General features: G+C 34.9%; 2 protein-coding genes across 11 annotated transcripts; one reads left to right on the forward strand and one right to left on the reverse strand.

Moving 5' to 3' along the window:
• The first annotated feature begins 2004 nt into the window (after positions 1–2004).
• Positions 2005–24241, forward strand: LOC149803063 (phospholipase A and acyltransferase 3-like). Of its 10 annotated transcripts, none has more exons than XM_089952629.1 (6): positions 9640–9744; positions 10894–10944; positions 12046–12166; positions 17481–17667; positions 18152–18281; positions 20810–24241. In XM_089952629.1, the coding sequence occupies exons 3-6, from the start codon at positions 12058–12060 to the stop codon at positions 20909–20911; spliced, it is 528 nt and encodes a 175-aa protein (XP_089808755.1). In that variant the 5' UTR covers positions 9640–9744; positions 10894–10944; positions 12046–12057; the 3' UTR covers positions 20912–24241. The 10 variants fall into 10 exon arrangements, 9 of the variants coding, with proteins under 9 accessions (XP_089808761.1, XP_089808757.1, XP_089808754.1 ...); XM_089952627.1 differs by lacking the exon at positions 9640–9744 and adding an exon at positions 9754–10132; XR_016420132.1 differs by lacking the exon at positions 9640–9744 and adding an exon at positions 18621–18736 and having other exon boundaries at positions 10360–10944.
• Positions 24242–33525: 9284 nt separating this feature from the next.
• Positions 33526–58786, reverse strand: LOC149803064 (sodium-coupled monocarboxylate transporter 1-like). The gene is made up of 16 exons (XM_089951335.1): positions 58364–58786; positions 56779–56847; positions 56246–56297; positions 53688–53755; positions 52392–52472; positions 51238–51311; positions 48825–48962; positions 42940–43075; positions 42491–42579; positions 41408–41520; positions 40633–40703; positions 38892–38978; positions 37836–38092; positions 36114–36229; positions 34729–34856; positions 33526–33785 (listed from the first exon to the last, which is right to left on the reverse strand). Exons 1-16 carry the CDS (start codon positions 58697–58699, stop codon positions 33672–33674), a joined length of 1929 nt encoding a protein of 642 aa, XP_089807461.1. The 5' UTR covers positions 58700–58786; the 3' UTR covers positions 33526–33671.
• Positions 58787–72089: the final 13303 nt, after the last annotated feature.

Here is a 72089-nt window from a genome sequence, read left to right on the forward strand (position 1 = left end):
TATCCATTTTTCTCTGTGGCTAATGCCAGTCAAACATATTTGTTTTTATTGAGAATTATACTGAAGGCGAAGAATCATGCATATCAGTCTATTTCAGGGTCGACGTCTTATATTGTAATAATCTAAGACTCCCGCCATTGTTTCATGACCTAAAAGTAAGTTTTTGTTCAGGAAACTTTCCATAAATGCTGGGTATATCATGAGAGTTCCTTCATCAATCATCCCTTTCTTTATCCACTATTTTATGTGCGTAGCAAATAAACAATGTCCCAAAAACACTGGGAGTACTGGGTTTCGTTTCCTGTCTTATCCTACAATCAGCAAACCAGATAACAAACTATTGACAACATTCAATATGCATAACAAGCGCTATAAAAACCCTTGAAAATGTTTACACGATTGAAAACAATTTCACTTGATGCACACATCACCGATCATTAAACAAACGATGTCGTCAACATACACGGATTTATTAATATAGTTATACGTTTTAGTCAAACAAATAATGCTGCATAAAACCCAAATAAAAGCCAAAGGAACAAGTAAACAGCTAGCATTGATAAAAGACATAATCCAACTTCCATTCTTCCCACACCAGCTGGGACTATAGCCACTCTAACCTAGATTCAATCCAGAACTTTGTATGCTAGATTGAATTTCGTACTTTCACCTCTATAGTGTTCGATCTCATTCCCCAAATAGTTTTGTCGCTTAACGGTGGGCTATGCAAAGGAGGCTATGTTAGTATATTTTCTGACTTTGATATATTAGAAAGACAGCTTAAGATTTTGAGTTGTGAGTGGTTAAATCGATACTTAATATGTTTTAGGTTGTTTCAGGCCATATTGTTGTACCTCTGATTTTAGTGTTTATTTCAAACAAAATGTAAAATGCCCACCAAAAGAACATTAAAACAGACATTTCGGTCCAGAAGTTCTCATTTGCTGTGACCGTTTAATGAGTAGCAGATTTAGTTTGCAGTAATCCATGAGCCATGAAATTGTCAATTGCGAACTGGCTCAAAGAAACTGGAATATTTAGCTTAACAATCACATTCATATCCACATTTTGGTTCTATTTTGTGGAGAGTTTGCCGTTTTTGTTTACTGATGTTGATTTATGGGGCCACTAGCATTGTCTTTTCTACAGGTTTTGTCATTGAACTTTATCTTAAAACAACAACAAACTTGCTTTTTGACTGTACGAACAAGATATATAAAACAGTTATGCCATTTATCAAATGCAATATTTTCTCTAAACATTAGAGATTGGAAGAAGTCAAACTTTGTGAACTTATTTATTTTCTGTTGTGTGCATGAAGCGGATTGTGATGTTTTAGAATATTCTTTTTCTTTTATCATTTTCCTTAGCCTGAACTTGGTTGAATCCGTGTGAACGTTTTGCATGTGCTGGCTGAGCTAAATGGGAAGTGGTTGTTTTTTGTGTGATGTAACATTTTCAGGTCCTCTGCTGACCTTTTCTTCGTCTTCAAGTTTACTTGTTCGCCATCAATTTGCTTGTAATGAAATATGTAACGTAATCTCAGCATGATTGCAAGATGCTAATACTTCAGCAGTCTAGACCATTGAACATTGTGCCCTATCACGTTGTTCATACGGACCATTGACCCTTATCACGTTTTCTTAGGGACCATTGTCTTATCACGTTGTTCATATGGACCATTTTGGCTTATCAAGTTGTTCATATGCACTATTTTACCTAATTACGTTGTTCCAATGTTCCATTGTGTTATTTGCTTGTAATGTTTAATTTTGCTTGTAATATTTAAAAACATCATACACCCAGCTTAGAGATGCCTTTACAACTTGAAATACGTACTAAATATCGGGAATTATTTACTGCTATGAATTTTGAACTATTGTGTGTAATACGAAGAATGTCTAAACAGTTTTTACTTAACAAAATTCATATATATTGGAGGGGTTAGCTTGTACTATTCATTTGGTGAAAAAGACAGAAATGCCCATGCATCTGCTGAAAATGACCGAATTCGTCGTGGAGGCGTACCGTAAGTAACGATGAGATGTTTATAGGCATTCAACAGTACCTTCCGCCGATAAATAAGAGTTCAAGTTGACAACAATATTTTTGACAGTACTTTTGACTGTGAGTTCTGAGATGTAGCTGGTGTGGAAATGGATGCCAAGATATGAGAGAGAGAGAGAGAGAGAGAGAGAGAGAGAAGAAAACAAATCTAAACAGAAAACTGAGCCAATGATTTGTGTCTAAGATATCGTTAGAAATACCCCCTTTCTCGAAGAAAGAAAATACGGCTGTGTTATTAGACATTTGTCATAGCTTACCTGGTCACTGTAATGAACATGATGGTTCGTACTTCGAATCAGGCACTCTTCATAGTTACCGAACAGATTTTGTTAGATATTTAAATTACGGTAACAATGACTACAGCACTTTACCTGAAGCTGAGTTTGCTACCTGTCGCAATGTGCTGAAACTTCTGAATCGTGCACCGGTTGATGTCGTTCCCAGCTGCAACACTGATGACACAAAAAGAGACATTCCAATAGGATATAGATTAAGAAAAAACGCAGAGTTTTGCTTCCGAACTTTTGCAAAATCAAAACCCAGCGGATGGTGGGCAAAATATGTATCCTCTAGTACTACAACGTAAGACGTTGACATTGACCGGATATGCATGAAGGGGCGAGGGATAATGATTTCAACATTAGACGACTTTCAAAATATTGTTTCCAGGTTTGTAACAAAAAAAATTGGGGAGCAAGTGTAAATGCAGGAACTATCAATTTTCATTATTAATTTATAAACATTTGCAACATAGAGGATATCGTAGAGAGCATCAACTTCAATGACTCGAACTAGAAGAATAACATCATATTGTAATGTTGTCGAGAGTTTATAATGACTGGGGCACCAGAAGGGAAATATTATGTTTGTTTACATGTTACATTCGTGCGACCTTTGAAGCATAAAATCAAAGGTAAACAATATTGTTTAGAATTTGCTTGTTAAAATGTATCAAAATGATTATTAAAATCTCTAGTCTGCATGTTAGAAATGAGGTGGAACCTTGGTTTTGTTAAAGAAAATGCTCAAATTGTCAGGGCATCAGTAATTTCTTTCAGTGACAACATAAAACTTTAAATTTAAGGTTCTGTGAAATAATTTACTTTTTGCATAATTGATTGCATTTAATTACTGTTAGCCTATTAAATTTACTCTGAAATTTGCTTGGAAGTGGAGTGTGCATATTTGGTAAGTGGGGTGCTAGAAATAGGATATCGAACTAGTCCAAACAATGCATGTGACTGCATTTTAAATCCGTTCATTATGTACAATACATATTTTTTAAATCCAAGGCTGGATAGTCAATCGCTGAAAAGTACGTCTTTGCTTGAACTGGTGTCAGGTGACGTGCCCACTGGAACATAAACCCAAAGTTAACTTATCTGGAGTAAGTGTTTTATTAGCATAAACTAAATTGTGACATAAAAGATGAGAAGGAAACATAATTAACACGCGAACCTTGCTTATTTAGTCTTCCTCAGTTCCCGATCATCGTTGGTTCACGATCGCGAGTTGTCGGGGGTTATGGTGTTGCGGTTTAAAAGTTGCTTCCTCAGTGAACGGTATATACAATGGGGAGGAGGGGGGTAGTTTCGATTTGTTTTTCTTTGTTTTATTTCTAAGCTCACCGATGAGTCTAAAACACTTTAGTTTCGATATTTAAAATAAATTTATTTTAGAAAGCACTCGGCAGTTGGAAAATCTACTTTTCATTTTAGCTACCACTATGAAAGACCAGATTTTGTATTCTATTTTTATCTTCTTATCAGTTTTTTCTGCATATTTAACCTGGATGATATTGTCTACATGACATTCAGTTACCAGTGAAGCAGGTTTCAGGTAAGTACATGATATTCAGTTACGAGTGAAGCAGGTTTCAGGTAAGTACATGACATTCAGTTACGAGTGAAGCAGGTTTCAGGTAAGTACTTAAATAGTCTCAGTCAGCTTAAGCTTTACTTTCGACTTCAGCGTTTCGAAACTAAAATGCATTTATTTTCCTCTTCAAACAAAAGTCTTTTCTTTCAACAGGAAGGGTTCACTACGTCAGATGATGCAGTTGTTCATGGCCTGTTGCGATTGGCAAGGCCTATTTAGTATGTACATATACATTTTGAAACTTATATAGGAAAGGTCAGAAGTAATGAAACGATACCGTCCTAAAGTTGCATTTGAGAAGGAATGCTTGATCTCAGAGAGAGAGAGAGAGAGAGAGAGAGAGAGGAAATTCTAGTTTCGATTTTGGTAGTTCAAGGAGGCGCATTAGTCTCAGGGGTAATTAGATTTAATGTGTGTAATACTGCTTCACAGAGGTTTGCTTATCCCAACCACCTGTTTTGAAAAGGAGAATGTAAGAAGGATTTGTCATCTTTTCCACTGAGCGTCATGTAATAGGATCAATCACCTTCTCTCGGTTTGTTGTGACATATTTCAGTTGTTTTGCATCTCTTTTAATGGAAGTTAATTACCTTAGATCAATTCAGCAGCTACTGTTTGATTTCTGAATAAAATAAAACACTGTTTTCTTCTAGTGTTGTCAATGTCACGTAAATAACACAATTTTCACATATGTAACTAATCCGTATCACTGATACATGCAGAGCTGAATACACTGTGTCAACAGAAGAGAGTTAGTTTAGATTTGTTTTTCCCCATCTCACGAATGAGTTTACAAAACACCCAGCAATTGAAAATCCGCTTTTCATTTTGGTCTCCCTGTGATGTACCCGATCCATATTATTTTTTTCTTCTCAGTTTTCATGCACGTCCATCTTGAATTAGTTTCGATTTGTTTTCCTCATCTAACTTGTTTCCACAGTTTAGTTTCGATATTCCAGATAAGTTATCTTTAGAAAACACCGGCAATGGGAAAATACACTTTCATTTTGGCTTCGCTGTACAATACCAGATGATTGTTATTATTATTATTATTATTTCTCAGTTTTCGTGCACGTTTAACTTAGCTTAAATTGTCTACACCATATCTCACTTACCGGTGTAAAAAGTTTGTACCAAAAATAGCGTTTGTATTTAAATCACGTCAGTCAGTTTAAGCTATTGGAGAATTCGATGATCTGTTTTTGACCTAAACGTTATTATAACGAGACAAATTTAGTATCTTTTAATAAGCACGGTTCATTCAGTCAAATTATGCGTTTTCTAGACTTATGACAATAAGGGCAAATAAGAAAGCTGTTTGACAAATCACAGCTAATGTATGATTCGTACCTTTTCTAGTTTTGGAATTCAGATTTTTATACAGGGCTTGTTAAAACAGATTTTTGATGAGTTTTTGTTAAGTATATAGGTTTGTATCATAAAAATCTCATGTTAGTTTGATAAACGCATATTAATGAGGTTTACAGACATCTGATTGGCTGAGGTTTATTAAAAATTTTATTTTCTGGATCATTTAATGTTAGTGACTTAGCTCATTACCACCGTAATTTCTCTCCTGTAATAAAAACGTTAGAACCAGCAGATCAGTTTATGTATAGACAGGATTTAAAGATTCTCTATACACCTACTTGTTTAGAAAATTTTGGTTTCGATATTCAAAAAAATATATCGGTTTAGAATTTAGGAGAGAGAGAGAGAGAGAGAGAGAGAGCGATGGGTGGGTGGAAGAAGGAGAGAGAGAGTAGGGATAGCGTAATTACCACTGAGTCGATGAACCACAAAAGAGGACAGAGAGACGGAGAGAGACTGAGAGAGAAAGAGAGAGATGGGTGGGTAGGTAGGATTTGCATAGTCATAACAAAAAGCAGATGAATCACAACAAATAGCAGATGACATTTATGGAACCCTTGTAACTTTTTAAATAGTAAAATAGTTTTTCATCTATCTTGCTAAGATGTGTGCTTTTTGCACGTGTGAGATTCCATGTGTCCCTTGCTGAGTGAAAGCAATAAGAACTCTGCTTAGACATGCCATCGGCATCATCACATGATACGTTTCCCGATGCACAAAGCGTCTATGTTTTGCCTACGACACTAGGTCTGAGACATTTTGTAACATTCAGTAACAGTTAGTTACATTGTTTCACTTGTCTAATAGTGAGCATGCTTATGGTGTTCCAGTATTACCATCACTGCACGAGGGACACGTGGAATCTCACACCATCAGTTAAGCAAACACCCTAATGAGATACACGAATTCAACACACCGCAAGCACGATGCATATAAACTGCAGTTTCACAGACAGGGGAAAAACATAAAGGCAGCGTAGATAAAGTAAAACATCTTGAACTGAGAAAAATTGATAACTCTGGTACAAAGATTTCGAACGAAGACAAACACAATCTAATTTCTCACGAATCAATCGGCGAGAAAATTAGAGCTTGTATAAATACTACGGAACACAGAACAATGTTTGAAAAATTCTTCATTGTGCAACGAATCGAAGAAAACAAATTAGAACAAAATGACAAGGATCAAGAAAAAATTGCAGATGACGTGAGAAACAGCAGAGGAAAAAATAATTTAAAGAGGAAAAGTTCTTATTTTGGGACACTTTCATTAAAAAAAACGTGCTGTTGCGTATTGGTGTTGCATAAACCTATTTAAACTCCAAAAGGAAAGTGAAGACCAGCCCCCCAAAAAGCCCCAAAACCAACAAACACCCTACCCCTCCAAGAGCAAGCAAACAAACAAACAATCAACAACAAGAAATTAGGACTTTACAGACTTTGCAAATCAAGGCTACTATATAATGTAACAACAACTATTGCATTCCTGAAATGTTGTAGATGATGTTTTGCATAAATTTATTTTAAATGCCTGAAACAAACAATGTTGTAGAAATTGTTGTTCTTTATAACAAGTGGCTACCCGAAAATATAAATCTTCGGCGGATTAATGTTTACAAAATTTGAAAGAAAAGAGGAAAATAGATGAAATGCAAATAAGCTAAGAAGTCATCTCACAGTGCATTTCATGAATGTTTAGGAATGGTTTTCGCTGTTAACAATACCGATCACAAGTGTATTTTCTATATGGAAAGACATGGGAGTGGGTTGACATTACATGCGATAGTGACGTTTGCCACATGCAGTGTACGCAAGCCCCAATGTATATGCGAAATGTAACTCTCGTTGCCTTTTGCTTACTCTTCATGGATACGATAATTACAATGCAGTAGCTTCATTCTATTTCAATTTCGTGATCTATCGAATTGTTCATTTTAGCTCTTATAAATGTCTCTTGCGCAAAACAAATTGTACCTGCACATTTAAATCGCAGGTTTTTTTTTTTAAAAAAAAGAAGTGATTTATATATAATTGTCCACTTATTATGTGTTATATGATACATTTGTTTATACCTTACCCACTCACCCTATGAAATCTTTTGGCATTATCAATACCTCTTAATCCGTACACATTCGGTTTTAATCTTGTTACAATATAATTTCCGTTTTCTATCTTATGTCTTGAGTCCGACATAGTAACGTATTCCAAACGCACTTCCTATAGCTTTTATAGGACTCACGGTACTAATTCAACTCCAATAGTAAACATATGGAAACACTATCATATTCAAAATTCAATAACTTAAAATTTCTGGGTGCTGATGATAAGACCTATAATTTTCCATGCACGTCTAACCTTGGTGCAAGCTTATGTGTGGAGAACACCATATGAGCCGCGGCATTTTGTTTATCTACATGTGCATGAAACACATGTTATTGATTCTGCACCAAATGAATCAGGTGCTACTTTCATTATTGAGTACTCCTGAATCAAGCCTGTAAAAATACTAAAATTGCATCAGTAGAAATTTGTCTATACTTTTTTAAAATTACATATAGAATAAGCTCTCAAAAGATATTTTTACTAAAATTTTAATTTTCATTATTAACCAGTTATGGACCACCAAACCCGTAAATACTCTATTATTTGTTCACCCATTTCTAGACTGGTTCACAGTTCTTCCATATTATTAGTACCGTGTGTCCTATAGTAACAGAGCATTGTAGAAGCTGGGAGATAACTCAAGTATGTCAGAATTAAGGATTATGTGCCCTACTGGGTCATCACACCATGTGTTTTGGCCATACGACTTTAAATAAGCAAAGTCGAAACAGTACATTGTAATTAATTTTAACTGACCGGAGTACGCAGATTACAATATGAATAGGTAAAAATATTTTATTAGCTGCCACTTAAAAGAAATTTAATTTTGTTTAATTTCTAAAACTTCACAGGAAATTGAAAGTCGGCAACAGTTTAAAACTATTTTGACACAACCCATACAAAGGTTCATGATAGCACATGCTTAGGCGTTTTTACATCATGATATTAATCCAAACTTCGTAATTCCGGTGTTTTTCAAAACAGATCACTGTGATGTAGGCATTATGGGATTGCGGACTAAACGCAAGATTTACTTACCTCCGAAACTGAAGAGCTTAATGTGTAAAAACTACACACATCTCCTAAACTGAGATTTAACAACAGAAGTGATCCAGTGAACATGGACAATTTTACGTTTTCTAAAACCACATTTGTGCGAAGAATTTTACTGATTTCGAATTACGATCAAGACATATATTATATTGACTCTAGCAGGTATCACAACAGAATACGTAATGGGGCCAATTGTTTATAACTATTTTGTTAGACTCTTAACATACGTACCTGACCGCAAAGCCGGTTGGTGTAGTCATAATATCCAGAACTGGATGGGTAAATTGCCAAATAGCAGAGACGCTTACTTAGCGGTGATCGTGCAGAGTTAATCTGGTCTGACGGCGTTAAACCCACAACAACAACAGCAACAACAGATCACAATAGTCACTGATGACACGGAGGAGCAGTCTGAAATTTGCAAAAATAAGTTTGGAGGTGTTGATGAAAAACTATGAGATTCTTTTTGGATTTAGCATTTTTTTGTGAAGTAGTGATTGCTTCAAAACATGAAATTGCTTGTTCTAGTGACAGTTACTTAACTATTTATAACATTTTAATTACAACAATTGAATCTATGTACTTCCATCAGTTAGAATTAATTACATGCATAATTTATGACATATTCATTTAAAGTCATGTGGCTAAATAAACATGGTGTAATGACCAAGAAAGGCACATAAAATTAAGGTGTGCCTTTCTCACCCATTTTATTAATGAACAACAAAACAATTATTTCAGTTTCACATAAGGTTATCTAATTTCTTATTCAATTTACAATATTTGTAGTACATAATTTCGTCTCTTCCTCATGATTTAATGGCAGTTAATCGAAGCTGACGCCTATATAATTCTATCTAAGCAGGCATCAATATTTAAATACATATTGTTCATTTTATTTACAATTTAAATTATATTAGCTTATATACGCCACGAAACTAACATTTATGCTGAAAAGCAGCAGTTTTATATAATTTTAAGTATAACAAATATAGCACAATTTGCAAACATTGTAAGGTTGGTTGTTGGTTGTTATGAGTTTAGCACCATTTTTCAGCATATGGTAGACTGTGTCTGGTGAAGGAAAACCCCAGTAAAACCACGGGATGAGCCACACACCCACAAGAAGTAGGCCAATAAATCAACCCCCAAAATCTGCAATGACACTGATGGATGATATGTGGGTCTGATGTCACCTGTTCATTAAAACGTGCAATTTTGCTTCACGCAGATCTTTCCAGAACAATCCTGTGTACACTTTAGATACTTATCGGTAATAGTAGTAATCATATCTAGCGCGAAATTCAAAATGACCACAGAACCGATGTTTGTTCTATTCCACGTGGATTTGTAAGTCACCAAACATAGGATTTGTTCCGGAAATATAACGTACATGTTACCAAAAGAACCTTTCAACCGACGGTAGCTTCACAGACGCGAGAAATACCGGTAGTGAATAAAAATGTGCACCGATGTGTCCAGCCAAATGTTTCTGCATATTTTTGCAGCTTTTAATGAATAGGTGATATATTCCCCTAAACCGAAAATCACTATCATCACGGGAAAGGGGTTGATTTATCGGCCTACACGAGAAACTACTGGCAAGCTTTCTCAGATACTAAAGTCGGCTGAGCTTGAGACTTGAACCCACGCGGACAGAGGTGAGATGTTAATGATCTGTAAAGCATTTAACCATTCCGCCATTCGGTCCCGAAAACATGATAAAGACAATAAATAAATCCATGGCAAATATTCTCTCAGACTGTTCGCATTGAGTGAGGAAATAGGCAATAAATGGGTAATGCCAAAGAAAGAAAGTTTTTATGTTTGTCTGTTTGCTTGGGGGGTTTTTTTGGGGGGGGGGTGTTGCTTTTTTAAAGTATTGCCCACAATGCAGATCGGAGAGGGGGTTGAGGTATCTTTATGAGCCTGCTAGTTTACCGTATCTAGTGGTCTGGAGGTGCCAACACAAAAAAGAAAACAATCAGATTGGAAACATGAACACTTCGATTTTGACAAAAGAAGTTCAGCTGTGTATGGAGTGATTCGTACAAACATTAAGAGGGAAAGGAATAAAATATTCAAGATTCTTTAATTGGTAATCTAGGCCAGTGGCCCATAATACGATACTATGTACAAAGAAAAATCTATTACATGAAGCGAACATATTCATACTGTGTTTATATTAAATATGTATTTTTGTCGACGCAGCAAATGGTATATCAATATTGTAACTCTGGTGAATAACAAAAGGATTTTGTGTTGACATAAAGCTATACAATTTTTCTACAGAAGGAGTATTATACCAAGGTTGTCTGTATACTTTTCTCTTGAATCTTGATAATGTTACAAACGAAAAATATTTACTTTCTATCAACGCCAAATTTTCCCCTAATTTGAATATTTTGTGAATTCTTTTAAGGTCTCACTTGACAGTTTCGTATTGTGACAACCCAACGCCACAATGTATAAGGTAGACGGCATGAGCCTAATGTTTATAAATACCCACATAAACTAAATCTGTAATTTGATTCATATTTACATTGGGTTAGGTTTGAAAACGGATTTACTTTTTCGTTAACTGCATTTACATTTATACGCGCACATGATATAAAACGAACTAACGTTTGTTTCAAATGAACGACTAGATTATTTCACGCGTTTGTGTATACGTTCTGCCTAGGTAAATATCTTAAAATAGGCATGGTTGAGGGATATTGAGAAGCATACCAATTTATTATGATGAGAGTGAACTTTAATCATGCATTAGACCCATATTATTTGTTTGAACCGCTTTATCACTGTTAAATGTTTAAAATATAGCCATTGCCGGTCGGAACTGTACATTGTGTAAAAGTGCTTGGGGGACGGTTGGGGAGAGGGTAATATAATTTCATTATAAAGGCTCCCATTCATTCATTGAATTAATCTGAATACTACTTTAATCAAAATCTTACAAGTATGCTTTCCAGAAAAATCATAACTTCATTTTTATTTGTATATTGAATGCAACATTGCTTTCATTTTTTTCTGCAATCTGTGATCATTCGATGAAAATGCGGCAAAAAACTGTCTGGTGAGACATTTTTTCAATGCTCCAGATACAGGGCTGTTTAAATTTGAAGACAACAAAATGGTACGGATAAAGGCAATATTATATATTCCATTTTCGTACATGTTGTGCTATATTTTCCGTTGGAGACGTTGTGCTTGCAATTTGTGGGGAAAATCTGGTCTTAAACTGCAAAGCAAGAGTTGTTGTATTAAAAGTCAAGAACAGTTTTATTTCAACTGGGTACATTTTGATCAGGTATTTCATTTAATTGATGTCAAAATATCTGTCATTAACCGTATTGTGGCTCAAATTTATATTTAGTGTCAACATAATGTTCTTCATCAACTTTTATAAACAATTTATTTATTTGCTATTTATTGTATTAGCTTAAGAAACAGATAAGTGTGTGCTCGTAAGGTCTAATCAATATACATAACAAAGATCAATAAAATAAAATATTCCATTTTGAAAAATGAAGAGAAAACTCATATTTTCTTAGAGTTCTATTACCTTTTACAGAACTGACCAGAAATGGCAACTGCTGTACTTAGACACAATCAAACACTTCTGACAACATTAGAAGAAGGGGATATGATTGAGATCCCAAGAGGCCCGTATTCCCACTGGGCCGTCTATATCGGTACGTACATATATTTTCCACACAACTTAGAGTAGATTGTAAATATCGCAGATCTTATGCCTAATACATTTATCGTCTAATTAATTTCATGGTACGGATACTGACATTTTTTCTTCTTTTGAAATAATTAGTATTAATCATTAATAGTATAGCACAGAATACGAGAGTAAACTCAAACCCTTGAAATATGAAAGCGATACCGTCACTGATTACTGGCAAATTTTACGGAATTCTACGGAATTATTATGAGGCAAATTCTACGGAGTGAAGTGCCATTCTGTGTTAACTCTATGCCTGATAAGGAAAATAAAATGAAAATACTTCTCTACTTAGCAAATAAATGATCTCAAAATTGCTGGTATCTCAGTGACTAAATTTGTGTGTTATTATAGTGCAAGTCACGCGGGTCATGTAAACGCATTTACTTATATAAGTTTTAAAATAATTTTATTTTAAAAATTTAATCATACTATACTTATAACAAAGTTTATTCAATCGTGATTTTTGAGTGATCTACACATTAATTTTCATAGCAAAAATTCCAGACGAATGTTATCGATCGCTATGGGCTTTTACAATGGCAGTTCGGCATTACACTGGGTCAAAAAAGTTCATATTGAATTGAACTATTACCGGGTGCAAGGGGAATCAAGTGTACGATCGCGTGAACAAGAAGTCGCGTGGATCTTCTGTCATCGCCTGTACGGCTGTTCAGCTATGAATGGGTTAGAGGAATAAAATACAATAAGTTTTATTCTGAGTATGTACATATGGCATTTCTTCAAAATGATAATTGGCATGATGTAAAATTTAATTAAAATAAATCTGAATTGACAGCCGTCTTTCTAGTCTTTTACGAGTATGAAAGCACTAGGTATTATGCACGAATTGAAATAAAAGATATGACATACCATACAGAAGATATCAACGAAGTTACATAATTGTTCCAACTTATTGGACTTGTGTGCCAATTTTTTCCTGCCAGTATTTCCAGTGGCTTTGTTTATAAATGACGACTTTGTCGCGTATCTCTTTATGTTTGTAGTACTTTTTCCCTACCGCATGCACGTTCCCTCTTACGTCATAGCTCGCGACGAAACCGGTTTAAACGAGATCACCCCGCTTGCTTGACGATGCCTAAAAATGTCTAAGTACGTTATCATTGAATTTGCTGTTAAGCCTTTTTTTTAGGAATTCATACGATATGGATTGTCCTGTTGATTAAGCTGGACTTCAACCATAGGAAGGTTATATTATGAATACCAAATAAACGGGGAAACAATATGGCATGGTCTTTTATGTCCAATGCCACATATAGGTCATGGAGGGTGAGGATTAAGATCTTCCCACTATCCAAAGCAGATATAAGGTCTCATTAGCGCAGTTTCAGTACTTCGGCAAGGGCGTCATGCAGTTAAATTGCAAAGAAGATAATCTGAATTAAGGTGAGATACAATTCGGATAGAACATATTTTTCTATTAATTTTTTTATGTAACGAGAGTTTAGACACAGGACAATAGTTCTTTAAATCTTTAGGATCGAGTGTCGGTTTCAACGGAGGCTTTCCAATGGAAGTTTTTAACAATGATGGGAATTCCCCTGATGATATTGAAGTATTGGTAATATCAGTAATTGAAGCACTATTGAAACTTAACATTCAAGCAACAGGGATGCGCTCTTCATCAAAATTGTATGTATCAAATCCATAGAGATAGGTTCAAATGCTGTTAATGGTTGCTGTGTGTACTCTGTATCACAATGTGTCAAGTGACATTGGTTTGTCAAATTTATCTCTAATGGATTGAACATTGTCATGGAAGAAATTTGCAGACATGTTCGGAGGGTTGACTGGAGAGAAGGTCTTTGGAAGTGGCGTACATTTATTTCTTGACATTAGCTTGTTCATAAGCTCGAAAAGCCCTTTCCAGCTGGAACTTCCGTAATATTAGCACTGTAGTATGCCGCTTTTGCTGCATGAACTATGTTTATAACATTCGACTTAGTAGCTCCATAGATCTGCTTATGAATAGTGAGACTGGTGTAAAGCCGCAACCGCTCAGCCTTATGTTGGTCTCTTTTAGCAGTGCGAAGCTGGTCACTAACACTACTTTACCATGGAGAGCACATTTGAAGTGATACGGTGCCCTTCCGTGCTGGGGCATGAATGTCAAGCAATAAACGCAAGCACTTGTCAAGTTGTACTGATGTAGGTGTGTGTGTGTGTGTGTGTGTGATTCCTATTTTTTTAAAGTAGCTTTACTATGTTTGCACTTGTACAGTTTATTGTGATGTCGAGTACTGGGGCATCATGCCGCTGACATGTAGCATCATGTCTCACCCAGTCACATTATCCTGACACCGGGCTGACCAGTCCTAGCACTCACCTCTTAATGCTGAGCGCCAAGCGAGGCAGCAGCTGGTACCATTTTTATAAGTCCTTGACATGACTCGACCGAGGTTCAAACCCGCGACCTTCCGCATCCGATGCGCACGCTCTAACCGCTAGGCCACCGGAGCGGTCCTGTTGTAGGAAATAACGAAGTTGTTAGGTTTGTTTGAAAATCGTGCATTAAATACGTTCTATTTATCATATGGAGGTTTCTCTTTTTGTAGCAAACATAGATGGAGGCTAAGGGACTGATATGTTGAGATGTCATAAGAGGTGATCTGATGCAAGTTCGAGGGTCACCATTGAAGACTGTATAATATTATGATCAAATCTATGAACAATCCAGTCTAAATTGTGACCATGTTTATGGTTGGGCTAGCTAAATGACTGCTTGTTGATGTTGAAGTGTGAATAGAATCTAGGTGTTTTCATGTGTATGGGTTTTTCAGAATAGTCAAAGTAAAGTTGAAATCTTCGAGAATAATCATTATGCCACCTTTCCTATTCCCATACTCCAGGAGGTTAGGAAACTCTTGCGAAAAGAGACATTCACTCAGATTGTTTTTCCCCCAGATGGAGGGCGGTAGAGGTATAAAAAAAACTGACCATGATTCCATTTTGAGTGTTGTAATGACCAGTCTTACGTCGATTCTCTGTCAATTCAAACAGATAAGACAGAAAATTATGATAGTTTTTGCTCATACTCAATACATTCAGAATCAAATTCTCGAGTACAGCCTGATCATCTTATGCTATGAAAAAACAGATGTTCGAGCGTTTTACACTTGCTAGTATGTTTTGGATGACGTCCCACTTCCTTTAAGAAATGTGAGAAAACAATACCTTTAATTAATGCACTCAGCTGCAGAACATGAAATACAGCAGAGTCGGTTGTATACATTTATATCTAGATGTGTGTAACTAATAATAAACACTGTCTATGCGGAATATGTCAAATACTTAATAATGCAAATGTTTTTTTTTTCTTCACAGCCAGCCAGTTCTGATAAATATTCGATTGTTACATCGTTTGCTTGTTGTTTTCGATACTTCAACTGGAAACCTTTTTTATGAGTCGCTTTTGCTGTATGAAACGGTTTCAGTGATGTGACCCACGAGCCAACGTACTAGTCCTCATTTGGCTCAAGTGGTGATTTGAGTTTGAGACCCCTGATCTACAACATTTTCATTAAATAGGGATGTATTAAAAATGAACTTGTTCAGAAAAGAAGACATTTTATCACTCTTTAGGTATGTGTCACACAATTTAAACCACCATCTTATGTACAAATCTAAATGAAACCTTAGCTGACTCTCTCATACTTTACACACTACGTCAAGTATGACCTTATTCACTAAAAGTATAACTATGACCAATGCATTATCGCAGTAGGATTTACTAGATAATCGTTAAACGCTGCATGTAGATCAGGAGACTGATTTTTTTGGAGGTCATAAAATGTCACAATACATACTTTCAAGTGTCATGTGGATTAATCTGCCAACTAGCAATGTCAGTGTGTGTGTGTGTGTTTCGGATTTTTAACGTAGCTTTAACAATATGAGTCATGTTACTACGATGTATGCATTGTGGCACAGTTCATAGTGATGTCTAGCACTGGGGCATCATGCCGCAGACATGTAGCATCATGTCCCATCAAGTCACATTATCCTGACACCAGGCCGACCAATCCTAACACTAACATCTTAATGCTGAGCGCCAAGCAAGGCAGCTGCTAATGGGGACGCTCACCAGTTACTATGGACTTTTTAGAGTGACTTATGTAGGTGAAGTTGTTTGCATTTAAATCATGCACATTGGTGAGAATGTTGGCATACCTCTATGATATTTTGACGTAATGTGGCTGACATTTCTTTGGATATTGTACTTTTGGAAATTGTACATGATCTATGCATGTTGCTAACTAAAATAACTGCTCCCTTGTGCTAAAAAATCAGCCTGAATTAGTCTGAAGTACACCATCCATAGCAACAATTAAAATAGGGTAAATGAATTTTGCCTGACTAAGCAATACCAACTTCTGAAAGTGCAATGAATGAATTACCAAATATCTAAAATGTAAAAATAAATTATCTCCTGTTTTTTTTTAAAAAAAAATTTACCTCTGAAGTTCAGAAAGAGAAAATTAACAAGTGGAGCTATCACTTCTTTTTTAAAGGTGCACATCTGGAGTAAGGCCAAGCTGTACACTCTATAACCTATATTACACCTATCAATCATACATCAAAATAAAGGAAATTAAAGGTTCTTTCAACAATACATAAGATATACAAGATCTTTTTTTAAATAGACAGTATAACCAGTGCGGAAACCAGGGGAAATTATTTTCCTTTAAAATTCTAACCAATGCAAAATACGAAACTGTAGAGCGCCATCAATACCATTTTTATAAGTCTTTGGTATATCTTGGCCAGGATTTTTATCCGTCTAGCTCCAGCATGAAGCAATGCCAAATTTATTAGTTCATAATCTCTTTTTGTTATTTATATTTTCTTTGTGTCCTCATATCCCGCCTATTTGATACACGTGAAACTTTATTTTCTAAAACAGTAAATAGTAAGTACAATGATGTTTATCTTTATTGTTGTTGAAACGGTTCCATTATATATAGCATGTTGTCTTAATAATTTCAAATCTAAGACAGTGTTGTCCTTTAAAAAGCTGAATACATGTTAGATAAGCACACGTTAGCTCTTATTGTCGACCTTTCACCTCTTGTTTGACGTGTATTAAAATGGCATCCTCAGCTAGCTCATGTACATTACTCTGAAAAGATTGCCAAGGATAATTGTATAATGATAATAATAATAGCTCAACATTAGCTATTAAATTATTCCCAAAAATAATATGCAAATAAATTTATATAAAATTTTCACGTTTTTATACTGGTGGTACTATGCAGGCAAAGGAAAGGTGATACACTTAACAGGAGATGCAAATGCCCCTTCAAAGGCCAACTCCAATGCTTTAAATATCTTCTCAATATGTGGCGTACAGTTTGACAAGGCTTGGGTGAGGGAGGATGACCTCATTGACGTTGCTGGTAATTACAAGGCAAAGAAGAATAACGACAAGGACAAGAAGGCAACGTAAGTTTCCACTCAATGATATGAACTATAATTGGCTGATCAGCATGGTTACAAAACAACATGCCATTATTTTACCGGTGTGACCTTTCTGCAAAGAGATAACGAACACATTAATAAATGTTATATTTTCTTTTATTATGCCAATAGAAATAATCAGCCCTCTGTGCAAGAATTTATCTGCATTGATCTCAGTGATATATAGGTTGATATACTTGAGAGACATATACGACTGAAATGTCGTTTGTTTAGTGCATTCTGCATTGTTTACTTACACCTTGCATACCTGTCTTACAAATATGAACCATATAATTCTATTCTTACTTTATCATATGAAGATTAAATTCGTTTTGAAAGTGTGGAATTTGGTTTAATGTACTGCTAGCTTTAGAGTCTTGTAATAATTTGAATTCCTTGGTGTATAAATCATTACAGAAATTTTAGAGACTAGCAGAAGTATGTATCCATGTAAAATCTTTCTTCTCAGAGCTTCGGATCGAAAAACAATAGTGGCAAGAGCTAAGTCCAAACTCGGTGAGATAGGTTTCAATATCCTCTGGAGGAATTGCGAATACTTTGCCAGTTGGTGTCGTTACGGTGAAGGTTGGAGTGATCAGGTAAAGAAATTATCGTATACATGCAATAATCTCCTTCAGATGCATATATAGCAATCAGTGGTTATGTCATTGTTAGTAAATTTATTCTAAGTTTTCGGCAACACTTACCATTATTAATAATGCATCATAATCTCGTGAAATTCCTTTGCGAGTTTTTTTTTTACAGCAAAATATCTTATAATTAACCTAACGGAATTGCATACTAGAATTTCCTAGATATTTCCTTTTGACATATTTTTTATTTCATTCTGTGACTTTCATTGTTTCAACAACAGTAAATCTTTAGTTTTGTTTTCGAATACATGTGTCTCCACCTATTTCTATCTCGTCTGTTTTCAGTTTCCTCTGTGTAAAATCGTAATCACTGTCTAGTTCTTGCAGTCTGACCCATGAGATAGTTATGTCCAATAAAGAGCAGCAACCTATGTGTATAACACAACTGTTCGGTGTTACGGGTAAGAGAGAGAGAGAGCATGCAAACAACAAGACGTCCATTTCTGTTCATAATCTATTTTACATGGGAACGTTATGCCATTTTATACATACAGAACGTTTCAAAATGCTACAGAAATTACAAGTGTACATTTCAAAATGGTACAGAAAGTCGACTGAATTTCCCTAGTCGCGACTACTTGAAGAGTGCGTGTATGAACCTACGATAAAGAATAGGAACATTTATTTGTTGGTAATTCATTGCTAACAAGCAGATATTTTTGAACATGCTCGTTTTTCAAAGAAATATGAAATATTTACATATCTTTACAGGAAAAACCTAATAAAAATTAATTCCGTTATTGTGTGACGTTGCTTACGTGTGCAACTACAATTGGTATCGATGGAAACAAAACTGAACATTGCCATTTGACTTGCTATTTCTTATCGAAGAAATAAATTCTCAATAATTCTCGGGTATTTTAGAATGTGTAATTTCCATGGAAAATGGGAAATGCAAAGAATTTAAATATAGTGATTGTCAAGGGCTTATTTATTCATTTAAAACACCTTGCGTACTGCAATTGCAGTCACTTTTCTATTCTTTATTTTTCAAATAGAGCTTAGCATAAGACATGAAAAAATAAGACCATTATGATGTTTAAGTACACATAGTAGGTTCCTACAATGACACCAACATTGGAACGACTGCCCCTTCCCTTGAGAAGACGAGTCTGCCAGGACTTGCAGAAATGCAACTCAGTGCCAGGCAATACCAAAACAATTTCCCAACTGTATTCATTTGATATCATGCGCATGGTTTAATTTTACTGCAAAGTTTGCCACACAAGATGGGTTTCTTTTACATGCTTTATAGTCTTGCCTGTAATAAGTGCATCAAGACTTGATTTTAACATTTGTTCGGGTTTTTTTAGAACATTTCATATGCAATGGAATAAATGATATCTCTACTGACCGTATTCATATTTCTTGATTCAATACCTTTATCATGTAGAACTGTGGGTCCTAAAGTAGTAATTTTTTGTTTATATATACATGATGTTATGTATTTCTTCCAAGCAATTAGTTTTCGTTTGGTTTACTTCTGGAACCATTTTAGTGTTTTATTAGTCTGTGTCATGAAAAAGCTGTGTCAGGCAAAATTTCGTTTTCCTCATCTTTGCTTGCATGTCATCTGAATCATTTCAACTTCCCGATGACGTGTTTTCCTCTTAATATATCAGATGAATAAAGATCAGGTCGCTAGATATTGCACATGCGCAACTTCTACTGGTCTCTTGCTGCTATTCATATTTCTTCTGAAACAGTTCTAATTGTCGTATTTTGATATCCATGTCAAAAGAATTTGGATGAGCTGATGAGGGTTTTTTTTCTTTCTTTCTATATACGGTGGAACGTATTATGTTATGTTGCTGTCCGTGCATCGATCGGTCAATATGTCACCAATTTTAATTTCACACAATAACTTTAGTTGTCCCTATCTACAGTTACGATACAGTGTTGATGGCTTACACTTTGGGTAAGGAGGAACCTATTAAATTTCAGGATCAAAAACATAATTGTCAATGTCGCCGTGACTAAAGAAAGAAACAATTATTTTATGTTTAATAATTCGAGTTCTCCACCATCTGTAGCTTGCAAACTTTGTAAATGGCTTGTACTTTGGCAAAGAAAAGTCCAAAGATCACCTTCACAGTAATTGAAAGGAAAAATTTCTCCGCGCCATACCATTAATTTTACAAGACGTACCTAAACCAAATTTTGCGGATGGCATGCACTTGTGGTCATTAATAAGGCCACTTATTTTAGGTCAAAGGTCAGGGCCATTGACTGAAACAAGAAGAAAGATGTCATCAGAACAAAATTAGCTTTTCGTCGCATAACTGGCCCAAACTTTGCGCATGGCTAGCACTGAGGGTAAAGAATAATACTATTGATTCGCGGTACAAAGGTCAACACGACTTTGAGAAGAAAATTCTTTTCTTGGCAAACATGTCAATTGTCGATATAGAGGACTATTTTACATGTAATGTGATGTTCACAGTAACCTTGTTTGTGATTATTTATATTTTCAGACAATTCGCGTCCTGACAGGTCTCGGCCTCCTTGCAGCTATCGTGGGAGGCGTAGCAATTGCTGCTAAAGTTGTTGGCGGCAAACAAAAGGAAAAGAATTAGAAGCATGTAATACAGCTCACAAACTTGAATTTGTGACATAGACACTTATTCTTATATAACCAAATTCATTATCTACATATTTGACTGTGCTCTTTGCAATACTTGTTTTCCATAAATAAGTTCGTCTCTTTTCAGGCACAAATATATAGTTTTATGTAAATATTCAATTAATTCTGTAATTTTTATGTTCACTAATTCAGAAAAAGTAATTTATTAAGATGTATTATTCATATGCTTGAATATAAGGTCAAAGTTCATCAAAGCAGGGAAATATGTGCATGCTTCTAATTATTCAAATTATTATTCCATAAGTGGTTCCATTTGTTTCAATTCTAGCCCTGCATGGAAAGAAATGAATCAGCATACATTCTTGTGAAATATGATTCATATTTTAGACAAAGATTTTGTAAACAATTATTATTATTATTATTATTATTATTATACCCACTTTGGAAATTAAGCTAAATTTAGTTTTCCATCCATATCCGCCTGCATGTACGTGTGTAAGTCCGTCCGTCCGTCAACATTCCTTTCTAAACGCAAAACATTTTTACTGTTCATTGATACATCTATAAATCGTGGCAATGAAGTATTTCCGTTATGGTTTCTACATTTTTAGGGGCATGGTTAAAGTAAATAAGGAGAGAGAATACTCTTCCTTCTCTGCTGATTATGCCTTTCATTCCCTGTTGTGTACATTTCTTTAATTCATCAAACTGTGATATATTTAATGTGTTGTTCGCAATGGCCCCTGGCTCCTTGGGCTATATCGAATGAGTCAGTGGAGTCAAAGAAATAGGACATCACCATGGAATTCAGAACAAATGCTATGTTTACTATCGACTGGTTTTGATTCTCTCACCGACCACTAGAAGCCCAGAATGGGGTTCAAAAGGAAAACTGAACTTAAAAATAAAATGTGACTAAACCACGTGTCTGGTATAAGCGTTTGAAGGCCTGAGATTGTGTCCTGTTCATTATGTAGCTTTAAGAGCATCTAATGGATGTAGATTACCGACATGTTTTCCGAATTTTACTATAATCCCCGTCTTCAACACTACGAAAATATTTGAACCTTCCGAGCAGGTTGTTCGGTCAAAGGTACAACTTTCGCAAGTTTTCGTCGTTTATTGAGCTTTTAATTTTGAGTTCACTCAAGATTTTAAACACATCAAAACACACCAAGTATCTAACACCACTTGTGGCTCCAGAGGCCATGAAATAATGAATTGAAAGGATAAAAGAATCCCACCAAAGGCATGTTATCTTGGTTTTCAAAACAAATGTGTTTACAATTCTATATTTCTCATAAAAGCATGAGATATTCTTCAGAAGACTTTGAATGTACAAAGCAAGTGTACAACTTCTATTCTATACAGTATTATAATATAATTCAGTACTTGATTCAAACAATGTTCATCCTTCAAATCGTTTGTTGTAACATTCACCGATAAAGTTCTTAGTCATTATAAAAACTAGAAGTTTCTCTTAGATCAGAAACATTTCACTTGAAGTTTTTGGGAAGTGTACGAAAAACGGAATGACCACAATGATGTTCACGATAATGATAATAATCGTGACAAAGACGATGGTTTTGATGACGATGATTAGGAGGTGGATTTCTGCCAACAAGCAACGAACAGGAATGCATATAAAAATAACTATGTGTTTTGTTTTGTATGAGGGCATGTTTCCTGTTGTAGAGATGAAGGAAAGACAAGTTAAGTTAGCAAGGCTTCATATAAATATGGAATACCACATATGGCAGAAATAATTTCAATAGCATGAAGAAAAACTGCATTATCACTGAATTTGTTTTGCACATTATCTCCTATATACTCAAGCTTTCGATATTTTTCCAACGTTTCAATTAAAAGTTGAAAAATGTAATAGCTACAAAATTTATGTCATTCGTTTCCTTGTGTTCCAGATTTGTCTCTTGCATCTAGCGTAAATATATTTAATATGACATTTATCTGAAATCTGATTGGTTCCATTCAAGTACGGGCCCATATTATCCGTGAAAATAAATACGATGTTTCCAAGTAACGGATGCACTCTTCAGCCTGTGGTAGCAGAGTGGTAATTTGAAATTTACATATATTTTACAAGACATTATTAAGTTGTTTCAATTCAAATTATCTCCTTTAAAATGATTTTTTACAGACTTTCGATCTATGAGTTACTCATACAATTTAATGATCATAGACGGTAATATATAAGCCGTAAGACTGCTTCCTAGCCTATGAGTTTTCAGTGTAATTGGTATTTGATTAACATTTCTATATATTTTTAAGACAAGAATACGTGCATATGAATGATAGCCCTCTTCGTGATGACATGAATAATACTAATACAATGACTTGATAACCCCACGATGAGGACAGTGTCATTCCAAGTCATCTTAATCAAGAAAAGGATAAACGATATAGTATATATCCATGAAGTTTATGTATGCTACAGTAACATAACTCGTGTCGATCACCATGATACTGTACAAATTAATCTGGTAATGAACGGGATTTATTGAATGCAGTAATTTATTTTTTAGTCCTCATTATTATCATCTGCGTCAACATCACATCACCTATCGCAATTATGTGGTGGTTATCGTGCTGATCATTGCCACACACAACGACGTGATCAACTCATTGTCATTGTTTTAATATATATTTTTTCATATGAACAGGCGATTCATGCATAAGATTTTCAGGTGATAGAAGAAATGTTAGCGTTACTTAACTACAGATCATAAATGAATGATACACTCTGTCTGAAAATACCAGCTTAGATGTGACAGTAACAGTTGTGTGATAATCCCTACTACAATATAAAGACAATTTTGCTTCTAGGGTAATTAAATGTCAACGTAATAAGTTATGAATATCACATTACTTGCTTTCGGACCATCAATGACCATTGATTTCCGTATGATCAGACTAGTTTGACATGTTGCATTTTTTGTAACTGTTTTGTACAATGGAACTTCTGTCGGTTTAAAAACTTTCGTTCCTTTGCACTCACTTTGTGATTACTTTGTACTTTAACATCAGTCAGTAAAGATAATACATGAATTTTACGTTAAAGCGCTTGTCGGACACACTTGGAACCCTGTTTTCTTTTTGTTGCTGTTGTTTTATTTTAATCTCAGCGGCACTATGAAAACTTGGAACCATATTAAAAGTGAACGTGTTGAATTGATGAGACAGATATATTTATCAGCTTCTATTCACTTTTATTATGCAGGATATAAATGTATCTATATAACATAGTTTAGTTGACAATATGTGGTCTAAATAATTACAAAATAAACAAAATTGTCTATGTCTTGTCATTTCTTAGCATTCACTTTTACTATGCAACAATTTCTTTATATTTATCGCCTACCCACCATTAAAATATCTAATTAAAACGAACCATCAATTGAACGCCATCAGCATATCAGTGACATTATAAGATATACAGTAATTACCGTAGAGAGGTATACAATTGCAGTGACAGTTATTTAACTCTCTAAACAAAGCAATGTGTAGATAGCTCATAATAACCGTTTGACATACTAGTACATGAAATAAATGAGATTCACTAAAACTGCTATAGGAGCAAAATACAGAATATATCAAAGAAAGCTATTGCGTGATGAAAAGACTAACACTCGTGCGAAGCAAAGTACAGCACGTGCCACGTACATATAGTAACTCTGATCTATTTACCCCGTCCTTTATGAAAGGAATTCATTACTAGCATATTGCAAGGAATACTTGTATATCCTACTTCAAACCGATTTAGTAAAAAGACGTTATGCCAACTAGTAACCAAACACATAATGTATACTTACAATGCGACCCCTCCAACAGCCTAAACAGACTCATCAACACATCAGTGACGATTCTCCAAAAGAGTGAGAAGCTTTCTGATTGGTGAGATTTTGAACATCATTCACAACAAGAGGAATTATGTAATATTTGTACGGCTTACATTTAAAATATTCTGCCATTTTTATTTTCATGACAAATGATTATGCGAAGTATAAAAAACTCGGAAAAATATTAAAACTGAAGAAAATGTCGACATGTACATTCCGGTGTATACGTATAAAGCAGTGCCATTACGCACAGTCATAGTGACTATAAATGCATTCATGACTGTTTTCATAAAACTCGGCATGTACGTACACATCTTTATGAACTAGATATTCCAATTGAACTAACATGTTTCACTAATCTCTCTCTCTCTCTCTCTCTCTCTCTGCCATGAACTTTTATCAATGACTATAAAATAATTGATTTACAATATATTCAAGAAATCATTCGTTGTTTTTTTTTGTTTGTTTATTGTGTGTACCATGCTTCGTGTCCATTTCATCATAAAATTATCCTTTTCAATGTCTAACACTTTTAACCCTACTGTTGTTAAACACACACATTTTTGACTGTTGTTTAACTTCGTAGATAGTCCTAACAAACTTAAATGCTTCATCCAAACTTCCGATTCGCATTTATCTTAATCGACATTTCATCCAAACTTCCGATTCGCAGTTATCTTAATCGACACGGAAAGATTTCAGATATGTATTTTACTTCATTTCGCCTGCAATGTTTTAAATACTAGCGGACATTTCTAACAGGAACATAATGTTTCATTTAAATGTCAGTAAAGAAGGTACAAACAATCTCACTCGCGTGCGGAGAGGAAATGGTGTCTAAGCATCCAAACCATAACTTTACTGCAATCTTTGACGCATGTCATTTAAAGATTTTCTGACCCCTAATTCTTACCTGCGAAGTTAAAACGTTCTCAACCGAGGCACCAATCGGGACTGGCCTGCTCTGTCGAATGAACTTGAAAATAAGAATCTCCAGTTCAACTTAAAATTGACGAACGTTTTAAGTTTCATCTGATTACTTAAAAAAAATATAAGCTTCACATATCAATTATGCTAACTCTACCATAATCATCTAAAATTACCTATAATAATACAAACACGAGAGACAGAAATTATGTTTAAATAAAATTAGTTTTTGGACAAATACTCTATGACGAATGCTGTTCTTATACTTGCAACACCTATCCACCCTTAAACAGCCATAAATTTCTCAAAAGGAAATATAACCCCTTTGCGTTTGACGAACATCTTTTTAAAACCTGTTTTCTTCGACTTACGAAACACTAGTCAATAATTTATTTTGGAAACAAAACTAGCCTTTTGTGGACATCATTGGAGCAGTAAAAGCATAGCATAGGGACACAAGTCTTTATATCCGTATATAGGTTTGTGACCGATCGAATTGGTTTTCATAAATCGTGTGTTTTATTCACCTTTTGGAAAATGTATATATGATGTCGACCCTGTATATTATTGGGGTAAACGATCATCCTAAAGAATAAAATGTATGTGTTGTCTCACGAAAGTCTAATGGACATGTACTTACGTCATTTAAAGTTTATCTGTTGTGAAAATCTGACAAATACCATCAAAAATGAGACAAATTACTTACTGTAATGAAAAAGACATTCAGACTGAACCCATCTTGTTTATATTGGGTCCGCAGATGTGTCCACATTCAGACTAACAGACGATTCCCCTATTGCAAGAGACCAGTCCAACAATCTCGTTGCAGTGTGTATCAAAAGCTGCAGATTAGTTTAGCATTTTTAAATAGTAGTTTCTTTCAGTCAGACTAATATTGCATAAAACAGATCTTATACCAATCAAGGTAAGAATGGATGCACCGATTGAATGCATGGAACTTCATAAGCCCTGACTTACGAACGCTGTTTGAGTGTTGTTTCTTCTATTTTGCCTTTCTACCTGTACTCGGAACGTTGATTACACTTTTGATTTTGAAACCAGATAAACCTATATGTATCAGGTATCATTACACTAACGGAGCAGGTCATTTATTATTGATTTTGTTGTCCCTAAGAAAAGGATTAACATTTTTTCTTCTGATTTTGCCTCGAGATTTGCTAACCAGCAGAGAATATTGCTCGCATTAAATAGAAGAAAACTATTATGTCTAAGTAGGAAAAAAATGTGTATAGAATAACAAAACCAGCAAGCATGATTCGGACAGTGACTGTGTCCAGGTTTGTGCCTAAAGGAAGTTTCCTAGTATTGTTGCATGGGAACGTCTTCGTGTTCTAAATATGATTTACAATAAAGAGTCGTGTAAAGTACAGTTTACACGTATGTTTACATATGAGTGTGTGGGGATGAAAAAAAACCCAGATATATTGATTACTCTTCCGCAGGTTACATTGCAATTAAGCTGATAGATTACCTCTCTTAACCCAGATAGAAAATGACATGGCTGTTGAATTAAAATAAGAAATAAAATAAAAATCAGAATAATGGAATCAACGTTTCCAACATAATTACGAATTAATGTCTTTGCAATATCAGCTATGCAGCCGATGTTTAGAATATGTTGTCTCGTGTTATCGTGTAACTTTTACATGACTCAGGTAATTGCATTTGTTTTGTCGTCACGCATTGACTCATTTTTCAACAAAATGTTTCCCGTCCTACAATTACCTATTTATACAATTGGGTTCTTATTAATTATTATTATTATTTGACTTATTCTTCGGTTAGCTAAATTTGACCCGTAATGTTAGGACATTAGCGCTTGAGATAAAACAACGAGTGAACCCCAGAAAGCGGATCTAACATAATACTGCATTGTCGCTCAGTATCTTCCTGATGCACTGAAGCTCCCATGTTGATCCCATATTCATAAACTTTGCAATGAATTGCTTCTAATTTGTTTAAAATTTCTTCCAGTGTTAAATTTGCACCTTAAAATACATGTTTCACGAGCTGTGTTATCTCTCTGCATCATTCAGTCTTAAGAATAAAAAAAGTCGTATTAAGAGTCCTGTCACCCTAACATTATTGCAAAATTTAACTTTATAAAGTATAGAGATTCCTCCACAAAACTGATTTTAAAAAATTCTCAACAATTGGTTAAAAATGAAACAAATTATTTTGTGTATTATGTAAACTGTAATGGATACTAATTTGCAGGTTTTTGAATAGACAAATTCGAAATTTGTAATCCGTTTGTTTTCCTTCAAGTCCGAGTAAATCTCAAATTATGCACTGGCGTTCGTTCAGAGTTTGATTTAGCAGAAGAGGAACGGTGACTGCTGAAAAACGAACAATAAAAAGAATCTTAGCCCCACTTATCTTGATCATGGATTATATTGCATGCGAGGTTGTTTCTCCACCGTCAACTGGAGCTTCGCTAAGCCATTCGGTCAAGTCGAGAAGTAACCACTGATCTATTCGTTGGAAAGGTGATAAATTTGATGAGTTTGGTTATTCGTATACTTAGCGTAATGGGGAGTATTCCAGTTGCGATTTTGTCATCTTCCGATCTTGAGCAAAATTAGTTCAGAATACATTTCTCACCTGTAATGAATTTGATCCGAGGTTTCTTTCTCGCCTAGATGGAAAAGGCCTAGATCCAATAGTTTCCACCATCTTTTATTCTATGACCTGACAGATTAACAATCAGTTTGCATAACGGTGTTTTATTTATTAAGCTCAGTAAACTATTTCTTTATTATTTTTTTATAGCTTCTCTTGAGATATGTATCAGCTCTGTGTGTGTGTGTGTGTGTGTGTGTGTTGGTTTTTTATCCTAGCTTTAACAATTTTTCAGTCATATCACTACGATGTCTGCAGTGTGACTGTTTATAGTAATGTCTAGCACTGGGGCATCATGCCGCAGACATGTAGAATGATGTCCCACCCAGTCACATTATCCTGACACCAGGCTGACCAGTATTAACACTAACCTATTAATTCTGAGCGCCAAGCGAGGCAGCTGTTGGTACCATTTTTGTACGTCAGCGGTGATGATTCGATAATTCCATCCATATACAAAGTCCTCATTATTATTATTATTATTATTATTATTATTATTATATAAATGGTTATTAGTCATGGGTCTTAAACTTTTCAAAGATGTGACCCTATCGGATTCCATCCCCAAATCTCTGCCTCCATGCGCGTGACAAAAAATTCTGATAGTGTTATCACAGTCTACACTGACAGTACTACCATTCAAAATAATTCAAGGTATTTGCTTTAACTGTGTAAAAAGAGTTCAAGGATATTACCAACAAAGACCTACCTGCTTGCCTACGTGCGTACTTACGAACAGAATGTATAACAAGATCACACCGCTTGTTCGAAAACCATCAGATAAGAAGAAAATATCTTTACTTTAAAACCTCCCGCTAATAAATTTAAGTTCTTATTGATACCTTCGGTATAATTATTGTTTCATGAATGCTCTGAGTGACTTAAAGCGTTATCAGGTAAATAAATAGATGTGGAAAAGAACAACTCAGCACTTATTATTTCCTTATTTTGATTGTTTTCTGTTCTTTCTATAAATCGACCTTAGATTTATTTTTTTTTCCATTACATGCTATAGTAATGTAACATTGTTTACTGGATTTGATATTGTCCAGAATTGAAACATTGTAACTAGTTGCTGATCTTCAAAGTCAGTGACAGTTTTGGTAAATAACTTTTTTTGAAATTCTTTTTTATCTTTCTCAGAGTAAGATTCATTAAGTTGAGTCAAGGTCATACCTGGACTACATCACGTTAAGCATGTGTTAATTGGTAAACAAACTTCTATTTTTTCCAGAAGGATGAACTTTTGACCCCATCCGGGAATCTGTTAAGTAGCCGTATAGCTAATGTTTTAATAAGAATTTTATCAGTCGTGCTTTAACATCTGACAGGTTAAGTTGTATTATGTTGTTTCCAGTTTGTACTGAATTTTATTTTTCCTCAAATTATTAAATTCAAGTGATTGTTTTTCCTGGAAATACATAAGTGCTCTTATAATTCTTGGACAAAGACATTTACTGGAATTTATACTTAATTCAAAACTGGAATAATATTTTCTGTGGTTCAACAAGAGACTGTTGACACATCAGTACAACACTGGCTATTACAGATGGCATCGCCTTCCAACTTGGATTTTCATCGGGACTTGAAATGAGATTCACTTAGAAGTTTTCATTGATAGGACTTGTATTTTTTAATTCGTAAAACCGTAAGTTCATTTTCTCATTATTCACTTTGTATTCCAGGGAAATAAATTATTTGCTAAACTTTACAAAGCTGGTTGTCTTCACTCGTTTCTGTTATTTATTTTAAGAGCATAGACTAGTAACAATAAAAATCATCATGCTAACATGTATTATTCCAGTTAGTATAAGCTTAACACACTTTGTATTCATATCCACTTTTTGTCGCACGAGGAACAAATATTGGTGTATAAATGTATAATGTTATACAGGTTTAAACAAATCATGTTTCATTTCTGACGCAGCAAAATATGCTTCAGCTTAGACAGATCAATTTCATTTGCGCATTTGTGTTTCCAAGAAGTAAAACTATATAAGTGGTTGGCCTCCATTTCAATGCTTACCTTCACATTTTGTTCTGCGTGTAACTAATTAATAAATAAATATGTTTAAACCAAAATGAAGTTACTATTTCCAGACAGAATTATATCTGTTCAACTTTATAGAAATCCCAAACTACTTTCCATTTCTTCTAATTGATCAATGTTATGTGTACCAATGCATTATTGCTAGGAACAGTTGAATAGCTGTTTCTCTGCAGTTGAGGTGTTCCAATTCATTGTTGTAACATTTGTTTCATATCTTAATTAAAAAGTTTTCATTCTTACAACAAAATGAGCATCTTTTGCCAGCATCATAGACAATATTAGTGAAATAAGTTTGCAGTGAAAATCAGGATATGTTTCTTATCTTATTAATTTTAGAATTAACAAAACATGCCTGATCCTGCTGTACATCGTCACAACGAAACAGTGTTGAGAAACCTTGAGAAGTTGGACATGGTTGAGTTTCCAATAAGACTTGTATCTTCAACGTAGGAACACAGTTAAGGAGAATACGTGGATACAATAAAATAAAAGGTTTCCTTGATAGTTTTTGGCACAGTAAGCATTTTTTATAAATGAACCAACAAAATTACTGCATCGACTTCTAGTCTGCATACATTTTCTAGATTAGAGCGAAAAATTGTAGGTCACCGCTGTTAAAATAAACCAACACTCTCTTTCAAATACTTAAACAGGATATTATTTGTTTGTATTTAATATCTAGCGTTAACATAACTTTATATTCAATACACATAAATAAAGTTAATCAAACATGTTTACCCTACAAGTAATAATTATATTAAAATATGATCTACAGTCGTAGACAAAAATTAGCTATGTAATATGTTATTTAATAAATGACCCTTACAATCTACAATCATGGACAAATGCCAACACACAATATAGATATACATAACAAAATATATAAATATGTAACTATTAATTTTGATAAGCCGACCATAAAGTTGAGAGTGTTATGATTTCCGTCCGTCCGTCCGTCTGTTGTCAATTTCGTTTCCGTATAATAACTTGAGTAGACCACCAGTTACGATTAAAAATTGTGTGGAGAGCTTGTAGAATGGCAATCTTGTCCTCATTTAACTTTAGTTATGGACGATGTACCGTGACCAAAGTATGTGGAGGGCTTGCACTTAAGGGATGGAAGAGATCTACTGATTTGGGATCAAACGGTCAAAGGTCATGGTCACTGTGGCTTAAAGAAATATGGGTTGTGCTGAATAACTTTTGTTCAAAAGTTCTTGATCGGTACAGAGTAACCTCTTCCCCAGCCCATAGGTTTTAATTTTGCGTTGAGATCACAATGGATGGGCTTCGTGTTTCATTAACACATTCCTGCTGATTGTTGAATATTACCAAGAAGTTAAAGAGAGGTCATTATAGGCAGTGGTCTTTAAAAAGGAAACATGGTGTTAAAAGGAAACATAGTAAGCTATCTTCAGGCATTGATGTTCCCTTCTTTTCTTTGAAAGTGTGGGGTGTAGTTTTATACAGAAAAGGGCTCTGTAACGATGGTGATATTGGCAATGTTTTAAAGTACTTGTCCTGGTGTATATCAATACACTGACGGTATACCCAAGTGAAGTCGCATTCTAAGATTGCTTACAACATTGAAATTAAGCATGTCTAAGAGGTTTACTGTGCGAAAACAAATAATGTGGGTCGAAAAGTCAAAGGCCATCAATCCATTAAATTAATTGATGTGATCACATTTCCACTGAAATTATATCAACATGAAGTTGTTTATACGTGCATTATTCTGGAAATTATGATTATGTGAATTGTTTTGTAGAAACAAAATTAGGTGGGTTCAACAATCATGGATCATAACTCAGCTAATCGATGATATAGATCGAACGCTGAAAAGTCAAACTCAGCCATGTTGTGATCATCTTAAGTTGCACACCAAATATTTAGTAGCGGTGCAAGGATGAGTGGGGGGTCACAAGTGAACATAGGCACCAGGCGAAAGCGGGGGGTTGGGTTGGGAGGGGGAGCGCCCACGTCGGGAGTTTTCATGTTCTAGCTGAAATGTTCATAGTAGATTTTAGTGTAACGGGTGCAATTCGTAACAGAACTTATATTTAGTATGTATGGGAGGAGAGGAGGGAAGCTGGCAAATGACATAATTAGAATAGTTTTCGCTGGCTTCCAGCGAGCTCCTCGACAACTCCACCCCTCCCCCGCAAATGTGGCTTGAATCTAGTAAGAATTAAGGGTGTTTTAGCTGCTAAAAGATCATGTTTGTATGCTGAACGTGTGACTCAGAAACACTGATAACAAAGCACAGCTCATCGAGTTGCCTACTAATTTCTTTTAACATCTAGTATATATAGTGAACTGCGGCTAACCTGTCTGAAAAAATAGGCCTCAATAGTAGGGGCCGCAACTTTGCTAAATGAAGTAGTAAGGTAACAACTGAACTCGGGCCTGGTCTAATCAATGTCAAACAGAATACCTAATTTGGTTAAAATCTAGAAATAATTAATATAGTTATTTTGCAGAGACGAAAGTGGATGGGTTCGACAACCTAGGACTATAACTCCTCTAAACAATGACCAAGTAAGCTGAAAATGTAGCACAGTCAATGTTCTATCAATATCGATTTCTCCACCACATTTACTTGAAAGCAATTTATAAATAAAGGAGTTGTTGTTGTTCAGAAATATAACACTGTGGTCAGTCAATCAGGGGTTACAACATCAGTAAATGATAATGATAAAACAAATGAACACAGTCGAGGTTGGAATGATATCAATTTTCCGATGGGAACATCATCAACCTTTTCTCGTGAAGTCGAGAAAGAAGAATTGGATGTAATTCGTCACAACTGAGATCTGCATTATGAAATACTTTCATTCACGTGGGACAATACGGACTCAGGCCATAATTATTACTTCCCGTTTAGTGCCCATGAATGTAGTCCCAGTCTAAGTTTTCCTTTCTCACTGACGCGATGATAAACGTTTGATTGTTATAGTTTACATGTGTGCGGATATGAACATTTGAGTTAGATTGCAAAATACTAACTCTTCAACGTTGTGTTTATAGTTTTTCGTGTATTCTTGTTTCGTTTTTTAAAACGTTATATGAAGCACTGAATCAGCATTATACCGTACATTTCCGAAAAGAAAATAAAGTATTACCTTGATATAATATTGAAATTATATGTTTTATTTTTCTTGTTGATAAACTTAAAAATGTAACCATCTGTCCACACAAAACTCCCATTCATGTTTTTGTAATGACCAAGCAGCTTTCTTGTAATTTCCGTGACTAAATATAGAACTTTTTGAGAATTATTTTGTGATAGGCTGAGGTTCTTCCACTGGTAACTCTAAATACCATGAACGGTTCCAGGGAGGTGGTTTTACTATTTTCGAATCAATCGCTTCTCCTCCAGCAATTTTCATCTGAAGATAAACATAAAATAGTATTTCATTCTTCATCTCGCAGTACCAAGTGAAATAAAGCTCGTTAATCAACAATCAGTAAAAATTCCAAAGAACACAATTTGTATCCTCGTAGATCCAAGTGAAATAAGGTTCACTAATTAATATTCAGAAAAAATTCCAAAGAGAACAGGCTGAGCTTATATAGACCGTCTATCTTCTTCGAGAATAATAAGGTTGCCTTAAATGCAGTGGGCTTTGAAAGTAGACAGTTTTAAGTACAGTCGAAAGGAGCAAAATTTTAATTCGTTCATTTGTCAACAAAATGGCGTGTATCTCCATATCAGATGCTAAATTTTTTCGAACATTGCAAGAAAACAGTTGAACATTTCAGGAGCCCCATTAATAGTTGTACCTATCAAAACGTATTAAAGAATCCAACACGGAATTATCACTTTTGCGCATGTTCAAGCTCTTGGATTTGCGCATGTGTGAGGCTGCAGCGCTCCATTTCGATATTCCTAGAGCGTGAGATTGGTTGACTTCACTTTTTAATCAAATTGATGCGATACCTACCAAAAAGATGAGAAGGAAAAAAAAACAGCAATAGATATTAATATCGTATACTGTTTGCTGTCTGCAAATGTTTGGAAGAACAAGAAGAAAGTGTTGGTATCAGAGGGTTCCAAGTCATTCCTGAGTGCTCCTGCAGACGATCTTGTATAATCATTTACATGAATTAAATATCGTATATCTTCCACAAACATGTTTCTAAATACGAAAAAAATGATTCTACGATTGTACTAACATTAAACGTGAAATTCCATTGCATAAGTACAGCTGACGTAAGACAACGCGCACATATCAAACCAGTCAGAATCGACTCTATTATGAAACAATATATTATTGATAATAGAGTGAATTAATACAGCCACGTGATAGTTAATCGTATTGATATTTATACCTGTTCCTCTTTAGCGACTAAATGCCCATGAAATGCTGGTGGATAACTTTCGGAAAACTGCACTCTCCAAAAACTTCTACAGCAGGGAAATATGAGAGATTCAGCAAGTTTCCGAGTTTTATTCATTCCTAAACAGTAAAAGAGGAAACAAAAATCTTTGAAACGCGTATCGCATGTATAACACTATCATTCACAAAGCAGGAAGGAAGGTCGAGGCAAATTAGTTTAATAGTCCACCTATACTAATCAGTCCGTGCATATTTTATTTTCTTGTTTCCAATGACCAAAAGCATGGTCAACATGTATTGTGCGGATTATTAATTGCACATTGTGCGAAAACAAAATCACAGGGCCTCACAATGTTATATAAAACATGATATCCTGTGTGAAAATAAAATCACAAGGCCTCACAAAAAAAATATAGAGAGAATATAGGGTAAACCTCGACTTTTAGTACTCAAAGCTATGGATTAGATTTAGCTCAAATTCAAAATTAGCTGATTTCAAAATATAATCAGTAAGTTGTTAAAATACCAGTCTTACATTTTGCAGCTTAATTTTTCTATGCTAATTGGGGTGGCAGAGAGGACAGTGCAGCTGTTAGTTGATTCGGCAAAAAAATATAAAATAAGCATTGCTTCATTCTTTAATAATAAGGACACAGAAAGCATATCTAGCGTATATTCCACAAAATACTACCAAATTACCCTTGATATTTCAAACTCTGCGTCATGCACGACTCGGCATGTATTCACATCACGTACAACATTTAGTCCAGCTTTGACAAGATAGTGAAGTTCAAGGTGACAGCGATGAACAAACATTGAAGATTAAAATGTTTCAATATTTGCTCCGAATTACAAGAAAATTATATAATTGTCACTCAATAATTAAATTATCAAAAGTTTGAAATTTACTCGTGCGTGGTAGCCGTAAAAAATGGTAATTTATATGAGTGTATTTAGTAAAACCGTGAACTAGTTTCTTTGATCCTTATTCCTGCTGGTATAACATAGATTGTACCGATATGGAGGCAAGAGAAAAAAATGAAAAGAGGGAGAATACAAAATCGCAGGTAGCGTAACTGAAATAGCAAAATTAAAAAAATCAACATGTACACAAATTAAAATAGTTGAACAATATCAAATTTGCAATCGGTAACAGTAGCATCAATAGTTGTGCTACAACGGTGACGTGTGATGTAGATTTTTTTTTTATCAACTTCGAAAACCAATTTAAATTTGTGATTTAAATGTTTTCGTATTGATGTGCAAGTTTGAATTTAGTTTCATCTTTGCCAAAATGAACAGAACTGCATAAGAAATATCCATTAGAACATGAAGAGAATAAAACTGTCGACTGTATTACGATTTACTAAACTTTACCTGTGGCTAAGCTAATAGCCAGCCCGAAGAAAATGGAGAGTACAAAACCGATCATCCCAAGCCATAGGTAGGATACGTTGTAAATGCCCAGGTGCGTGTCTACGGCATCCAACATACTAAAAAATAGCAAAGCCATGCTTTCGTAATGAGAAGATGAAGTAAAGAGATGTCCCGTCTGTCGACAAGTATATTGATATTTATGTATTATACTTAATGTAGATACAAAAATTGAAAAAGCAGACTGAATTTCGTTGTGTCCAACATGCAGTTTAACGCCATCAGCAAATAATAATAATAATAATAATAACAACAATAACAATAACAATAATAATAATAAACAACTTTATTTATAGAAGGTAGCTGAATTTGTGAGTACAGTAATCTTAGTTACGGTATGTTGTACAACATAATCATTAAATAAATAAACTTTGAAAACAAAGGCAAGCAAGGAATATAATATTATTGTAACTATTGATGTGACTATATGAATCAAGTATACCTATTGACACGTTTATATGAACCAATCATTCTTATTGACATGCTTATATGAATCAAGCATGCCTATTGACATGCCTATATGAATGAAGAATACCTATTGACATGTCTACATGAACCTAGCATAACTAATGAAATGCCTGTATGAATCAAGCATGCCTATTGACACGCCTATATAAACCAATCATACTTATTGATATGCCTATATGAATCAATCATACCTATTGACATGCCTAATTAAGCATGCCTATTGATATGCCTATATGAATCAATTATAGTTATTAATATGTCTATATGAATCAAGCAGACCTACCCAGAACATTCTTCAACAAATGCATTCATATCATGACAAATCCGTTACATTCTCATACTATGTACACACACATACCCACATGCTTAACACTCATAGGTACACACACACACACACACACACACACACACCTCTTGAATGTGAACCTCAAGCTATGTATGACAAATGCGTAAGTAACACTAATACAACCCTTTATTTAAAAACGAAGAAGAAAGTATACTTGTAGCGATAAATATATTGCTCTTGCTTGTAAATTCCATAGAGCCAGTTGGAAGCACAAACGGATTTGTTCTCGATCATCGATTAGAGACTAAATTTTAATGCTCCATTCGAATGTTCATTAACAAATCACAAATTTAACCACTCTTTTGTCAGCACTAATGCCCTTGTTGCGGTAAATATATATGCATTATTAGACAATGGGGAAAAAATCGCACAAACATCGGTATATACACTGTGCATTCATACAGCGATATAAAAAATGTTCCCATCTTGAAAAATACTGATCTATCTGTTGTCTCAGTAGTGCGTACGCTTTAGTTTCCGAAATATAATTTTGCTCCAAAAGCCACAACTGATTTCTAGTATTTTGACACATCGTCAGGACCCTTAAATATATATTAGGTTTAGAAACTGGATTAAGCATTAAATCGATTGAAAATGTGTATAGTCAATTTCTGATTTATTATTGTCCATATGACCGGCTTCGGGCAAGCCGAGCAAGGCGTTTGCCTTGTACCCCTCGTCTTTGGGGCCCAGAGCTCCAATTGATAAAGAAAGGCATACTACAGTAACTCCACCGGCCGGGCCCCGCTTCCAGCGTGGCACCTCGGGCCTCGCAAATCATAATGCCGGGTCTGACTGGGCAAAATTAAAAATTAGGCGATGTATGTTTGGTTGCAATATGTTAACCTCACCTTACTGCGGTCACATTAGATGACGAGCGAGTTTCGAGAAACGATGTAAAGGAACTAGTGTAGAAATAGTCCTCTGTTGTTAATTGTTCGCCTGCCGTAAAATTGCTCGTAATGTCCGAGACATTTGAAATTAAACCCGACATACAGCCAGACGTCGAAGGAGGGGGAGACAGTGGGGTCGTCTTTCCGTACAGAACTGATCCAACGGCGATCCATATTGTAATTACTAATGAGATAATTCCTCCCGATATTGCTCCCTGGAAAAATGAGGGACTAATTAACAAAAACAAAGATGCGTATATATTCTATTTCCTAGCGGCAAGGGAATAAAATCATATGAGAAGGTAGCAACATTATCAACTTTGAAGCAAGAGTTTTGAAAATATTTCCTACCCGTGTCGATCAGATAAAGAAATTAGCAATGTTGATCCTACTTGTCCGTGCGTACGGAACGTATTTTGGCACACTCGATTTATTTCATGTCCACTCTTATCCTCACACCATTAGCATCTAGACTATTTGTTGCATTTTCAGGGGAATGATGTTTCAACAGTACTAACGTATCGTAGCTTTGACATTATGCAAGCAAGCGAAATTTTCATTAACTACTCAGCCTGTATAATCTCGAGTTATCTCATAAAGAGATTGCCGGTTTATACTGATCCCATCAGATGCCATCCGTACTGCTCATTTTATTACCGGCTTATGATGATCCCATCAGATACCATCCGTACTGCTCATTTTATTACCGGCTTATAATGATCCCATCAGATGCCATCCGTACTGCTCATTTTTGTGTATGATGTTCCCCGCTTGTACTTTTATATACAAATTTTGTCAAAGTCGACGTTCAAAGGATGACACTTGCGCCCAAGTTCTGCAAGAAGGGCAACATACTGGAAAACATTAGAACAACTGCCAAAGAACTTTTGCAGCAGAACTAATTCAAGCACGTGTGGTTGTAAAGATTAACTACTAAAATTGTTTCGTAAAAATAAATATCCCCATTAATATTCATGAGAAATTGTAACGTAAATATTACTAAAACATCCTTACAATCCAGTTTGCTTGTGGAAATATTCCTCCGAGGAAAAACAGACCTGACACTGGTCCTCCTGCTGCACCCATTGCTGATAAAGCAATCTGCAGAATGACAAACATTATAGCGTGAAAGTGTACAAATGCAAATGCAGTAAATAATGAAATTATTTAAATGCAAATAAAAGGATAAGTGAAAAAGATTTTCAGGGAATATTGTGACATTTCTCCTGAAATACGCAGATTTTGTTTCTGCAGTACACAGTGCAAAGAAACTAAATTTTAAAATGATTATTGTAGACACTGCGAATATTGTTCGTCACAGAAAAAGTACACTGACTCACTGACTAAAAATACACTTTTTAAATAAGATTCAATTGCTCAATTATATCATTATTTTGGTTTGTGTAGTGAAATCTAAACACATATTTTGCAAGAAAATAAATAGACACAAAAGCAGTGACAACATAGTTTGTAATAAACGCGAATATATTTTTACCTAAATAAAATTTTAAATACAAATAAAAGATTCGCTCAGCCATATACAGTTTTTAAGTATTTTTCACTTTAAATTGAAATATAATATCTGATAGCTAAAGAATTATTTTTTTTAAAAAATCAAGCGTCGTGCAAATCTCACCATACAAAACAATTAGAAGAACCATTTCGGTAAATGTAGTCCATGCTTCATTACAGACAAAAGAATTGAAAGAAAATAAATTAAAGTTAATATGACTAGTGATCGAATTCGTCTAAAAAAGGTTAAATCTTACTCATGTAATTTTCAGCATTTTCCGTTAAGATAAGTAATCATGTAACGTTCGTTTTCTTTTTAAGTTTGGTATGTATACTTTTAACATTTTGTATCTTTGGGATTAAATTTTGTTGTGATGCTTGTATTATAGTTTTGAAGATGTTGTGTATATGTGAGCATACATTCTATTTTACTGTATTGTATCCAATGCGTGTCTCCACAAAGAGTTATTGATTTCTGTCGTTTCCTCGAGTTCTATTTAGAATGGAAGTCGCAAATTGTGGCAAAATTAAACGTCCTTTCTTTTAATAAGTGTGTATTGTCTAGAACATATTATATCAATAACTTAAGTCAATAAAACATATATTTTATTAGATAAATTGCATCATGGCTGCGAAGAAACCATGATCAGTCTTTCATTAGACCTTTTGGCATCCGTAGTGTATTTTTAAACTCGACACATTACTGTGCAACCTCCCATAATGGTCAGCTCCTTTAAACAACCAGGATACATCATGAAAAACAATCCGCTACGCTCCTTTATCGTCTGCAGCTGCTGTGTGAAGATATCTTTGTTTTTCATGCATTTGCATGCGCCAAACTACGTCAGCAACATAACAATGTAACACTCTTCAAAACAAAAATGCAAGTGTTGTTGTATCCATTGCGTTGAAAGAGAAACTTGAAAAGACTGATTCAGAACCTTGAAAGGTCACGTTCAATCACAATGGCGAGAAGACTGGAAGTGATTGGCTAAGTAGGGATATGCATAAATTATGTTAACGAAGAAATCATCGCAACGGCAGCCACGGATAATAAAGAAGTGTGGGAGATTGTCTCCCTTGCCTTCCCTGAATATGATATTCATTCATTATCATTTTATGTAGCTAAGCCCGGACCTCTTTTTGCCATCCTCTTTATTCAACCAAATATCTGTCTATCCTGTCGGCAGCTGCTTACGAGAGATTATCTGTGATTAGTAGGATTTGGAGAATATGGACTCACCTGCACGATAGATCCCTTCAGATTTCGCGCTCCATATGCCAACCCAACTGATATCAACCCGTAGACAAGCACTGAAAAAAGACGGGTCTAATGATCGCGCCTTGCACATATTCAAGCATGCAGCATTACCTCTCGTGTCACTTTATCCAGGCTAGAGAAATATTTCAAAATTATGTATTTATTGTATATTTGCAAATACAAGTAATTAGTTAACGTCACAAATGTCATCTTTCCCATACAAGCTTATACCAGTAAAACTTGAAACTCTAGAAAAAAGGTTAAACAATGTTGTTTCGAACAGAATTGCACAAAATGCAATACTGTTCCTAATGCATGTCAACGAATATCTAGTCAAATTATACCGAATATCAGCTACTTATAGTACAAAGAAAAGAAAATAATAAAACTAAGACGGCGCCAGTGAAAACAAATAGTTCCAGAAGTTTATTTCCAAATTGTTAAACTTCTTAAGGGAATATAACCCATTTAAAATTGTTATGTTTAGGAATGGATATTAAAAACTTGTACATTTTCCTATATGAGTACTTATGGTGACAACATTAAAGATATTGATTTCTTTTTGTTCTGTTGCTTTTTGAGAATATTTAATAGTGAACGCATCTGACGTAATGTCAGCCAAGTTTGTATGCAGTAAGTGATATACTTCAGTTATATAATCTTAAAGTCTAGTAAATACAGGAAACATATTTCGAGAGCAACTATTGATCTAATAATACTAATTCTATTCAATGTTTCTGAAATGTTTGAAACATACCAATAATTTTTGCAAAGGAAGTGATTCTAGTCTGTGTGGCTTCCTTGAACATGCCTCCCAGTATGTCTTCTACGGTGTTAGCAGCCATTGCATTGATTCCCGAAGACAACGAACTGAAATTGAAATTCACTCTATCTCCTAATATTATGACAGGAGTTGGCTTTATTTATTGATAAAATGGTAAAGCATTCATAGGGTATTAAGATTTTTGATTGTACGAAGTGATAAGTACAGGCATGTACTGTGACTAATCACAGTGATAGACTGCTGTCATGCGTCTCAAGGCATGCCAGGGCCTGATTAGGTCCAATGGTAGTGATGGGGGGTCTTCCAAATTTCAAAAGGGCACTGACTTTCCTCGAAAGGACACCAAAGCAAAAATCTGTGTCTATTTACTCAAAAATTGCTTAATACTCAATACAAATGTTCAAGAATAAAACGGTGGTCAAATTTCAAGTGAAAAGTGGCTGTACGTTTGTGTGCTTTTTCGCCAAGGGATTTCCGGAAACCCTGCAAACATTCCCACAGCAGGCCCTCCATGCCTGTTAACTGTCATTTTGCATCTGTACAGAATAATATTTTGTTAATGATGTACAGTTAACATTCAATCAAATACAAATCAGTTGATCAGCTCTTGTGAAGATATGACAGACCTGCCTTCAAGTTTGGCCCTTTTGAGCAATCACATACGTTATAACAAAAATGAAGAAAAAAAAAAACACTTTGAATGTCCCTGTAGCAAAATGGTAGATGAAATGAACCCTGATTTAGGCAACCGCCTTACATAATATGCCACATTTCCTTAATTACCTGAATAGGCTGAGAACCGTACGTACTCGCTAATAACATAAGTCCAACTGCAAACTGCATAGACGCGGATCTGCAATAATGCGCCAGCAGATCTAGGTCTGTGCAGTTTGTTAGGCGTACTCATTAGAACAAACACCAGAAAACCTGACCTGCAAGTGAATGATGATAGGGTAGATCAGGATCGTTCTTGTTTGCAGTTTGGCTCGATTTATAAACGAGTATAAACTTTTAAAAATATTGGACAGTTACAAGAAAATTGTTGAAATAATGCACCTGAGGGTACCGCTGAACAGTGCCGCAATGAACACACCAGCAAGACCGGGAACGTCTCTCATAACATCAATCACGAAGTAAGGAATAACCTGGAAATAAAATTCATAATAAAAACAAAATAATTGTGAGTTTATATAGACTTATTATACAGACTGATATATAACAAAAAAAAAAAGTCGGACACTAAATAATAGCCAACTACAAACTTTAACGACTTTTTAAAACTGACCAATCTGTCGCTTAGCAACAGAAGAAATGATATGCTTCCTCTGAAGTAATTGTGTGAAGAAGTTCATTTATAAATAATGCAGAAGTTGGGTGTAGACTCAAACTGTGGATGTTTATGAACACACAGCCTGCAACAAAAACCAGTCTGCTCCATAAACTATGCCTGCACATATAATACGTATATATCTGATTAGTGCGGATTATTATGTTCGTGTCCTTACCTGGTTACCATTTGCCACGTATCCTGCTGTCACTGGATCACAGTCTCTCACCATGAAGTAAGCATATAGTACCATTCCAGTGAAAATCAGTACACCACCGTACACCAATAGCAGAGGTACGTTGAGCAATATTGCACTGCAAATGTCAGATATACGATGTTTAAAATTACTAAACTATTTAAAAATTTCCATTTTGACAAAGTTATGGAAACTTATTCTCAGCGATTGCCTTTATCAGTTTTTACGGTTATATATACAGCATTTGGCCTCCGCTCAAGACTTCAAAGGCCAACGTTCCAACCACTAGACCACCACCTGCCACCATAAGACTTTAACAGTGAAAAGAAACACTTACCACTACACGCTTAAAGACCAAAATCAAAAGCAGGAACAAAACATATGTGATATGTTTTATTTGTACATATGTATTCTCATACTAAATTCCGTGGTAAGGTTATTTGTATCTTTCTCACTGATGCGCATGCGTAGGTGAAAGGGCGTATTTCTACTCCATGCTTCGTGAAGTACCTTAATTTTTATCTATAAACAAATGCATTCAATATCTGTGTACTGATATTTACATAAAACTTTTATTTTGTCTTGAAAACTTGCATGATTTTTCGATTTTGATTGCAGTTTTTACGATCCAGAAAACATAGGAAAACTATCTTTGAGACTGGGGATTCGGTACAGAAATTACCCCATTTTTGACTGACAAAATGTCCAAGGTAAATAGTCAGACTTTTGTGCGCGATCAACAAGGCAACGTCTGCAATCTACAAATCTACATGTATCTGTTGTAATGTAATTAAAATTACTCACTCAAGAAATACGCATCAATTCTCTACTCTCGTCTATTTAAAACCATCAACAGATTTATCTCTGTAAACATCCAATCAATCATTAATCAGTCACTCTCACACTCGTTAACAAAGACGCATAACACGAAAATAAAATCATAAATCTTGAATATATAAACTCTTCGATAAATTAAAATAAAAACCGGATGATTGTGATTGTGAAGAATATGGAAGAAATCATTGTTCCCCTGTCCGACGTAATTTCAGACCGATGACATCATTCTGAAATTATGCAACGCGAAGTTTTGCTTGGTCATAACTCTTGATAATACTTGATAAAAGTTTTTGCTATCATGTTTTAGGTGAAGCAGAACATGACCTTGTGAATTATCTTACAGGTATAAATCCATCGTTTGATTTCAATCTTTTCGGATTCGAACCAAGATCTTGAACGCAAAGAAATATCTGAAAGCTACAACGTCGTTATCACCGAAGACTTGACTAATCAAACCGCTGTATCATTAAAATCTGCAGTTAAAATGGACTCCTAAAAGGATACAACAGTTTAGAACTATCGATGAGCTCATTTACTCCAAAAAGTACAGTGACAGTTAAAAGGTCAAAATCGCTTCTAAATTTGACATCATCATTTTTTGTTCAGCACTATACTAGGTTGTAAATACATGTATATTGATTGACAATTTCTGGAATTGCTGTTATTGAGTCTATACTGTACGTTACCATCACTGTTCTTATTCTTCTTTTAACAAATTTAATTTTCACCTTGACCTTGTAGCACAGTAGTGTTTATGATAATATTTCATCAGCAACATAGAATCTAAATGCATTCTATTATTTGTATACTTTTGATCCTTACATATATTACTACCCAGTTAACTATGGAGTTCTGGCATTGCCAACAAAAATACAACACGCAAACACTCCACACCGGTACGAGTGGAAATAGATTTACTCCAAGAATACAAACTACCCGGTTCATGATCCTATTATGACATGACTAATTGGACACGATCATATTCAAGTTTCGACCCGTATAGAGCATTTAGATGAACGAATGTGACCCTAGTCAGTGAACATGAAAACCCATCAACATGCTGTATGGTGTCCTTTGCATTTACAGTGAACCCTTTTTCTTGTTCTTAGATACCTTCTTTTTGGAATTTATTATGCTATAGTATTTTCATATATCCTTTTTGTGGATCCAATCTTCCATTTTTGAACATAGTTTTCTTTTTCAATTTTATTTCAAGCTGATAAACCTGTTTGTTCTTTTCTCTCTTTTTTGTTGCTGTTGTTCAGTTTTGACTTATTTAGCTTTCAGCTAGCTAAAAGCTTAAACTGTTTAAAAGATTTAGTATCAGCCTTGTTGTTTTTGTTTGTTGCTTTGTTTGAATTTGTTCTTATTTATTTCCACTTGATTTGTCTTTTAATTTGTTTTATAATCGATGTTTGTTTTGTTTGCAATGCACAGAGTCGACAGAACCAATATGAACAATAATATTTTGATGTTTGCCTGTATGATATTTAATATAACAATCCATTGTGCTTATGAATTGTACGCTTATCATACATACATACATACACATACATGCATACATACATACATACTGTGGCGAACTATTTGGTTGAGGGTTGCTCCCATACTTTATTTCAACTATTATAGAAGTCACACACATGCCCTATTTTGATGTAAATTAAATTTAGTGAAAGATAGATGTAAAGCTCATAGCCCCCAGTCAGCAATGTCGATGGCAAAATGGTTAAATATACAAAGACATGTTGAAATTCAATAAAAAACAATTTAATAACAACTCAATGATCAAATGAGCTTCTAAAGATAAGGCTCTATACAAACTCCTCATTATTATTATTATTATTATTATTATTATTATTAATCATGACCTTCAAAAACTATCAGCATGAGGTAATGATTAGCAAGAATTCTTAATCCATCTAAAGAAAAGTATGTGGAGAGAAAATTCAGTTTCATTCAGAAATTACACTGACTTTTAATTGATTTTGGTGAAACAATATTGATAATGGAATCGAATCAGCTTCAAAACCTGACGCGCTCCTCATAAATTTCAAGTACACTTTGTTCAAAGAAAATGTACAAACATTTACTTAATTTGCATTCATCCAGTACTAGAGCATCGATCTGAACTCTGGTCGTCATGTTGTTGTTGTTGTTGTTCTAGAGTTTAACGCCATTTTTCAGCACAAGATAGGCTATACATGGCGGCCAGTATAACTGGTGGAGGAAGAACCCTGGAAAACCCAGGGAAGAACCACCGACCCACGAGAAGCTACTGGCAGGCTTTCCCACGTACCCACGCTAGCCGAGCCTTGGACTCGAACCCACGCAGACAGAGGTGAGATGGCAGTGATCCGGAACGGTGAGCGCTTTAGACCACTCGGCCACTCGGGGCCCCCTGGTCGTCATGTACCTATAATGATTCTAAAAACGTTACAAAATTATAACTTCAGGTAGCAGGACTAGTTTTCAGTTTACAAACTTATACTAGCAGAGAATTATTTATTTCGAAGAAATTCGGATTATTTTTTGCGTAAAGAAGCGCTATTTATGAATTAACATATGCCTTGCAAAACTATTAAAAGCGATGTACTGAGTTCATATTTAATTTACTCACACCTTATGTACAACAGCTGCCTATAATCTACGAAGTTTTAACAGCCTTGTTCAACTTTGTTATTACACTTGTGTTTAAAAACAATTTCCCGTCTATAATAAACACTTGGAATGAGTTACCTTTCATACCAAAAGGAGTCCACCAACTAAAACTTTCAGAGGAGTCACAACAAAATGTATTATCTCAGCCCCTGATTATTTACCTTTTGGCAATCTGTTAATTTTTTTTTATTCAGCAGAGATATATGAGGCTTTATTAACCCCTGCAAATAAATAATAACTAAAACTGCCAACCACCACCCCGCTTCATTCCGCGCCGACGCTCCCCCGCCCCCGTTTTCTCTCTCTCTCTCTCTCTCTCGTTAATGCTTATACGTTGAAAAACTTTTTTCCAATCTTTTCTGTCTTGCATACATGTTGCCACTTAAATTTTTCAAGTATGTTTAAATAAAACGAAGTGAACATTTGTCTGCAAACCTTTCTACAGCCAAACCCTTTTTGTCATATCTTGCATTTGTTGATACCTCTTTGAGCATAAATGACAGTCGTAACTGACCGCCTGCATGATACTCCATAACGTTATACAAATATGTTCACCTCATTTTATCATATGATTATTCTCCACAGTTGTGCCCAGAGCTTGCTGAATGAGGCAGTTACCCATTTTAAAGTGCCCTGTTTTTCAAAGTGTAGCAAATTTTCATATTATGAACATTCTAAAGAGACACGAGGTCAGGCTACAACTTGATGCAAGAGCATCATAGACATGCATATCCCTTCATGCATATCCCTTAATGCATATCCCTTTATCTGGATTGTCCTTATCGCACGTCTAAATCAAATAAATAGTTAATGTAAAAAGTGTCACGAAATATGTCGACATAGTCAAATGGAAGTAAAATATATCTTCCACATGAATTTGTTTCAAAATACTCCTTTTTTATACTAAATGTTTAAAAACTTTTATCACAAATTCATAGAAAAAGAATAAAAACCGTGTTGGGCATCTGTATACCAACGGATTTAATCAACAAAAAGTACATACAATCCTTACAGACGTTATGAATAAAAGTGATGACAAACACCTGACTTTTTAAATACTTGTTTTTACACTTGTTCAAGACACTTACCCAATATGATATATGTGAAGGGAAAAAAATTAAACTTTATTGTTCATTTACACCAAAGGCTAATTCAGCCTATAAAATTTACATAAAATCCTTCTAGCATCATGGAAGGAGAAACGATGACAAGCTTCTTTCTAAAACTCGACTTCCCAAAATACACATCTTGTTGAAATGGGTCGAAGAAAACAGCCCAAAAATAATGTTTCGGAGGAAGAAAGTGAAATCCTTTTGCCCATCTACACCAACCACTATTTGACCTATAAAGTGTTATTAAACTGTAGGAAGATGTTCCTTATTAACCTTCTCCCAAAAGTCGGACTTCTCAAAATACGCCTTTAACAGCAATTCTAGTTAGAGAAGAAAAATGATAATTGTGATCTTATGGCGCATGTAAACAAACAACGAGTGTAACAATCGAATCATGCTAAGCTGTGTGAAAAGAGAGCCGATGGCAAAGATTTTTCAAACATTTTTCAATTTTCAAAACGCTCCTTTATCGAAAATTGGTCAAAAACAAAACCCAAGTATAAATATAAGGCACACCAGAAAAGTAAAACCTTATTGCCATTCGTGTTGACTTCAAGGTTTCAGTAAAAGTTTTCCAACATTGTGTAAGAAGAAGAAATGAAAAGTTTTTCCTACATCTTGATTTCTCGAAATACCCATATATGGATATATTTTATTATTCGCCCAAAATGAGGCAAGGGAAATTAAGTAAAACCTTTATGTGCATCTGTATCAACCATTAATTTTGTATTCAGCAAAATTTACATAACAACCTTCAAAATGCGTGGCAGGAGAATAATTTACATACTGACTTCTTAAAATACAATTTTTCCGCAATTTTTCGAGATAATTACATCACAATGAGTCAGGGAAAATAGTCTAACTTTGCTTCGCGTCTACACAATAGCGTATGAAGCTTTAATAGTTTCAACAGAATCCTTCAAACAGTTTACGAAAAGCAGTGACGACAAGTTTTGCCACAGGCAGACGAGCAAACGGAAAGCATGGAGAAGGGGATCACAATGGACCCGCTCCTTTCTGAAGTGTGAGGAAAAAATGTCACAGAGACAGTTTAGCCTAGGTGCAACACGTTAAACCTTCCGACACGGACATTGTATCTTATACATTCAGTCATATCAATAGAAACCAATGAAAAGTACAGAAAAAAATTGATATAAATGTTCATTAAAACAATTTGGTGATTACTATTTGGTAATTATGTGACTTCATATTGATTGATGGATCAAAAACTTTCCTTATTATGACCATTGTCATACTCACATTTGTGCTTGTCTGTTGCTTTTCATAGCTGATATCCGTTGTATTGTGGATTGGCTGCAACAGTTCGGAATCCAATTGAAAATGCCTCCAACGATACACGAAAATAGAGTGTGACGGACTGTTAAATCGAAGGAGCCCCTGTAAGTGAATATCAATACATTCTGGTAGCTATGTGAAAGAGATAGAATAAGAATGCATAATGACATCTCAATTCTAATATAGTCAATTAAAAAGGTGTTAACTGTTTCATAGTTGCATATCATTTTATAATTTTTAATTCTTAAAGTAGCTAATTACATGGTATGAAACATTCTGACCGTAATAAAATAATATATCACAAAGCAAATCAACAATAACAATTAAAACCAAAGTAGAAAAGAGTAAATACATTTTAAACTTAAAACATTATTTGGTTAAGAGTGATGCGTGACAAGATAAAACCTATGTGCAGTTTTGTTAGGAGGGTTTGTTTTAAACAATGATTGTAACAATTTATAGACACGTGAGAATCGAATGTGAGCTAAAGAAATTGAAAGATATCACCCAAGACACGTGTTAAAATAAATCATGAAGCTATTAAAACAGGAGCCTCAGATTTAATGCTTTTTTTTAACAGTGAAGTGTATATTTTTCTAATGGGAGATCGATCTTTCAGCGCCGTATACCTTAAGTAGGATAAACTGGCTGATGATTTAAATCGATAAGGAAGTTTAAATTATGGCACGCTGTAATAAAAAAAATAAGAAAGTATGTGGTTTTTTATATCAACGGACCATCAGCTATTCGAAATATACAGTTTCTTTTAAAATTGCATTCATTCACAGTGCATTATCGAAAAGGAACCTTTATTTTTGTGTGATTTCACATTAACAACACATTTAGGCAGGCTCATGAGCAACTTTGGTTGGTTCGAGCCAAATCACAGTATCAGCTGAAAACAACTAGTCCGTCTTTGCAAATCTCTCATTATAGAGTATTAGAAGAATTTCGTGCCAAGCTATACTATAAAATTAGATATTTTCTAAATTGCTAGAGAAGCCGACCGAATTATCCGAATGCCATGTGTATGATGACAGGACATCCACAGGGATTTGGGACATGACGAGAGGAACTGGCAGTTGTCTAAGGGGGTATGGGCTGTATGTATTAAGGAAATAACAAATAAGGAAACGTGCTAGGAGTCTTCCTCATTTCTGTAGTATTCAAGTTTCCAGAACATAGAATACTGAAGCTAAGCTATGCGCGACATACATCGATCGATTCGTCAGTAATTTATCTATCCATCACGATCATTCAGAAACTTAAGAGCTTGCCTATAAAATGTAATTTTTGCTTGTTAGCGACGAATGCAACCTGCCATATGAAAGTTCCATGAAACCCGTACTTAAGCTCCTCACCCACCAACTGATCGGTTTGGGAAGGTCAGAAAATATTTTGTCATATTTGTTTACTGAACATTCATGTATTTTTTCAAAATTGTGCAAAAATTGTATGTATTCCAACTGCCCTGTTTGTTATTTTAAAAAATCAAATGGAAAAATGATTTTATACCCGACTCGTTATGGCCCGAATCCCTGTGATCACAACGTGTGACACCATAGGGATTTCTCGCACTGTGGCATGCTAATATTCTTGGTCTATGAGGAAAAAAATACTGCAATATACGGTATATTCCGTGGTTTTTGTAAAATAAAATGAATGCCCACATTTGTAAGTTTTAAAAAATTGTTTATTCCACCCAATTTGACTAGTTGCGTGCTAGTTATTATACAGAATATAACACTAGCCTCGAGTAGCGAGCTCTTGGGATAAAGCTTATCAGGTTGCAAATACATGCTGCCTACTTTTGATAAATTTTCGTCAACCAAAAGTTTCCGTGAAAATGGAAACTTGAGCGCTGGAAGAAACTCAGAAACCTCGAATATATTGACTATTCTCTCCCCCACCCAAAAAATCAATACTTTACACATGGTTGTAAACAGTGGCGTCACTAAGGGGGTGCGGGGGGTGCTGACCGCACCGGCTGACACCATCAGAGGGGGTGGCACCAAAATGACTGTCTATAACATTTTTGATTTTTTTGTGTAGGAAGGAGGTCCATGGGGGTGACACCATGAGTTACCGCACATGACTGTCATTAATTTTTTTTAATTTTTGTGCAGCAAGGGGTCAATGGGAGTGACACCATGAGTTACCGCACTGGGTGACACCAGCCCTAGTGATGCCACCGGTTGTAAACCAATCAGACTCTCGCTGTCGTCAGAGAGCATATTTTTAATAAATATATTTTCTACTTGCTTCTCACTTTAAAGTGGTACACACATGTGTGACATTTATACGAAGTTGAAATGACGCTCCTCTGTGTACAAATATAGACGATGTTACTGTTAAAGACATGTAGAATTGTACATACGTTGATATGTTTGTTCTGCCTCCCTGTCTGGCTATGTCTATAACCGTCTGTACACTACCAACCTTAGTTATCCCCTATTAAAAGCAGTAGAAACACTTAAATAAAAAATAAAAAACACACAAAAATATTACTTTGCAATAAAAATTATATTTTGTCATGAAGGATTTTTAAAGGTAGTAACAAATCATTCGATATATGGAAGATGACCTGGTCAGATTAATTATGGAAAAATAAATCAAACTTTAAATTAATTACTGAATATAACTGGAATACATTTACCATGAACACTATCTAAAATTACTAGAAGAAAATTCTTGGATGTAAATAATACAATAAGCATCGTCATTTTTATCTTTGAGTCCGGTTGGTTATACCTGTAATGAAACAATACATATGTATTTGTTGTTAAAACAATAAATCGCCTATTCAGAGGTCTGTTTATGTATCACAACTTGACAGAAAATTTATTCTTTTATATCCCAGTCGTATCTGTAACATGTTTCCCACAGATATAAAAGATACTGTCCGTTTATCCTTTTCATTCTGTCAGCAAACTCCTTTTCTCGCTATGAATGATTTATAAAATCTAAATAACGATTTTTAAATTTTTGATTTTTTGCTCTACAAACTTTGCTTAACTTCAGTCCAGGCTGTTGGTTGATTCATTTATTACAATCACACGATGGAATTGTGCGAGTCCCTTGTTAATTTTCTTAATTTTATTTGATGGATTTCAGTCTGAACTCATTATTCTGACATGTAAATCAGCAAAACCTAGCGTATTCTTATCGCATCACCTACACCCAATAGAATGTAACTGTCTGAAGTTGCTTAATGTTTCTCGCCATGAGGTACTTGCTCCCACATTCTCAACCTAAATATAGGAAATATATAAGAAATATTAACTAAATTTACTTTAAAACTAGGCCCTGTGTGTGTGTGTTATTCATCTGTATGATTGAAATAAGCAAACATCATACATTCAGCGATCACAAAAGATGTATTTCATACGGTTAATCAATATTATTTGCTGCTTTTTACAGTTTTGTCCGTGTGTGTGTGTGTGTGTGTGTGTGTGTGTGTGTGAAATACTAAGTATTAATCTGGTTACAAACTAATGACATTTTACTTTAAAAAAGCTACTATTCACTCACCAGAACTAATGTGGCTATAATGCCAACATACAAGATGATACACTGGAACACATCTGTCCATATCACACTCTTTATGCCGCCCTTTAATTGCAAATTGATGGAGAATATAACTATTAGTAGACGAAACACGTGTGACTCGTATTATGTTAAAGTGGCATTTTCATCTAAAAATGACTGATTTTACAACCAGTGGATAAATTCTCTTTTACTGGTGGTATATTTTTGGTAACATCAGCTTAGAACCCATTCAGAAGTCAATATGCAACGATTCACATCTTGCTATAAAGCAATTTTTGCTTTCCTTTTCTATCCATGTGTAGTTAGATTTTAATTAGCTACGATGTCGTAGCCTCAACTTCATTTGTTGTGGCTGAGGCTACGAACTGATCCCATATCATGTAATGGAGCAAAAAAAATCATCACTAAAGTCAGAAAAACAAACAGTGTAGAAATCTACTACATGAGTATAATCATGTTGTGAAAGAAGTTTGGCTTATTTTGAATTTATGAAACCCTTACACGATACAATAAATTGGTATCGTTTCACTAACCTCATCGTGTCCGCCATGACAGATAACGCGAGACTCTCGCCGTGACCCCTTTTCTACGTAAGGCTTGCCAGACCATATTTGGATATTCTACGCTATGTTATTATCAATCAAGTGGCGAATAATGGCTTCTTGGTGGAATTTCAAAGTTACCAATAAACCGTATTTACTTTTAATGCGCAGAATTTCTGACTCAAACCGCGCCATATTTTTAATACGATTTGTTTTCGTTTCCAAATAAGGCATCAATGTCCTTATATGTCACACAAACAAACGAGGCTGAGAACGGAAGTAATCATTATTTGAACTAATAAGGCGGACGATCTAAACGAAAATATCTGATAAAAAATGTAAACGAGATTTTTCAACTATTTCTATAATGAGTTTCGATACTTACGGTATTAAATAAGAGGACTACTAAATGTATTGGACTATATGAAAGGAATATGTTCAGATTGTTGATATAAGGCTAAAAGAGCGCAGGGTGTGAATCACACCCGGCTTGCTCCATTGACACGTATATGCTCATGTTAGTACCCTGTCCACGAAGTAGGAGTAAGGGTACTAATATTAATACTAGATTTTAATGTGTGAAATAATTGACTGAAGTATTCTGATATAAGTGAACAAAGAAGTTTCAAGTAATAGAACAAACGATAAGAATGGATCTGAGAATTGTATCGATAGTCTGTTCTGGTCTCCTAACTTTCATAGAATTAACGTAGCATTTGATGATGAGTTGTCTCACCAGTGCAGTGTAGATGGTTCCAACTATTCCAACCACCACAATTGACACCCAGAGGGGGATCCCAGCAACTACAAGGAAAGAAGACTGACGATAATAAAGAATATGGACCTGAAGAAGCGTCAGTATTAAGAAGAATCGCGAATAGCACATACCTACCTATCTTCTGCGGCCACAAACTGACAGACGGAGGGATGCAGGCAAGGAGTGAATCCTACATTTCGCTGCTTCATGAAGTTGAGGTATCAAGAAAAGCAAAATTATTTGCTTCAGTCTGGTCTAGAACCCAAAACTTCAAGTTTCGTACGTCAACCCTCTAAACCACGTGGACTCATACGTCTCCAAATGCCAAAATTATGTTATGTAAGTACTGAAACAGTGTCAGTGACCCTAAATAAGGGAGACAATCCCGTATTCACGATGAGCAATACTCTTGCATAATTTTGATGTCTGCTCATGCTGATTGACACCAATATATTTGAGTAATATCAAACAGGTTAAATGAGACTAACCCAAATTCAGATTAATTTATACAGGAAGAATAAACCAAATATTAATTCTTGTATTTTTTGTCATTGTTCATAATAAAGACTGTATCGACGACATAATAAGCAAAAGCTATCAGTGACTGTGAAATCAACCATGAAGAGTTTATGTTGATCATCAGCGAGTACAACAGATACAGAAGGATAAAATAATGCAGTTGCGAAACATATAATACAGAAGTCTAATACGAAAATAAGAAGAAAATATACGTTTTAAAACAAGCAAATCAAATAAAAGAGAAAGTGGTATTGGGGAACTTCACAGCGAACAGAAAATCTATATTCTTTAACAAAAGCTGGAAACTGAACAGAAAATCGTTATCTCTTGGCAGTATGATTTTCTCCTAAACAAATGTCAAGTTATATTAGAATCAGGGTACTCCCTGAAAAAATATGTCTTAGCAGTCGATTTATAATTATAAATGATAATCTATTAACATCGTTGTAAAGATTAGATTTTGTTGTTACTTATATTTCCATATGAACTCAAAAACAAAACCTTAACTAAATGACAAGACTGAAACAAGAACTGTTTCAATTCATGGAGGGCTTTGCTACCATCAATATGTGCATAAAAAGTCAAAGAGGAAATAACTGCCAATAGTGACAATGAAGAATGTAATGATGTTGAATGTCTGAAACACAACTCAGAAGTTTAAGTCACTTTGAGCAACTATTACGAGCCTTGTGCGGCATACAGAGGTGGCTGGTTAGGCCGTACCCACAACTGCTTGCCGATTTGCGAGAATCCGGAACTCAGCCATCCAACAGGTGGCCAGCCATCTGTTTCGCAGCCAGTCACCTGTGTGAACAACTTTGGAGGCGGACTCGGCCCTGACCTTTCCAAATCACAGTTACCGTTAAAGTCATGTCTACAACCGAAGATAGGCCGCAGAACGTAACTGCTTACCGATTCATGAGAATCTGGGTCCATTCTATTCTACAAAGTAGAGGCGGATTATTTAGGTAAATTTGCCAATATTGTATTGACTATCGGTGTCAGTTACTAACGGTAATATTACCTGTTTATTAGAGATTAATAATTGGTATTCGCTAAGCTCCGCTAATATCCCTACTGAAAAATGACGCCACCCATATAAGCACAGGTATGTCATTAATGTCAGCTGACAAAAGTGGTCTGGCTGGCTTGGTTAGTGTAAATGTGTGTTAATATTCAAGCTAATAAAATATGTTCGAGATTCCTCCTATTAATTATCCTTGTTCTAAAGTTTCCTTTACTTGTAACTGTTTCGCCTTTACGATGTAATATTTTCATCGGTGTTATAATTGGTATTTCTTTCTTTAAAAAAAATAGGTAATTTGTTGATATTTAGTAGTATGATCTCATCAAAGCGGAATAAGACATGTTTCCACTGGCGATACTTTAGATTAGAAAGATTTTGACAGTTTCTACAGGGACTATTAAGTCAATAGCTGAGTTCCACTTTGACTGTTTTGTTCAGCACAAACACAATAATCATTTGCACCAGACGTTCTCTTTAAAGTTCTTTAACGGTATTAGAAATACAAATCTGATCTTAAGCACTTTATTTCATCTGTGAACACCCGTAAATCTGTTTCAAATTTCAGTGATTCGACTTAGTCGAATCCCAGTGGCGTAGTTACCTACCACCCACCCCAAACTCAGTGGTAGTTTATTCAATCCCATCATGCAAAGCGCCTTCAGTGTTTGCCTATATGCGTAATATATAGATATTGGTAAGGTGTCTTAATATTCTGGTTGGTCTAATACTATTAGAGTAGTGCACGTCGCGCATTAGTGCTGGTCTTGTAGTAAATCATTGCAATTAATATTTATTGAAGAAAAATTTGGGCGAAGCCTTTATTATGGTTGTAATTTACGATACTAATTAATAACATACTAATTGGTTAGTATGCTCATATTATACACTACTTAGCTAAAATATCGTGTGGCTTCTCCTTCTTACACTATAATCAATCTCAAAATAAATTTAGAAAACATGTCTGACACAAAAACACTGAATTTCAACCCACCTGCTTCCAAAGCCAAAGCCGGTGCATACAGAACGACACTCATGTATAGTACCTGTAAAAGACTGAGAGTTATATTAAACATGCCCGACTTGATGGTATGTTTTATCTATTAACACAAAGTAGAAAGGACGTATCATAGATAATGCTCAGACACAATTTCTTTTTTTTTTAAATATTATTAGTAGTAGTAAAAGTATCGTTATCAAAATTACACGTTGACATTAAATCGCCATGGCCAGCAGTGATTATCTAGTATGCAGGCTTGGTACCCTCATTATTACCAACTATTTTATAATTATTCCACGGAAAGTCAAGACAATTAAGAACTAATCTGACTACAATAACTTAAATTTAAACTGTTTTCGTAAACATTTTATTTTTTGGAATTAAACAACATGTCTTTCGTAAATGCTTTCAGCAACAACAGAATACCAAAACGATTAGAATTCTTTACGCCTCACTCATTTTCAATGCATAGATACATTATTTCGTTTATTTATGAAACAGTGTATAGAACTGTAGGTATAAGTTACCGTTTGAAGTATGCCGATGGAAGCGCCAAGACATTGCACTGCTCTCGACTGAAACCTCTGCCCGAGATACTGAAAAAGGGAATGGTATCTGATTACGAAAAGAATAGTTGCTATAGTGATACGACATTATCTGGCTATTTAAAACAAACATAATGTCTGGATAAATAAATGGTACCTGAATAGTTATAACTATAATCATACCTGTTCTTAGTTACCTCCTTTTACTATTTCTACACGATTTCTCTTAGTCCTTGATCATACCCATACTATGCCCAAACATTTGCATAGTTATTCCATTTTTTTTAAATCGGGGCTATCAAAAGTATGGATACTGTGCCACCTTCTCCTAAAAAAATTGTCACGTGGGATTGTTATACACTGCACAGTAACTTGACTTTGATCGGGTCATTTTGGAACAGTAGCCATTCTTGTTTATTTTGGTTTTACTTTTTCGTGCTCGTTTTCGAGAAAATGTTTTGGAAAAAATACTGGCTGGAAACGATAATAAAAGTAAGTATGTAATATTCTTTTTTTAATGTTAATGAAAGGAAAAAGCACACGCTTAAGTGCCATGTAGATAATTTAAGGCTTTTCTCAGAAAAATGGCAAATTAAGTCAAAATTCTTAATGGGGAAAGTTCTACCACTATTCATATTCACTCTATTCATTCAGGATAGCATTTTGACTAAATTTTATTTTATTTTCTCAGAACAGGGAAGCAAAGTTTTACCTTTACTTAGGTTGTACAGAGTGATAAAACCATGCTTGCACTGGTACATGGAATTGAATGTTGAAACGTATAAACGTTTTTCAGTTTCATTTATATTGTTACGTTTCATTTGTTTTGTTCTTATAATCAAAGTTACATATAAATTTAAATTAACGGAATTGCCGCTTAAGTTCCATGACTGAAGACTGCTAACTAATTTTAAACCTCTTATACAAAAGTATGTTTCAAAACGATGTTTTAAATTTCATCATCAAAAAACCTTTGCTTTGGCATACAATATGTGAACATGTCATTCAAAATATCATGTAATTATGACAATGATATATTTGTTTATTTCCTTACATTTCTAATTAATATATACTCGCAATTGCTGAGTCTGATTTCTTCTTGGTAAATGAAGGCTGGTTGATTGAGAGTAATTTGCTTGATTTACTCTCTTTGCTTATAAAAAATGTACGAAACTTACCTCAGTACTATTTTCATTTAAACAAAACTCGTTTCCGATCAGTCCATTTGTTTCTGATTTTTCATTCTTACATCATATTCAATGATTAGGACTTTTTAAAATTACTAAAGATATGCACTAAACCATAATTGTTAGAACATTTTTCCCAGACCCAGTTCACTGCACCCTGCAATCCTAAATCCTCCCCACCTGGGACTGATCAAGATTATGATGCACATTTTGCAGAAACTATCAGCAAGCTTATAACAAGGTTGAAGGTCTCCTTAAACGGCAATACTATGTGGGTACTAATGCAGGTAAACATACCATGACGGCATTATTCAACAGTCCTTGTGTTTTACAAGAAAATCATTGAGACAAGTATGTCGCCAACAGATTAATATAAGTACCTCATATGCACTAGTTATCCTCAAGGGGTATACCAGGGGCACAATGGTGAAAGCTGTGATGATATACGACAGACTGAATCCGACATAAAGGTGCAACACCATTGAATCATACAGGTACACTTCGGCAGGGAAACCCATAACGGAAATGGCGGAGGTATACGTCACTAGCAAAGACAGTGCAACAGGAATTAGATGCATCTTCCTGTTTCCAAGGAGATATTCTTCTGGTGTCGTCTGTTTTTTCCAACATCCATAATATAAACCTATGGCTAGAGAAAACAAGAGAAACCCGCCCATCACACAGTAATCAATTATACGAAATACTAAGACTGCCATTTTTTAAACTTCTCAGATATAGTTCCCGTCTTGATGAATAGCAGATAGAAAACAAGACTTCAGAGAAAGGAAACATATATAACAGTATCGATCGCGGTCGCAGGAATAATTAAAACTATGCCCCCAAAGTTATGTCTTAATTAAAAGTTGATAACTTTCGTTTATTCTGCCCAAGAGACTCTCAATTAATGAATGCAATGTCACAACTATAGCCAATGCTGTAAATGTCAAGTCGTCTTGTTCCCGATGTCACACATGTATATGAATGCATGATTTACACATAAATAAATACCTCAGTATATCAACAACCTGAATACCCGACATCGCTCAAGTGATTTTCTCGACAAGTCCACCCTCGAAAAAATTGTTCTCTTGTCCGTGACCATGATATACTCTACCAGACCGCAAACTCAAACAAAATAATGGATACGAGGTCCTTGGCGCTAATAAAGTTCTGTTAATGTATGTATGTCTGAGCCTGTTACTGTATTTTAGCACAACAGTGTCTTTATGGTGCACTAATGTAAAATAATAAAACTGATGACCGTAAAATTCTGATTCTGCATTGTGTTAGCTCCTTTACAAAGTCTTAGGTACAAGGATGAGTCAGATTTCGAGCAAGAGCACTTACATACATACATACATACGTACGTACGTACGTACGTACGTGCGTGCGTGCGTGCGTGCGTGCGTGCATGCATGCATACATACATACATACGTATATACATGCATACATACATACATACACAAACACACATACATACATACATACTTACATACATACATACATACATACATACATACATACATACATACATACGTTGTTGTGCAATACATTATTATGCAAATTTAATTTGCATTGTTGTTAGTTTTGTCTCCATGATTATATGGTATAGATAATGGTATCTTGTAGCTGACCTTGTCGAAAATCAAGTTTACTGTGTATCTGACCAGTAACTTTTAATTTTGTAAATAAATAATACATAACTAATATTTTCTCTATGAGCATTGGTTAAATATTAGGATCATTATCAGTGGAAGAAAACATGTTTATCTTTATCTGGATCAAGGACATTCGTATTTCTCCATGATAAACCGGATCTACATGATGTTTACCACACTCTTTATTATAAATTTAGTAACAGATTTTATCTTATTAACAACTTGGTATTTTCTTGAATGGAAAATCTAGATTAAGTGACAGTATTTCGAGAAAATGGTTATTGCGACCTTGGTCAAGTAGAGGGCTTTATTATCTTGTTTACTTGAAAATGATTAATTCTTGCATTTAACAGAGTCATATACATTATTGTGTTCGGATTTTGATTTTGGTGAATTATTTATTCAAATTATTATTCACTAGAAACACATTGCTAAATGTATTCATGTACAGAAACATTAAGTTTCAATTATAGTGAATTCAGACAAGGACATCTTGGATTATATTATTGTGATTAATTGGAAGGCTGTTACTACATCATCCCACTTCAGGCCACTGGTACATTAGTACACTCAAGACTACAGACACATTAACACATTCAGCCCCGGATCTTTTTTCGAACACCAATGGAATTTAATTAGAACTTTAATCATTAGGAATGATGATGGAACTTTTTGGACTATTTGGGATTTAATTCTGTAAGTTCCTTTTAAATTTTCACTTTGTATTATAGGGAAATAAATTATTTGTTGAATATTACAAAACATGATTTTTTTGTTATTTTCTATTACTTAGTTTTAAGACCAATGAGTCGTAATTTGTTACATACATATGTATATGTATATACTTCGGTACGTGAGGATTGACGTTCATACGTGCATGCGCAAGTCAGTTTCAGGCGAATTAATAGGCCCAGTTATGTTTTTCATTGCATAATTGCTTCTTTGACAATATTTCAGACGATTATTGTAAAGTTGTTTACTATCTTAAAGAACAGAAGAAAAAAAAAACTACCTGAAACTGTGATCTGTCCACTATATATTTATTCAACGCTTGCATCGAGTATGACGTAATCAAACAAAAGTATCCATTAATAAAAAGCAAATCAATCACTGTCATATAAACATAAAAAATCACTAGATAATTTTCTAATCCATTTAATTTAATATTTACTCACGTACGATGACGTTTTGTTTGTGTTTCATTTAAAAGTCATCTAGGAAATTTTGCGTTGCCAACCAAACGTGATAAAATGTATTAGCAATATCAAACGACAACATACATTTTGAATATTTTAGTTGTTTTTGCTTCAATTGGTACATAAAACCTCTTAAAGTTAGTGTCTTCCGACATTATGCTAAAAGAGGTGCCCATAGTATTTCCGTCCGTCACACTTTCGTTTCCGCTCAATAACTGTACAGTACAAGCTTGTGAGATTCATGTATGAAAACTGGTAAACTGGTACCCCATTATAAGATGGCATGTGGCATACTCTCTCTCTCTCTCTCTCTCTCTCTCTCTCTCTCTCTCTCTCTCTATATATATATATATATATATATATATATATATATATATATATATATATATATATATATATATATATAACGTTTACTGAGCCCCATTTCGTAAGTCATATATAAACTAAGGTATTCTTACAAGCCTTGGTTTGATGTCTAAACATTGCGACAGGCTAGAGTTAATCTCCTACTAAAGGTTATTGTGACCAGAGAGAAGACACAACATCTTGAATCGGCACAGGCGTTGAATCGAGCAACTTCCCACCTATGTGTTAAGGCTTAGTCCTAAGATCAGAAGAACCCGCGAGGGACCGGGGCATGTTCTAAATCCGTCCCCACGTGAACAGACAGCAAGAAGGACATTGTCCGCTTCTTTTGATTGGATCGGGTCAATGAGACACCCAATCCGAATTTAGATAGAGAGTGTGATAACTATTTCGATTCGAATTATAACTTCTTACTAGCAAGCGTAAATTTAGTCTCACCTAGGAAGACTTCTGAGCAATATAGGGTTACTCCGAAGAAGCCATTCGTAATTTGGTGGTAAAACTCAGAGAGGAGATTCTAAGGAAAGATAAAGCTTCGTAAAGGTCAGTAAGTTATTTGCTCCATTTTTGCAGCACATTACGGCATTGTAATTACAATGATGTGTAGTATGTATACTTAATTACTAGGATCGTTTAGTACGTAGAATTACCCTTGTGGTGTTCATTTACATGCGTATTTGAGAAATGAGCTTGAGTGTTATGTAGAGAATTATGTAGATTGTTAGCTTGTGGTCAGGATTAATTTTCTAATTCGCTGTTAGGTTACTTCGTAGTAAACTAGTGCATTTAATCATGTGATATATTAGAATTTACACAAGAGAGAGAGAGAGAGAGAGAGAGAGAATGTACAACATAAACGCTTCATTTATTTCGCGTTTGCGCCGTGTCTGGGTGTTCAGCAAAGCTGATTTTAAAAAATTAACCAATTAACCATTCTGATAATAGGAACTAACTGGGCAGATCTATTGCTGGACACACGGTACTAATTATACGGAAGAACTGTGGACCAGTCTAGAAATGGGTGAACAAATAATAGAGTATTTACGGGTTTGGTGGTCCATAATTAGTTAATAATGAAAATTAAAATTTTAGTAAAAATATCTTTTGAGAGCTTATCATATATGTAATTTTAAAAAAAATATAGACAAATTTCTACTGATGCAATTTTAGTATTTGTACAGTCTTGACTCAGGAGTACTCAATAATGAAAGTAGCACCTGATTCATTGGTGCAGAATCAGTAACATGTGTTTCAGGCACATGTACATAAACAAAATGCCGCGGCTCATATGGTGTTCTCCACACATAAGCTTGCACCAAGGTAAGATGTGCATGGAGAATTATAGGTCTCATCATCAGCACCCAGAAATTTTAATTTATTGAATTTTGAATATGATAGTGTTTTCATATGTTTACTATTGGAGTTGAATTAGTACCGTGAGTCCTGCTAACACCAAGCGATATTGACGTGGAAACTGATACATTTACAACCAGACTTGAATTGTGAATTTGGAAAATGGTTGAAGTGTATAAGATTAGTTAATATGATGTATGGATATATCAGAGCGTGGATATTTGAATATTTGTGTACTTTGTATGAGTTTTAATGTAAAGAAATGGGTCTGATTGTTGTTATAGTGTTTAGTATAATGGGATTACGAATATATGCTGATGTGATGCAATTTACTGATGTATATATGAGAAGTAATTGATACCGTACTTTTATTACGATGTTGTTTTACCATACAAGAACGTATGAGTATTTCGATGTCAATGAATGCGTGACCAAAGAAATTTAATAGCCGTTATCTGATGATAGGCTGGGTGTAGTATGAGAATAGAGGGCTAAGGAAAATATTGTACTGTCCTTGTGTTTTCACAGGAAGTGTTTTCGGGGGCAGAACTTCCAGTTCAGTTGAGTCCTGAGTCTCTAAGAGGGGAGACGGAAATGAGACCAGCAGAGCAGTTGGAGTCGACAAGTCTAGTCGGTGGAGAGGGTCGAGGGAGGAGGAGGAAAAGGAGTCGAGGAGGAGAACTTGGAGGAGGAGTATATAGAAGTTGAGGAGGAGAAGGAATTAGGAGAAAGTCGGGAAGAAGAATAGGAACTGGAGGAATAGGAGAGAAGAATGCACAGATGAGTATAATACAAGGATAGGTGGAAAGCTATCTCACATTACTAATCAAATGATGCAATATTCTATCACAGGGTCAAGCGGAAGGAGAGTACTTGGGAAATTTGAAACACATGACTATAGAATTGTCATTAAATTGTTATTCGTTGAATTTCACTTTTTTGTATATTCAATCATTTAACCGTCGGCATGGCTGACTGAGGGCTTGGAGCTTTACATCTATCTTTCTCTAATTTAACTTCCAACCAAAATCGAGCCTGGGTGGGACTTCTGTAATAATTTAAAGAGAATATTGGGAGCACCCCACCCCAACCATAACACCTACCACAGTGGCAGCATAACAACCCGTCACACCACAATATATAATACCGTTAGTGCATTAGATGATATTAGAGAAGGATAGGAAATGATATTAATACTGCTGCGATAGTTGATACTAAGATTTAAAAAGTTACTACAGAAGTAGAGATTAAACATATTGTACCTTTAGTTTTAGAATTTTAACTTTTGTATCTTTATCTTTCATCTTGTAGGATTACATGTTTAGGTTTGTGTTGTTTGTTTTTTTTTTTGTTTTTTTTTTCTTTGATTATTTTTCTTTCCTGTCCAGAAAGGGTTTATTTTCCTACAAGATAGTTTACAGTCTTTACCTTTATATTTTTAAGCTCTAGTTTTAATGGAAACTACATTGCCAGAAAATAATGCTGACGAGTCTTTATACCCAGTACAAATACATAATATAATACATAAATTTCAGGAACAATTTTCAAAAATAGTTTCTTTTCCAGAAAAGGAATATTGGGTTCTGGGCTACAACTGTAAATATCATATAAGATTTCTGCTGCATATATATTCTAACTAAGTAGCAGATAAAAAGGATTATTTTTGGTCAAACGAAGATTAGGTATTTCTGCAGTACTGTCGTATTAAATCGGAATTTAAATTTAACTGGGGCAGATATCTCATGGTTTGAAGGACGAAAACAGTTTTACTGAAACTAGAAAGAATGAGAGAGAGAGATGTGCATATACACTCTTTAGCATGTACAACATAAACGCTTCATTTAATTTGCGTTTGCGCCTTGTCTGGGTGTTCAGCAAAGCTGATTGAAAAAATTAACCAATTAACCATTCTAATAACAGGAACTAACTGGACAGATATATTGCTAACACCAAGCGATACTGACATGGTAACTGATCCATTTACAACCAGACTATTAGAATTTTCAACATTGTGTATTCCTTGTAAAACTGTAACAATTCGACCAACTGTTAAACCGTAGTTTGTTTGCCAATTAAGAAATATGCTAAGAAAAATGGATAAAGCACGCAAATTTGACATTATTCGTGGTAGGTCAATCGACTGGAATAAATTTAGACAAGTCAGAAAAAAGTAAACAACATAGAAAAGTGTGCTAAAAAACAATATATATATATATAATATTAATATACATATTTCAGATTCTGAAAAATGCTATTTAAACATTTTGGAAAATTACTAAATCCCTTTTGAAAGAAGTAAATCCTTCAAATTCTATTCCACTACTTATAGATACCAGAAATAACGCTTTTGTTTGATTCGGTGATGAAAAAGAAAAGACTAAATTATTAGATGATTATTTTACTTCAGTTTAAACTATTGATGATAGCAATGTTCCGCTCCATATTTTTTGGAAAAGATTCTCTGATACCCTAAACGAAATTAAAATTACTGTAAACGAAATTAAAGATATTATTAATTCCATTTCTGTCAACAAAGTCACTGGTCCTGATGGCGTAAGTCATAGAATGCATAAGGCATCATTGAACAATAGTAGCACCACTAGCAATGCCTTTTAATCGATTATTGAAATAAAATAAATTTCCAGATAAATGGAAATATGTGTACATTCTTCCAATTTCTAAAAAATATGATCCACACGAGGTTGCCATTTATAGACCAGCCTCTCTACTTAGCTATGTTGCCAAAATCTTTGAAAGATGATTTTAAACAAGTGTATAATTATTTTAATAAAAGCCGTCTTATTTATAGCATCAGTCAGGTTTACTTCTCGGTCACTCCACTGTTTTTGAACTTATTGAAATGTATCATAGTATATGCAATTCATTAGAACAATATCAAAATTCTTGTATTGTATTTTGTGATATATCAAAAGCTTTTGATTATTATTCAGATTGAACGAATACGGAGTTTCAGGTAATCTGATAAAATGGTCTGAAAGTTATTTAAGTAATAGAAAATAAAAGGTCCAAAGTTACTTAAGTAATCGAAAACAAAAGGTCCTTTTGCATGATTCTTATTCACGGGAAATGATTATAAATGATGGTGTGGCACAAGGATCTGTGCTTGAGCCACCCTTGTTTCTAATTTTTGTAAACGATGTTTCGATGGTATGAGCTCCCATTCGTCTTTTTACAGGTGACTCATCTGTACACTATTCATCCACTTATTGTGCTGAAATAGAGTTTGTCATGAATAATGATCTAATAAAACTGCATAACTGGTCCTAACAATGACTCTTAAATATTAATCCAGAAAAAATAGTGGCCATGTTTTTCACAAACAAAAACGTAACAAAAAATCCTAAACTTGTTCTTGACAACGTGGATTCTCATCGCCACTTTTGATTATTACTTTCATCAAACTACTAATGGACTTGCACACTGAGAGCATTTTCCAAAAAAAACAACAAAAAAAAACCATATCTTGAATAACCAATCTTTCAAAACTAAACTACAAACTTAGCAGGCAAATTTTTGAATATGCCAGCATGGTCTGGAACGGATGATTGTTGATGGATTCAGCCCAAACAAATAATGGAAAATCTAAATTTTGAGGCGGCACGAATAGTTACATGACTTCCAAAGTACACTAGTAGGCAATCACTGCACTTTGAAACAAGGTGGGAAAGTCTTCAGTCTAAGAGAAAACGAAAAACAATTAACACTCTACAACATTAAAACGAATCAAACTCCAGACTATCTCGTTGAATCCATCCCTTGCACTGTGTATGTAAACACAAATTACAACCTTCGACGTTCAAAAATATGATCATTTGCAATTTCAGGCTAAATTCTACCAAATTATCTTTCATACCATCAACAGTATCCTTCTGGAGCTTTGTTGCATAGGACATTCAATGTAGCATCGTTACAGTGCTTTGAAAAAGTATTTATATTCAACTATTGTGCCTAGCAAAATGTCAAGTTTTATTAATGAACTCTATATATTATCCATACGAGATTACGACAAAATGTAAGCTATCTCTGTCTCTGTCTCTGTCTCTCTCTCTCTCTCTGCTGGTATTGCATGCATTATGTAAGTAGCTGATTAATAAATATAAAGCAGTAAATGCTAAAATATCTCTCAGTAGATAAACAAAAACCAGTGATGGGTACAACATATACATCAATAACATAGGATCATCACCCCGGAGATTAACGTCACCTATGGTGTGACAACGTGCGTTATTATCGCTCACGTTCAGAGTTCATTATCGTGGTTATATTGACTTTAAATCATAAAGTTTATTAATCACATATCAGTCTTACAATGTAATATATGCTCTTTTTAAAGCAAATTAAAAACAGCATTTTCTAAAGTAATGATATCACTAATCTGTTTTCTATCGGTAATTTAATGAACGAAATGAACAGAAACAAAGAACTGAAGACAGTTCTGAGAGATTAACATGAAAGCACGCTGGTCCTGATTACCCTGAAGGACTCACAGCAAGATGTTATAACTTCAGATCTGGTATGATGGACATGACTTTCTTCCAAAAAAAAAGATCTTCTGTCCTCAGCCAAAACAGGTCCGGGCCATGCCCGGCTTCTCTCCACCTGCCAGAATACTAGAATGAATCTTTTTAGCTCAATCAGCCTTTATTATCGGGTTGGTCATATGATTTACTTCTCTTATTTAGCGAAATGATTGTCAAATGCATATACATTTCACCAATATTCTCGATTGGACCTTCGTACGGAGTAGTACAGAACCTTTTTAGCATATGCACACTTCAGATGGATCTATACTTGTTAATACTACATATATAGGTAGATCACAATTATGTTATCGATTAAGTACTCAAGTACTCATGCACAACAAAAGCTTTGCCTAGAATACTGACGTGCTAATGCGGATATCTAATCAAATATATTCATTTCTTTGCGAGCCTCCATCTGGTTGTACGATGAATGCATGTAGCTTTTTTCAACTATCTATTCACATAACGCACATACGAGGTGAGTGTATTATATTCAGTTGACAGGCACCAACCACGCTTTATGGTAGAAGTCGAAATCATTTGGGAATAATTTCCTAATTGTTTCCAATGCATGAAACGGTTTCATCTTGCTACAAATCTAACTCTTTAATGTAGCAAGCTACACGAATGAGAGTAACGTGTCTTGCACGACATATACAATAATTTATACTACGTAAGAAGAATTCGTTTCGTTATATTCTTAATTTGTAATTAATTTGTTTTCTTACTTTGTAATTAATTTCTTTTAAAATGTTGAAATGTTAGTTAGAAATCAACTTCAATGAAATTTTTGAATATGATTGGACCAAATCTACAATAAATTAATGTTTTAACATTGGATCCGTTCAACAAAGCTGAGACTTTTTTCAGAGAATGTTAAGTTTAGTCATCAATAATATTATCAAGACTATGCTCCATTCCTCCGCGCTATTTACTTGACATGATTACGTTTGATGAATAAAAGGCACCAGTAACCAGGAACTGTAAAATTTCTCCACCAGCAATATCCAGCCTCTGCTAAAAGATGATAGTATGTCAGTGAATAGCACAGTGTTGGCCTGGTCCACTACTTGGAGCCTGGAAGGAAATTATGATATCAGTTGTAAGTTATCAAACATTGATTTAAAAAAATCAACATAGAGGGATTGGGGTTGTCTGAAAATGTGGTGAACGTAAGCACTTTGAGTCAGACACCGCTTGAAAGCAAAACAAGTAGGTCTTATATAACATTGATATGGTTTTTATTTTCGGACTTTTGTAGACATGCAAAACAGGGGAAACAAAATGACGATAGCTCGATTACGACACAACTTGCGAGACCTTTATTTTGCTCATTCCCAATTTTTACATAGAAAATAACATGAGCAAAAGCACCGTTTACTCGACAACTGTCTCGAACTGCACTGCGCTCCTTCTTTGAGAAACTACACTTCCTTCTGGAAATTAAAGAAGAAAAAAATAACAGTTGTCGTGCGCTTAGTGTCTTCATTTACTAACCAGTTATCTAAAAAAAAACATACCTCTTTCCAACGTTTTTCCTACAGAACCTCTTTTAGAACTTCCCGGCTTCCGTGTGCCCACGATGAGTCCACGGGAAATTTTTATCACTGAGCACTGAATGTACTTCTGCTTGCGCGTCTCGTGACCGATCGCCCATTACTAATGTTCAGCTTCTTCTTTAGTGGATCTCATTGCTTCGCTGTAAGAATCATAGTAAGGTATAAGTCCATTACATTGATTGATTCAACTTAGATTACTAAAATCAGCTCCTTACTTATTGCTTCTATAACTCAGTGTATGATGTGGCGGTGAAAATTAGTGTTCCTAAATGAAGTAGTCTAAAATCGAATATCCAAATTCAAATAGTCTGAAGACATGTACTGCCTTGTATAAATAATCCTCCGTGTAGGTTAAATAGTTTGCAGGATCATCAAGAAAATGTCCACAATAATCAGAGATAAAATCATTCATTCGGTGATACTCAATGTTCATCTCATCACAAGACTCACGACTTCTGTCGACAACAATGCTGGGCGCTTCCACGTGGCCAAATCGTATCGGTTTGAGTCCTGGCTTTCCTGAATGCCAGTAACTAGGTCGTTCTCTCGATCTTGGTGTTAGTGCTATCGTCGACTGTGTAGTGACTCGAGTCGCCGACTGGTTCTTATTGTGGGTCGCCAACCAGATAGTATCGGAGACGTATACTGGGTCGTATTCTGGATTGCCGAATGGGATGCATTCGGAGTCGTCAGTCCTTCGAGATCGATAGAGACGACGAGCAGAGACGAAATAATGAGAAAAGAGATCATCTGTAACAAAGTCTCTTTGATTCTTTAACGGGCCTTGAAGCTAAACGTTTTATTCGACAAAAACTTCAAGTCCTTAACCTTTCATGATTCTGCCTTATCCTGTTTGGCAATATATTGTCTTAGCTCTAACTCTGGCATGTTCCGTAGCATACCACACCAACATCGCAACCACATGGGAGATCAGTAAACCAGATACTAAGAAACTAGATAGCGCTGCAAAGACTGGTTGCATTTAAAATCAGAACTTGAATTTTCGAAACGAAAATTATTGTCTGTTGCTAGGGGGGATGGTGTGATGCCCTACCTGTTATGGTACTTTGGTTATCGTTTTCTACGAGATGATCGATCACGGTGTCACTGTCCGGATCGAACAAACAATACAATTCTATATGAAGTTAAGGGACGGAATAACATAGATTTGAGCAAAGATATATAATAGAACAACACGAGCCCCCGTATGTAAGATATAACAATCTAATCAATTACATAAACAAAACAAAAAAATGAACATGACATTCGAATGATACACATTCTCTTAGAAATAAAGTTACAAAATTTTATGCGAAATGCAATTAGCCGTTCTATTATACCGATAAAACAAATTTCATAAAACACCCGAGTGAATAACCAAACTCAAATTGCCGGCATGTCAGCATTACCTGGTTACTTCCGGTCCTTTGAAAATTATTGTTGGTGATAGGTCAACGTTGCCGTGTTTTTTTTTTTCTCTCTCCAACCTCTTTGGTCCTCAACCCCAACTTGGTTGTAGTCTGCAACACTACCCACTGTGTAACACTGGTATTTTCCCCTTTAAATAAATATAAAACGCAGCCCAGATATTTGTCAGGTTTTTTTCTCCTTTCATCGAACAATATCCCCACTCTTGTTATGTCAGATATCGTCTGATCGTAACTCAGAAGACAAGGCGAATATGGTCGGTTCGCAATCTGATACTGACACACAATCCTATCAATATAAAATTAATGTCTCTCTAGCGGCTACTCGCATTCCTTACTGAACCAGACTTACACTGACGTTTGATCTCTTGAGGGGATTCGGGCAAATTCCACTTATGGAGAGAGCAAAAGAAATGTCAGCATTCGTGACTCCAGATGGATCTGACCAAAACATAGTCATGCCATTTAGGATGAAGGGTTCCCCCGGTTCTTTCCAACGTTTGATGAATGTGATAACATCCGGTATAGGAAATTGTGACGCTTATTTTCAACAACACCTGGAGGGATCACACGGAAACCATCTGGAAGTAAATCGAAAGTCTCGGTGAAGCAAATCTGACAATCAACTTGAGTACAAGTGACTTTTGTCGTGATGTATTATTTATTTTTTTTTGGATAATGTAGAACATGGTCAAATAAAACCTATGGGAGTTAAGGTTAAATCTATTTCTGAGTTTCCTGTACCTATTAGTAAGAAGAAACGGATGTGATTTTAGGGTGTGGTTGGTTATTATCTGAAACTGATCAATTTAAGTATGAAGACCAAGTTTTGGTCAGATGAATGTCAGAAGGCTTTTGATAAGTTGAAGACCTTACTCAAAAGTGCATCATTTCTGTCAGCTCCAAATTTCACTAAATCATTCAAAAAATTTGTAGATGCAAGTAACGTAGGGGTTGGTTGGTGAAGTACTATTAAAGGAAGACAGCGATAATGTGATCATCCAGTGTGCCATTATTCATGGAATCGAATAAGCATTAGATAAATTATTCCACGATAGTGTTTGGTTTTGATGACGGACTTTAAATACTTTGAGGTGTATGGTATTGTACGTCCTTCTCCAATTGTTTTCTTCAGCGATTCATTAATAAAACGAAGAAAAGGAATCAAAGATTGCTATGGTTGAGTTCGACGTCACAGTCATGCAACATAGATATGTAGGGAAATACAGTATTGCATTGCATTTTATACATGTATGGTTGGCATAAGATGGAAGAAAGTTTTATTCCATAAATCTTTCTTCTCTTTAAACAGGAAGGTGTTCTGAATATCTTTTTCATCTAATAAATTTATAATATAGTTTTTGTTTGTCATTTGTGATATTTATATTTTTAAATTCTTTAATTCAGTGGCTGGCTAGCACAATAGTACATGTGCTCTACGTTGTAGGAATCTCATTCTTAAATCAAGGCCGATCGCTAATGTCAGGTCAACAACTATTTAGGTCAAGTATGCCACCCATTAATTTGAATGAATGTCACATTAAGATCACGTGAAAATAGGACTGCATTTGCTATGTAGAGCTATCATACTAAATTTTGACTGGTTAAATATTTTTGAGGTCATAACATGACTGTTTGAGATTTAAAAAAAATAATATGATTTAGTTTATTCGAGAATCATTTAGTGAATCAGATTATGTTGGTTTAGTGCGTAATATAATGACAAAACACAAACCAAATATTCTATTTTCAGTCTGTACCGGTTCTGTTAGAGTTGTTGATAAAAAATAATAATTTGTAATATGTGTTCGTTGGATTTAGCAGAATGGAAAATCTTTAATTTAAAAAGTCAGTACCTATTGGATTAATTGAATGCACTGAAAGGACTTAAATATTTAAATAATTCTACTGATTATGTGAGACTTTCAATGATTTCATGGGATTACCTTTAAGCAAAATCAGTTGGATTTAAAACTAACTTTTCAGTGGTGCTAGCATGGTA

Source organism: Sinohyriopsis cumingii, chromosome 3 (genome assembly GCF_028554795.1).
Source record: "Sinohyriopsis cumingii isolate HCF-2022 chromosome 3, ASM2855479v2, whole genome shotgun sequence".
Lineage (NCBI taxonomy): Eukaryota > Metazoa > Mollusca > Bivalvia > Unionida > Unionidae > Sinohyriopsis > Sinohyriopsis cumingii.

What these genes read in the sequence shown, in the direction of transcription:
- LOC149803064 (XM_089951335.1), bottom strand. Translation starts at nt 58,699, where the DNA reads ATGGCAGTCTTAGTATTTCGTATAATTGATTACTGTGTGATGGGCGGG. An exon ending in TTATAGCCACATTAGTTCTG is followed by an intron (nt 51,312 to 52,391) that starts GTGAGTGAATAG and finishes TGCTTTTAATAG; the next exon opens with GGGATAACTAAGGTTGGTAG. An exon ending in GGCTATTAGCTTAGCCACAG is followed by an intron (nt 34,857 to 36,113) that starts GTAAAGTTTAGT and finishes TTTACTGTTTAG; the next exon opens with GAATGAATAAAACTCGGAAA.
- LOC149803063 (XM_089952635.1), top strand. Translation starts at nt 12,058, where the DNA reads ATGGCAACTGCTGTACTTAGACACAATCAAACACTTCTGACAACATTA. An exon ending in GACAAGGACAAGAAGGCAAC is followed by an intron (nt 17,668 to 18,151) that starts GTAAGTTTCCAC and finishes CTTTCTTCTCAG; the next exon opens with AGCTTCGGATCGAAAAACAA. An exon ending in GTGAAGGTTGGAGTGATCAG is followed by an intron (nt 18,282 to 20,809) that starts GTAAAGAAATTA and finishes TTATATTTTCAG; the next exon opens with ACAATTCGCGTCCTGACAGG.